The 72,089-nt window shown below is 40.9% G+C and overlaps 3 protein-coding genes across 3 annotated transcripts; 1 reads left to right on the top strand and 2 right to left on the bottom strand.

The window, feature by feature from the left end:
* Positions 1 to 24,320: 24,320 nt before the first annotated feature.
* mrps22 (mitochondrial ribosomal protein S22) lies at positions 24,321 to 30,186 on the top strand. The gene is made up of 8 exons (XM_085245055.1): positions 24,321 to 24,460; positions 24,815 to 24,972; positions 25,077 to 25,241; positions 26,638 to 26,781; positions 28,601 to 28,684; positions 28,911 to 29,056; positions 29,176 to 29,284; positions 29,807 to 30,186. The coding sequence occupies exons 1-8, from the start codon at positions 24,334 to 24,336 to the stop codon at positions 29,897 to 29,899; spliced, it is 1,026 nt and encodes a 341-aa protein (XP_085101181.1). The 5' UTR covers positions 24,321 to 24,333; the 3' UTR covers positions 29,900 to 30,186.
* Positions 30,187 to 30,258: 72 nt separating this feature from the next.
* LOC146559210 (coatomer subunit beta'-like) lies at positions 30,259 to 42,290 on the bottom strand. Its single transcript, XM_085245054.1, has 23 exons — positions 42,272 to 42,290; positions 41,525 to 41,616; positions 40,918 to 41,055; positions 40,664 to 40,750; positions 40,345 to 40,471; positions 39,905 to 40,053; positions 39,454 to 39,600; positions 37,910 to 38,009; positions 37,684 to 37,826; positions 37,309 to 37,508; positions 36,933 to 37,043; positions 35,696 to 35,784; positions 35,487 to 35,593; positions 35,237 to 35,380; positions 34,977 to 35,107; positions 34,584 to 34,791; positions 34,149 to 34,259; positions 33,558 to 33,772; positions 33,353 to 33,445; positions 32,927 to 33,107; positions 32,698 to 32,769; positions 31,226 to 32,197; positions 30,259 to 31,145 (listed from the first exon to the last, which is right to left on the bottom strand). The coding sequence occupies exons 2-23, from the start codon at positions 41,525 to 41,527 to the stop codon at positions 31,062 to 31,064; spliced, it is 3,612 nt and encodes a 1,203-aa protein (XP_085101180.1). The 5' UTR covers positions 41,528 to 41,616; positions 42,272 to 42,290; the 3' UTR covers positions 30,259 to 31,061.
* Positions 42,291 to 42,305: 15 nt separating this feature from the next.
* LOC146559209 (retinol-binding protein 2-like) lies at positions 42,306 to 44,640 on the bottom strand. Its single transcript, XM_085245056.1, has 4 exons — positions 44,504 to 44,640; positions 43,249 to 43,427; positions 43,042 to 43,143; positions 42,306 to 42,783 (listed from the first exon to the last, which is right to left on the bottom strand). Exons 1-4 carry the CDS (start codon positions 44,574 to 44,576, stop codon positions 42,730 to 42,732), a joined length of 408 nt encoding a protein of 135 aa, XP_085101182.1. The 5' UTR covers positions 44,577 to 44,640; the 3' UTR covers positions 42,306 to 42,729.
* Positions 44,641 to 72,089: the final 27,449 nt, after the last annotated feature.

Here is a 72,089-nt window from a genome sequence, read left to right as displayed (position 1 = left end):
TTTTTCTAATTACCAGTTCTAACAGACAGAGGAGAGTAACAAGACTCTTATGAGCCATCCATATTTTTACAGTTGGCATGAGGTCAAGTCACTTCAACAGCTTTTTGATTTCCACTGTTAATCACCATATTATCACACAAAAATTGCATGTAATTGCCAACTTGTAGAATCACACAGTTACACTAATCACTTTGGCTGGGCCATGGTCTCCCACCACTGTTTTCTCCAGTGTGACAGAAACATGAAGAAGCAAACAGCATTCAGCACCTTCAAGTGATGTTAAGTGAGCAGTGACCTTATATTTTGACAACTTTGAGCTGAGAAACTTAAACAATTACCAAATCCAGGGACATGAGGGGTTGTAAATAAATCAGTTCACCCAGGCAACAGAGCCTGAAATGTCCGGTAGCTATGAAACAATGGGCAATCAAAGAAATTGTTTATATGTAAACAGGGTTTAAAGGTGGATGCTGGGGCTGATGGAGAGGTTAAAAAGGAGTTAGCAATGCAGTGCTGCAACAGCAGTGAGATCATCCCTCAAAAATAGCACATCTAAACAGGCTGCTGTATTTTCAGATACAACACGCGCCACTCACACTCATCCTGACGTCACTGTCAATCATAGCTGCAAGAAAACATGAAAGCATTTACAGACCACACAGACATCTAGAAAGTGAATCCTGCCTTCAGTCTTCAGAGATTCATTAGAGGCTCTTTGATGCTGATGTATTTTCATTGGGAATTAGTCCCCCCCCACCCACCCGAAACAAGAGCCAGCTGTACAAGCCTGCAACTGCATCTTATCTCCCAGCGCGGTTCCCGTTAGCAGGCCTTTTGCCCCCTTTGTTAGTAAATAGGGGCAAAACTGCAGTACCATAAAACTCGGCATGTTTTTGGATTTGCATAAAAGATGAGAAATTATTGTCATTGCTTGAATATGTTTGTGCCAAAAAAAACAACCCTTTTTATTAATTAAAAGGTGTGCAGAACAGTACAGATATTTTTTACAACAGCATGTGTGTGTGAAAAAACATAAAGCCGGCAATAGTGACGAGCAGAAAGAGAATGAGGACTGGAGTGTTCACCCGGAGCGAGCCTTCGCATTCTCCAGATAGTTGGAGTGCTCCTATGAAAGCCCCTCACGTGGCAGGGCAGCACGCTGATTCAGCTGCAGGTTATTGTGCCTCAAAGACACTTTCTTACAGTGAAAATATTATGATACATCTGCACATATTTAACTCTCGGCCGTACTCACACACACATGCCTGTAGGGGCGCGCACATCAAAAAAACAGCTCACATGTCTGAGAAGTCAAAGAGAGGAGCCTTGGAGAGCTGTCAAATGTGCTAAAATGTTGGTGGGCGCTCAAAACAATAAAAACAATATCTGCACATCATCAACAGCCCGGGGAGGTCTATTGATCAATGCAGCCGCTAACCTGAAACTGACTAATCCACAGCGATTTCCTTCCTTCCTCGGCTCGCTGAAGTTTTACCTTTGTAGTGCCCAAAGAAATCCAGAAAATGTTTCTCACTACCACTCAGTACCACTTTCAGTGTTGCTGGTGGAAATAAGAAAGGACTCTCAATGAGCGTGCAAGTCTTTGAAGTGCACTCACTAGGAGGTCAGCGTTTCTACTCCAACATGCACGCGCATATCCTTGCATTGTTAAGCATTCTGTCGACTTATATTGTCTCTTTAACCTCTTGACTTGACATGACAGCATGCCAGCACTCTGCCTAACCCCATCCTTTACCTCATTTTAACCTTAATTCAGCTGCATTAGACAAAAATAGCTTTGTCGGGTCATGTGGTCTCACCAGTGTCACCATAATTGGCCACTTACTGGGTTCTGAGGCTATTTGGACCCCACGGAAGGCTCTTCTGTAAACCACAAGCACCACGGTCCTTTGAGAGAGTTGGGACACCTGGAAAAAAAGTGAATTTTTGCAACATCAAAACAGCATCATAATATAATGACACACTTCATTGCATCTACTGGAACTGTAAATAGACCTGGGGATAACCCCGCGTGACCCTCCGGGCTTTCGGACGGAGGCGCCATGAAAAGCAAGGCCCCACCAGTCGCCTCTTTTTCCCTCTCTTCTCTTGTTATTTGTTCAGTATGTAGTACAAATTTCCCTGTGTTGCAGGCATATAGGGATCAACACGGCGAACTGTGCCCAACCTTGACTTACCTTATGGACCTCGTTACCATGCCACAGAGTTCAGGCCTGACAGATCCAATAACCCCTCCACCGTCGTTCAGAAGAGAAATTGCTCCAAGCAATCCGTGCCGGAGAACGCCCCACGCCTCACCCCGCGTTTAAAGTTATGATCCTTATCGTAATTAATTCAATAAAGCGGTAATGTGCTGCAAACCCGGCACCCCCCTCTGCCTCGTGCGGCGTGCAGAGGGATATAAGCTTTCAGGTTCGGCCTCTCTCACTGACTTCAGTGTCGAAGGTAATAGAGAGCAGACAGGAGTTAGACAGCGATAGGTATGTCTGCAGCGGTGCGAGTAAAGAGGCCTAATCAAATTTGTTTTAGACTTTAAAAAGATACTTTCAGCGGTTTGCGTTAATAACCTAATAATAAGAAGAAATGGAAAGCTGATCCAAGGTCAACAGTGGAAGGAGGCCATTTTTAATTTAGAAAACTGGAGTGGGCTCCAAATAATTGGCTACCATCCTGTGGATGCACACACTGGTTTCCAGGATGGCCACAACATCACAGGGCTGGCGGGAGATGAAGAAAATTACTGCAACAACTATGAAAAGTAGTAGAAATGCTAGTAGAAAAAACACAAAACGTGTTTGTGTAAACGGTGTACAGTGTGTGGAGATGAAACCAGGGTTGAAAAGGGAAATATTCATGAAAAAACCCTTCAAAGCTCATTTGATCACATACATTTAGTATAAGCAAAATAAAAGGGGAGTTGAGTGAATCCAAACACTTTTCTGCGGATGTTCTGCCGCAACACAGCTTTACTCAGCTCCTTTTAAGAGTGACCATCTTCTTCGCTTCCCCTGCAGGGACCCATTACCTGGAATAATATAAATATTATCAGTGAAAACAGAGAGCATGTCATCACAACATTTTAGAGTAATTGGGAACGCGACCTGGCTTTAGATGAAAAATAATAACCGGTCATGTCTATTGTTTTTCCAGAGCCTTAATTATTTGAACAGACTTCTGGAGATCGAAACGCTGATTAGATGTCAGTTGCTATGCGCTGCGTGTCTGAGCGCAGGTATGTGTTAGATGCTCTTCAGTACTTCAGTAGAACTGCTCAGTGGTCAGCCCATACACTGCAGGCCCTCGTTTTCCAACCAAATATCCTAGGTGCCATGGAGCCGCGGCTCCTAGGAAATAAAAGTCCCATTTATTCATTCCCTTTTGCATTTGCAGTGACGTCTGAAGAACTGTGCGAGCTAGGCAAATTAGCCAGATAACAGAAAAAAACACCTGTATTATATGAGCTGTTGTTTTCACACATGAGAGGTTATAAACATGGAGTCATTATGCTCCTCTTTAAACAACTGAATGCAAAGGAGAAGAGCAGAGGGGCGAAAAGGTCACTGCAAGACAGAACCTACAGACTGTCCTTTGAGTGAATTAAAGATAACTAAAGATAACCTGTTTCTGTTACAGGCGGCCCCCCTGTTCAGTTTTCATGTTTCATGTTGCGACAGTCCAGCGCTGTTTCGAGCTACGTGGAAGTTTTCATTTGTCCATCTCTGAGCCAAGCTGTACTGCTTCTGAAGTCAGTGGTGCTTTTCTTACAGCACTGGTTCTGTGTACACCTCTGATGTTTGCACTTGGTCCTGCTAAAGCCGCTGCTGCTAATGTGCTGCAAGCCCACTCATGCTACACCTCCTTTGCACAACTGCCTTTTTCTGAACACAGATATTCTCTTTTAATGGCTGTCAAGTGACCCTGCTTCATGATTTGTTTGCATCTTTGTGGAAAAACTACACCAGTGGTGTGTATAGCATTAATTAAATAATTCAAATCAAATACAAGCTAAGTCCGTGAAAAAAACACAGACGCCAGGATTCCACGGAGAACACGCTGCCTTTTCACACAGATGCTAATCTGGTTTTGCTCACGAGGCAAATGAGTTCTTTAAAATGAATATGAAATGTCATGGATGACTATCTGAGTTAACAAGGGAATAGGACACAATATTAAAAACTCTGTGGAACATTTCCAAATGGTTGCACAGGCTAATTGACAACCCACAAGAGTCTCCTGCATGGCAAAGCAGCAAACTGTAGCAATCTTGAGATGTGTATTTGACTGATGATGAGCAGTCCTGGGAAAGGTGAATTGTAAAATCAGTATTTTACAAGATTAGAGCCATTAAAAATATTGTATTATGGAATATTATTGCATGATGGAGTATTAAAACGGTAGTTGGCTTTCTTAGAAAAGTAAAATGTTCGTGTCCTTTTGTGTTACCAAAAATGAATGCCACTCTGCATTTAGCTTTAGCATCGGCATCAGTGTGGTGGACTTGACTTCCAGTAGGGTAGGAATGAAATAGGGTAAGTGATGGGCTTTCAAACAAGAAATTATGGGTTTGAGTCACCCTTAAGGCCTTTACGCACTAAAAACATAAAATTCATGCAAATATTTTGTGTGTTAAAACTGTTTTTCAACCTCACCTATTCTTACTGCAGCCACATTTAACCAATCAGTCGACTGCATTTGGCCTCTCGTAGCTCAAAACGCACACAGGTACAGAATACACAGTGACATGGAAATCATAAAATAATACTCTTTCGCCTCAGACATACAGATAGACTTGCTCTGGGTCAGTCAGCTCTCTGAAACAATTCCTCTGACTATTCAGATGTGGTTCTTATGAGATTTGGGTGCAATCTAAATCTCAGTTTCTTCCTTTTGTTGTTCACAGACATCAGAACCAGATCATCATCGCTTGATGTCGACTTTCTGGTTTTTTTTACGGCACATTTTCTGAGGAGGTATTTTTCACAAAATCACGTATGTGTGCGTATATAGTATATACAGTATATACATTACGCAACAAGTTTGCACTCAAAATATTCAGAATTTCGTCATATTTTTGGATCGTGTGGTGTGTAATGGCTTTTAAGGTGGACTGCTTTTTCCCACTTTTCTTTTCCATTCTAGGAAGACAAGGATTTAAAAAAACAAACAAACAAACTATATTCCAGTCAATAGACATAGTAGAAAATAATTGTTGAATTTAAAAATTGTCCTAAGTCAAACAAGTAAGTAACAATATAGAAATAGGTATACAATAATTAAAATAGCACAAAGCACAAGCTAACATCCGTGACAGTTCAGCTTTTATTTTGGAACTATTTTCAGTCATGAGTACGCGTTGAGAAAAGGCCGCTAGACAATGGCCATTCAAGGTCGAAATGTTTGCTGGGTGGTGATGATCATTATTCAGTAATGCAAAAAAGTCAACAGAGCGAATGCTTTTTAGTCACAAAGAACTACGGCAAAGGAACTAAATAAAAACCTTGAATCCTCTGGTCAAAACAAAGGTGAGGTTCCTAAATTCCTGAAACGGTGTCTAGTTGCCTGGAAGGTTCATGCTGTGAGAAGGGCTTATCTTTTTTATATTGAAACACCAATAGCGTGTTAACTGTGAAGGTGGAGCAGTCCTGTTAGATGCTCATGCTCTACTTAGGATGAATAAAAGTTTAAAAAAAAAAAAGGGGGGGGGGGGGGGGTTACAGCAGTGGAGCTGGACTACCTTAGGAAACAAGGGAAAAAAATCATTATCGAGGTCCAAACTCTAAGCCCTGCTAAGCAGTGGGATCCAATGCCTGTAGGCAATGACAGCTTGGCTGTATCTTCTATTACATTTTCAGAGGAAAAAATGGTTTAGGTGTCCTGGCACAGAGGGGAAAAAATGGGCTCAGACACATTTACCTAAAATTTATTATGAAATGTTCCTTCATTGTGTTTCCAGTAATACTCTTTGAGGATCTGAGAGTAACATTTGTTGAGGAGGTTGCAGACTCAAGATTTGCCCAAACTGAAAATTGCAGTAAGAAATTGATCAAAAGCTCATTGGAGAAATGTCTGCGATGAATAGAGGTGTGTGTGCTAGAGGTTGGGTGGTTAGTGGAGGGGGGTGACAGCACTACGTTCAGCTCAGGATATTTGACCAACGTTTGCACCCGTCCACTTCTCCCCTTCTTCTCCTCGAGTCCCCCCTCAGATTGATTAAATTGGATCAAGATGACACCAATAATTGGCTCAAGCTGGGGCCGGTGCGCAGACCCAACGATCCATATCTAACTCCTTTTGTTGCGATGGTGTCCCTTTTCCCGCGCCGTGCTCCATTTGGAACGGTTTACCTTGGCTCCGCCACAAGTGTTTTAGCCCAATCCCCCGCTGAACACAACAGCTCGCTGACATCATGAGAGCGACGGAAAGGTTACATTTTTTGCAGATGTCTGGTGCGTCACTTCACCCCTTTTGTACACTGTCCCCCTGGGGAGACGCAGAGAGAGAAAGCGGATGAGGTGTTTTGGTGTGAAATGTTACCGTTTGATATCAATATCCACGACCTTAGGGAAGAGAAGTAGATTGACAACTCCAGGAGACGGTTAATTTTAAGGGTTAAGAAACAGATAGGAATCTGAATGGATGCCTTACAGAGCACATAATTTTGGCAAAAGTAAAAAGATTGTAAATTAATTTAACGCGCATGCTTTCGAAATCCATTTCTGGTGCAGTTAATAGAGGCAGATACTAAGCATCCCAGAGCAGAGTGGCTAATCAATCATTCTGCTTCACTCCTCTCACAGGGCTGATTTATTTTTTATAGTGATGGCAAACCATAATGTTTGAAGCTTTAATGAATTGAAAGTAAATTGTTAGAAAATGTAGCAACATGAGGGGAGAAAAGCTTAATCAGAAACAATATACACCGCATGGCTCCTCCACACAGCCTGCCTTTGCCTTTTAAATAGGTCTGACATGTTTGTTATGGTTTGAAATTCCTGACTACTGGAATCTGCTTTCACCCTTCAGGTTGCTGATTTTTCTGGCCGCTGCTTTGACTTGGCTCTGCTTCCTGCAAAGGTTTAAAGAGTACAAACATTTTTTAAAAATCTATAAAAATACTTGATATTTAGGTTTACGGTATCGTAAATTATCCAGTTTGTTGGAAAAAATGAGGTGTTACATGGCACCTAGGACACTGGGAACAGTTAAATCAGGTAAATGGTACAGGTTATCGGTGCACAATCAGATGTCTGTTTACCCCTCTCGCCTCATGCATTCAATTAGGCTCTGCAGCACTTTATCTAATGCTCCAACTCAGCCCTTCCAGTCTGAGGTGATCCTTGTGTGCCGGAGCTGAGGACAAATACTCAGCCTGTCACATCTGATTGAAGCAAAGCCTCATGGATCCTATCGCTTTGTCACCAAGGTTACTAATCAGATTTCCGTCCATTGCAGCCGCATATGCGATTTTCCGATCAAACGCTGTTACATGGCCCCACTAGTTGGCCCGTGCCCATTATCTAACATGTTTTCTGTGTGCTGGGGTCAAGCGCAAGTATAAAGCTCAGGGAGAAACACTATACCTGTCTTCTTGAGGAGTCTATTGGAGGAACCAACCAACAGGTTAAAAAGGAAAGGATTTGATATCAGTCGGGTCAAAGTCAGGACTCACAGCAGCTCACGTCAGGGGACCAAACCACATAATGCCGGAAAATAACCAGATCTTTATCAGTCTTGAAACTGTTATTATCTGTTTCAGACGAGGTTTCATTTAATCAGTCTTTTTATTCATTGGTATGTCATACACACCCAAGTAATTGAGTGAGATTGGCATAAATAACACATCTCTCTCTCTCTCTCTCTCTCTCTCTCTCTCTCTCTCTCTATATATATATATATATATATATATATATATATATATATATATATATATATATATTTGTAAAAGTTCCTAAAATTTCAGAGTTGATAGCCCAGGATTAAAGAAGTCATAGAAGGCTACAGTAATGCTTTGAGTCACTGTTAACCAATCACATGCTCCCCTGTTTATTGACACTGAGCTAACCTTTGAACTCAGCCTGCGCCTGCCAAGGGGCGCTCTATTAGTCATGGTAACTCTGTGTGTAGGAGAAAGGGTATGTGAGGAGTAGTAGTGTGTTTGTGTGTCTCTGTGTGTGTGTGTGTGCGTGTGTGGGCCATGTACTCCAGATGATGAAGTCTAAAGACACGCAAAATAAAACAAAAAAACACCAGAATGGGTCAGCAGGAGGGGGAGACACTAAAATTCAAAGTTGATAACAACATTGATAACTCTCTAATATCTGCAAATAAATATGAAATGTGTAAATATAAAAATGCAATCAGGAACTACTTTAATATAGGTACCATAGGCTAGGTAGGGTCTTTATACAAAAAAGATCAAATATAAGAGGAAGCACTCTGAAGGTTAAAAAAGGATTCAGTGGGAAAGTTTAGCATCGTGGCAATGTGTATTTGTTACATATATTTATGTATAATTACCAAGGAGCAAAGGTGTCATCACATTGTATTTTACTTCTGTAAAAGTTTCAAAGCTTCCATGTGAGGTTTGGAAACATGCTGCAGTATTTTAGTGTTAGAGCATTTTGGCTTATCAGTCACTCAGTCAGATCAAGCAAGCTAGTTGCACACCAAACACAGGTTTGTCTTCTTAATCATGGAATTGTTTTTTAAAGTTACCTCAAGAACACCAGTCATGATTAATTCAGTACAATCAGTTAACAAGTTTGTTTTTCAGGGGGTAGATACTTTTGAAGCCAGAGATTCTTTGAAGTACCATATCTAGCAAACCTCAATAGTTCTGCACTTGAAGATAATTTAGTTTTCACTTTTAAGTTATGGTTGTTCTTATATATATATATTTTTTGCTCTTCCAGTCCCAATGCCAGGCTAACAAGTACCTCAGCCCTGCAGAGCGCTGAGGAGTTGAAGTTACTGAGTAATACCTCACCTCTTAATCGAATAGTTAGCAAAAGACAAACCAAAGAATTGAGCCCAGAAAATAGTCCCTTGTGTGAGCTGGTGATGTGACCAGCCAGAATCAACCAAAGTAAGACAAATGCAAGGAAATCTATCTGAAACATGGGAAATAAAAAAAACTACAGCAATTTACAATGTTATCTGGCCCTAGAGAGATTATGAACTGTCAAACTATCTCTTAACTTTCAGACAGAAAGTAAAGATGGATTCTAACCAAGTGTAAGCTCAGAGACCACAAACTAGCAATTGAAGAAGGGAGACAAAAAATCATGGCAACTGAAAGGAAACAGAAGATGTGATCACTGTTTGACAGGTGAAGCTGAAACAGACACTCAATACAGTGATGAGCTCTTACTTTACTCTTACTCGTAGATTGATTATATATATTTGGTTTGCATTTTACTCACAATTATTGCTTCATGTTTATGAGGGCAAAGTAAAAAAAACAAAGTTCTTTGTTTTTTTGAGTGCATGCTTCCAGCTTTGAGAATTTAGCTGTGAGCTGTGGGAACCACAGATGGCTGAAAACAATGATATTAACAACCCAAAGCCAATTATTTCCCAGAATGTCTCTTCTTTGTATTTATTTATATCAGAAGAGGCATGTTTCTCCACATGCCTGGGAGAGTGAGAGTAAAAAGGAGGCCATTTTTACTTTTTCCCCAAAGCAGCTGGATAGCAGAGGTGAAGAGGTAAAGGTGGAGGTGAGGCACACCTCCACACTCCTGCCAGATGTTGCAGTACAGGACACACACTGTGAGGGAGGGTGGCAGCTAGCCAGAGCAAAGCGCGGACTTTACCAGTGACAGATGTGACGTTGCCTGTGTGGATGTGAAAACACTTCCGTTGTTTTGAAAGCCTGCTCTGCATGGCCTCAAAAGTCTGAGTAGTGGCTTGATGCTGCTGGGCTGCCTGGGTTTTGAGGGTGAGAACATTGCCAGCACCCCCCCACCCCACCCCCCCACCCCCAAAAAAGAAAAGAAAAATAACAGCATGGGGGAGTAGAAAGGGAGGGAATGGAAATGGTGCAGAAGTAACTAAGTTAACTCAGAGATGTTGGAGAGCATGATGGTGACTGACCATGGAAAGAGTGGGAGAAAAGCAGGCAGACACACAAAAGTGTTGGGATAGAGAAAGAGAGAGTGTTGAGTGGTGAGGTTTAGGCTGATTCTATTTCACTTAATGTAACCATGGAGGGCTGGGAGCCCCAGCGCTGCCCACTCTGGGCTCTTTAATGTAAATAGCTGTTGCTGCCTCTACGCTCAGGCACATGTGAGCGCACCATCGCCGTGTTATATGACTCTGTCTAACCAAACAGCACTTGCAGACACAGAAATTCCTGCTCCGGCTCTTTTCCCATCACTGAAGTGAAGCAGTGGCCGGGGGGGAATGGACAGAGACAGAATATGACAGAGAGATCAGGGGCAGAGAGAGAGAGGAAACATTTCTTTGGCATGAAGTGAAATACAATTACCAGACAGACATACTTCTCTAAGAGAGAGAGAAAAAAGCAATTTATGCAAAGAGAAAAGGAAGCAGAGATCTCCTGGAGTGAAAAGTTCATGATCTCCTCAGAAATGTCCTCTGCGTGGAGTTCAGGGCTCTCCTGGGAACCCGAAGTACCATGACCTGATTGGCTGTCAGCCTGAGACTGAGACGCCTGATTGGCTGTGGCACATTCCACATTCTAACACACTCCAACTTGCATTCACACTGCTGTCGCCTTATCAAATTATATGCGGCTGCTAAACACTGCTGAAATGTGCTAAATCTGGTCTAAATGTAAGCTCGGGAGACTTCGGTGAATAAGCTGTAGCTGCTTTGCTGCATAATTAGCAAATAGCCTCAGTTGAAGCTACTTTGGCAGCACCTGCTCTGTGTTAGTATTTTTTTTCGCCTTCCATTCCTGACCTTCTCGTGTCACTGATAGCACGCTTTTATACGGGCCACAGTCAAAAGTTCAACTTTTAGATTTGGGCTCAGTACCACGTGCACCGGTTCAGTTCTTACTACCATCAGTCATCGGCTCTGTCACATGTCAAATCATGACGTTCGCACCCTGGTAGCCCTCGCCCTGTTGCCCCATGGGCTAAAACAATATATCACATCCTTCTATTGTGCCTGCTGTGCCCGCCTCGGCAACTGTCTGCCCTTGCATCGCGTCTCCTGAGCCCCCACCACTAAAGGCATATGTGCGGGTGCCCATCCTGTCCCCAGGCATGGTGCGTGGTGGTCACGCGTTTCTGTGCCGCTGGGCCAGTGGCGAAGGGAAGCGGACGTTCACACATGCACGCATAAGCGGGAATCCATTAAGCTGCACGTAAAACAAACTCAACATGTGCTGCTTCCTTTTCCTATAATGGAGAGCTTTTTATCCAAGTCGACCCAAGGGCTAGCAACTAGAGGGCCCGTGTCTGCACTCGGAGTTGAAAGACGAGGTCAGACACTGAGGTCACTGCATGTAGGTGAGAGGTCAAAGACAATACCATCACAAATTGTAACCCCTGTTCATCTTGTATACAGAGGACCAGTGAGAAACCCGCTGTTTCATTTAACTGTCAGCACAAAAATGCTGTGAGTGGACAGCAAGATAAAAATGCTACACAGATGCCAGTCTATTGAAGATTTAATACATCTGCTAATCATGGATGGAAATAGGGACAGAAGGGTTATTTGTATTTTTCTGTCGTTAAACCATCTGTGTCATAAAATTACTACTAATTTGCTATTTATTTGTAATTACTTGATGCTATCCATTATTTCAGATAGCATCAAGAGCTGTCTTATTTATTTTACTGTCATTTTCATTTTTTCAGTTTCCTCTTTAATCTTTAACTACCGTACATGACGTATGTGCTTAACAACATTTCTGACATCGGGTCAAAATAAGATCCAGTTTGAGTCCCACCATTATATTAGATTACATTCTATTACATTATTTTGTGTCTTATCACATTATATTATATTACCGTGGCCTACATTATAAGCTTGGGATACACAAGTCAGTTATTTAGTTATTTTTATTCTTACTTTTAAAAATGAAAAATATTAGTTATTCTTTTATACACATTAACTAAAACTAGCGGCAAAAAACCTGATACTTTTACAAAGTATGTGGATGTAATGATTGCAGCAACTTAATGCTTACGGAGTGAAAGGATGACATTAACCTTATATATATGTACTTTAAATGCTTTATCAGCCATGTGCCACATAACGTCTGCACAAACAGAACTGATGCATTTACAATAAATAAAGCCAAGTACTATGTAAATTTGAGCAGAAACTAACTGTAGCCAGGTTAGGCGCCGCCAATCCTGTCTTTCCTTGTTTATCAAATTCCAGTAACCGTGATGCTCATGTAAAACGCCAACGGACAGTAAAGTACCAAAGATCGAGATCGAGAGTAAGCACCGGGGACGATGTAGACAGATAGTGGCCGAGCTGAAAAGGTAAATGAACGAAATGAGCTCATGCAATAAGGAAGATGGCAAGAATGAAAGAAGTAGCATGTGAAAGGAAGAGAGTGCAAGTGAGGAAACAGAGTCTTCCATGAGTCAGGGGTAAAGTCAAAGCTGTAGCACACACACACACAAGCACTTTTCTGTGACTGCCTAGCACTGGATACTCGGCATGTCATAACTTCACCTTAACAATAGGACACGAGGGGCTTTGGTTGCAATTCCAGATAACAAAAACCTTTCATATGACATCATGACAAGAGGATGAAGAGGTTTAGTGAAAACGCCTTCCTCCAGGTTAAAAAGAACAGAAACAAATTAAACGCAGTGGAAAACAAAACGATCTCTGCCGCACACTTCCACAAACACATTATGGAAAATTGGGGAAACACTGTTTAATTCCACCCTCTTTATATGCTAACATCCACATCACAACAAAGAAGCCATGTGCTAAACTGAATATTATTCATAACAACCCCCAAACTGGAGACTGTGTCTCAGTGGTGCACTAACCATGCACAAATTTCCAAAACAAATACGGATCTTATCAATTCCACATTTTGGATCTGGATATTTGGAATCTTCCCCCCCCCATTTTTTTTATCATTATGCTTTAAATGAACACCGTAAAAATAAATATGACTCTCAATGAAAGTGCACTAACGAGGCATTTAAAGCATTTTTCGCCCCCATAACGGACGCACCGTGTGGTACTTGTGCTGTCGCTCTGGTAATTTGAGTAAGTAAGGGGGACTTTTCAGAGGAAAGCAGCTCAGAGCTAAGTGAGAGCAGCTGATGTTGCATCATACTTCAAACATTCTTCAAATTAAAGATATGTCAAAGGCTATGGAGCGCTCTCCGGCACACACACTCAGATCTGCTTGAAGATAAGAAATAACCCCAGCACCTCTTCAGAGCAGTGCACGGTGAGTGTGTGTGTGTGTCACACTGATATGACAAGGGAGCTCTAAAAACTTGCTCTCCCACAACCTTTGTATCATGGGAGACAACCGCAGTGCATATCAAAGAAAAAGCGTGGCCCTTCAATATCATCCTTAATCCACCAACTCTATTATCGTAAGGTTGAGTTCTAAAGCTGCAGGGGGGAGATTCTCACCACTGGCGGACGTTGCAGATGTTTCTGGAACTGTCCGAGGCCAGCTGTTGGAATGTTTTCCCACCGCACGAAGAAGCGAGGGCAGCAGCACTATTGGCTGCCCCCACTGAGTCACGTGACCAGGGTCATGTGACCGAGGAGAACCTGACTAGTGGGTTTGGCAGCTGACCATTGCCGTTGTGGTCATCTTAACCGGGCTAGCCCACGAGGGCCCTGGCCACTGATCTGAAGCCAGAGGGAGAGAGGAGGCGACTGTCAGCCACATCAAAAGCCTGCAACCTCCCACTCTCAAGGGTACAAAGTCAGAAGAGCCGGAGATACAGTATGGTGGACAGACTGAGGTCACTCACACAGATGGACGCACACCCCCACGTGCATGCTTCAGTGCATGCACACTGTGCACCGAGGTTCAGCTTACCAGTAGAGGTCCATTGTGTCTATTGCAGTGTCATCGAGCTTTGCAGCACGTTTTCCGTACTTCTATCACTTTATACAAGAAGCAGCCATGACAGGGACATTTACCTGTGGCAGATCGAACAGGTGCTAAAAGGGCAATCATTAGCAGAACAAAGTCAAGTGTGGCTGATTTGCCAGCACAGCTCAGAGTGATTAGTGCTGACAGACACGTCTAAACATCTCTAATGTTGTCTGCTAATTAAAATTAAACCCTTCTACACGCCACTGACAAGCAATATAATATATGGGTGTAGGGTGTCTGGGTGTATTTGTGAAGAGTGCCTGAGTGATAGGAGAAGTGTAATACAAAGTAAGTGTGTAACGTCTCGTGACATTACATTTAAACATCCAGCTTCAGCCGAGGTGAACCTTAAACATGTATTGTTTTGAACTAAAACCTCCGAGCACGCTCTCCACCTAGTTTAAAAACATTCTTTCTTATGTCTGTTTATTCCCAATGACAGTTTTTGCATCTCTGCTTTCATTTCATTGGCTAGATTTAAATCTTAATATTTTTTCTTGAGCTGAATTTTTATTTTGTGTATTTAAACCAGTGACACCAAAAAAATCTCAATTTAAGATGGTATAATGACCAATTTCTACTCAACTAAGATCATCTAATTATTTCGGATGCAACTTTGATTCATCCTTTTTCCCTGAAATTTTAAAAACTCTCATTAAAAAATGACATCCGCTATTATATATGCAACAACAAAGAAGGGGAAGAAGGCAGATCCATTTCACGGTATTTCCTACCCAAATGTTAAAGAACAAGATTTGCTCCAAATGAAAGTGACAACATACCATAATGTAAGATACATGAGAGAATTATGTATGTAGCTATAAAAATAAATCATGTAGGCCATGCAAGCCCATATAGTACAACCATAATTCATGCAATATTTTTCAACCCATGTGGAAAATCTGTGAAAGTCAGGTAGTGTTAGTTCAGTTATTCCAAACAGAGCTCTGGCCTGATGCCCTCTAGTGGTTTATCTTCCATTAAATAATAACTCCTATCTCAGAACACACTGAGATACTGTGCATGCAGACATTAAGGGACAACAGTGTGCACACACACCTCTATCACATGTATGTCATTGCTTAATTATGAAATAACCATAAAAAGCAGAGCCATGAGGTAAAACTGTGTTTCAGCTACAAATTTAAATCCTACTCTTATTTTTTTTTTTTTAAAAAAAGAAAGAAATGAAATGAATGTGCAGCTCCTGAAACAAATGTGACTTCAGCTATGTGCACCACTCTATTTTATTTGGTTGGAAAAAAACACAGATTCAAAATCATATTCTCAGAATCTGTAAATACTGACAAAGTTCCCTCACAAAATTATCAGAATCTTTTATTTTGTCCTCATTTGTTTTCTTTTTGTGGCTAAAAATTCCATCCAGTGAAATGTAATCTATACACTTAAAGTCACATAAAACTGTCTGAGTCAAGAGTCTGTGCGTAGCTCTAACAAATGAAATACAGTGCATATGCTCCAGCTGTCCCCCTCCCTAGACAACAATAACAACAACAGCTGTTAGCATCTCGCGTGTAACTCCATTTCCCCGACAGCATCAGCGCTGCAGACCCTCCCCTCTCGTGCGCGACTTTGCCGTGACAGACATGACAGTTATTAATCACCTTTTCTTCCGCCTGTTCGCAAAGAGCTGCTATTTGGGAGCCAGGGGCCGACGGCTAAAATTAGAGGCCTGCTCAATCAACAGGCTGATTTAGTGCTAGCATGTGTGTGTGGTAAACTGTGTGTGTTTGTTGTCTGAGTGCTAGGGCAGATCAGAAGACTGATCCCAGTGGATTTCCTGTTCCTCTGAGCCACTGATTCTGCTTGCTGTCACTTAGGCAAAGCACCTTCATTTTCCTGCTGCAGTGTTTTGGTTGAAATTTTTCACCCCTGAATATTATGTGATGAACAATAATACCACACAATACCCATTCACCCCCCACCCCCACCCCCAAACACACACACACACACACACACACACACACACACACACACACACACACACCCCAATCACCAGCAGTCAAGCAGAGGTGACCTTTGACATTTTAAAAAGCTGGGTATTAGCTACCTTATCAGTGCCACGCTCCCCCTGTCACCTCATCTCTTACTCTCCCCAGTCTTGAATTATAAAAATAACAATGTGAGGGTGAAAGAGGAGGTGGAGGGAACATGGAGAAGTATGTGTGTGTTGCTTCTCACATTGCATGTAAACCCTGTAAACCAAGCTGACTGTGGGTTTAGTTAGAAACAAATGCATTGGAGGCGGGGGTTATTGTGTGCATATGAATGCTTTTATTTGAAAAAGAACATTTGGGACTGCAAAGTTTTTTCAAGATCTGATCTATTACTATTATTAAAACTTAAGCTATTGCAATCCCTCAGAACTTGAAACACAAATTATTTGGGGCAAATATGAAATTTTTCAACATTTTAGTCATAAAGAATTCCTTACACAGGGGACATCAGGTACTTCCAGTTGGTTGGATCCTTTCCATTTGTGATATAATTGATTGCTGTGTACTTTTTATCACCTGTGTGGCATTAAAGAAGAGACTTTGAAGTTGTCTAACACAGATCAGCTTCAATTTTAATGTTTTTAATCCTCTCCAACTCCGGGCTTGTGTGGTATACCCCAAGGTTCCATCAAGGCCCTAATTTATGTTAATTGCACAATTTTTTGCACATGATTTTTCACTGCTGCAGAAAACAGCTCCCACTGAAACCAAGAAAACCAGTCTTTGATCAGGATATTTCAAGTTGCTTTGATGATATGAAAAGCGTTAGTTTGGTTCAATTCAATTTGATTTCTATGGCACCAATTTACAACAGCAATTAGCTCAAGGTGTTTGTTATTGTAAGGTAAAGACCCTACAATAATGGTGAGAAACCCCCCCAAATCATATAACCTCCTATTTGCAAGCATTTGCCAATGGTGGGAAGAAAGAACTCCCTCTTAACAGAAGGAAAACAGCTGGGGAGGAAGACAGGACGAAAAAGAGACACTCCAGAAGAGAGCCAAAGATCAGTAAATACTAATACTTTAATTCATAGGGTGTAAACACATGGTGAGTGAAAGGAGATAAAAAATGAAATCCCTTTTTTCCAGCTGTGCAATGTCAATGCTGATGCAGTTGCCCAATCTAGAATCCGTTTTGTCAAAGAAAGAAAAAAAGACAACATGCTTGCAGCACCACAGCATCACGAAATTGTTGGACACGATGATGGAACCACTGATGTAAAAGCCAATGAGTCACCAATGATTGGCCACGATTATGTCTGCCACAGTTTTCTTCCACGGGAAATACCCCAACTTCTGCTAGTAATGTTACATAACCTGTTAAAATGTGGGCTGATTGTTAAATGGCACCAAAGCGTAACTTGGTTTGGTTGAAAAAAAAAGTATAAATACACTCTCTACTTGTTTTTGTAAATGGCTGTTAGTAATGTAGGATTCATTAAAACAACACAAGGAAAAGTCTTTTTTTCCTCCATTACCATCCTTTTAAACTCTTTTAAAATCTTCCCTAGAGTTAATGCAACAGCAAAACTACATGCTGTATTACTGCACACTGGTTACCAGTCCCAGTCTTATGTGTTACTTACAACTGGTTAGGAATTTTATCCTGATATTGTTTAATGATATTCCCTTCTCTCAACACTTGACTTGGTAAATACCATGTTAAACCCGCTACTGATCAGAATCACCCTGATCCACTCCAGTTTCTGAAGACAGTACTATTTCCTGCGTTTATATGTTTCCTTATCTGACTATAACATGGATGGATGGATGGATGGATAACATGTCATAGTGTCAAATTCTAAGTAACACAAATATAAGTCTAAAGATTTTATTTTTAAACCTACTAAAATATACATGAATAAATTTTCTGTAAGGCATGCGTGTATCCATATGTGCTTGTGAGTGTGCGGTGGTCTTCTCTGGGAGGCACGAATCAGTGAATATAAACAGATGGATGGAGGTTAGTGAAGGTCATGAGGGGCAGGTGAACTGCGCTGCCATTACTGTTCATACCTTCTACATTCCCCTATTTTGACCCTTCTCACAGCCCCCACTTTCTAAAGCACACACGCCAAACTCCATATGACCCTCTCCTCCAGCTTCTCTTCTCTCAAACAGCGGTAAATGTCGGCAAAGTCAGAAGCCTTTTTTGTTGTTGTCTATTAAAAATTATTCCACTTGTAGGAAACGGTTCCTGCAAATAAGAACTAGTAGAAGTGTCTTTAAACTGGTTTTAATGAGGTACCTCTCCTAGTTCCCAGTCTGTATCTTTGCTCTTACAGAACTGCATCTCTTAACTCCCGTGAGATAGCAATATTATGGTTGTGTGCCCTTGAAGTGTTGCCTTCGGCGATACCAGACACCTCCCAGTCTAGTTTGGAATGCACAAAGTTGCTGGGACAAGATACTGCTTTAGTCTGGAAAGTGACACAGGTGTGTAATTTTGTCTCCTTGTACACCACTACAGTAAGTTTTAAATCAAACAGTCAAGATGCGGTTGGCACTCTTACCCACACAGCAAGAAGTTCCTTGCTCCGTCATGCTGATTAGACTGGTAAACTGGGGTTTCTAAACTGGGTGCAGCTGTGGATGTGAGCATTAATGGTTGTCTGTGTCTGCGTGTTAGCCTGTGAGAGACAGGAGACCTGTCCAAGGGGCACCGCACCACTCACTTCAGCTCCCCCACCCAGTTTGGATTATATAAGTGGTTAAGAAAAGGAGTGAATGGATGGGGCAATCAAGATCGAAGTGCAGATTTTCAGCTTGAATTTATGAAGTTTTAGGGATTACAGTTATTTTTATTTATACCTTATTTTCAGAGGCTCTAATGTAACTGGAAAAACTAACATAATTTATATAAAAGGATTGTTTTAAATACTTGGATGAAAATTCTTTGCAATAAATGATGGGAGAATAGAACCAATTAGTGATTGTTTGATTTTTTTTAAACCCACTGTGGTGGTGTACAGAGGCAAATTGCAAAAATTGTCTTTTACGGTATTAGATTAGACGGTATTAGATTAAAAACACTAAACACATACCTTGCTGCTCAATTTTCTTTTTAAAAAGTCAAATAAATAAACAATAATGTCTATAGAAGTGATTTTTTTTTTCTCGGCCTTTGAATTACAGAGTTTGAGAGGGAGGCTGCTGAAGCCAGTGTCACTGTGATACCCCCACCCAAATCTTTTCCTTCCCTCCCTCTCACTCCTGCTATCACTACGTCTCCTCTGACCTTCCATCTGCCCTCTTTCTCCCATCCACATTCCTCTTCAAAGACGGGATGGAGGAGGCAGAGGAGAATAACACTGGCCTTGAGAGCCCACTGCCAAGCCACAACAGCTCATGCACTCATGCACAGGTGCATATCACACACACATACACACACACACACACACACACACACACACACACACACACACACACACACACACACACAGCAACATTCTTCATATTTTTAACTTACATGAATCCATTTAAAAGCAAATCATTCATACATGGCCTTTATCTTTCAACAGGAAGCCTCTGGAGATAAAATACCTCTTTTATAAGAAAGCTGCTCAGAATAGAAGAAACAGTCAAACTCATGCAGTATACAGCGCACAGCAGTAGGATACAAAACGTCATGGCTAATAGAAGTCACAAGTACACATGTTCGCGTTATAAATATTTTTTCTAATCTTGAATTGTTTCTTTATCTCATAGCGGGAAAAACTGTAATAAAGGTTGTTAATGAAGGTTAATAATGTTAATAATGTAGATGTTGTCCAATTCTTTGATATTTAGCATTCAGCAATTACCTTTGTGCAATAATAAAAATGATGAAATATGCTGTCATTTGACGTATTCACACTGTAGAGTGAAAACATTCATTCAGAATCATTTCTGCACTCTGGCACAGTCACAATATGACAACAATGAAAAGAAGCACGATAAAGAAGCACAAAGTGACAGAGGAGAGTGAACACCTGACACACACAGAAACATATTTAACTGGTGTATGGATTTATATCTGCATGCAATATTTATTTATGCAACTTATGGTTGCACTGCTGTCCTTCTTTGGCCAGGACACTCTTGTAAAAGAGATTTTTGATCTCAAGAGCTCAATTTTTTCATGGTTAAGTAAAGGTTAAAAAGAGGGGGAAATAACAGCTTTTGTATCTATTTTTGCATTTTTACATGAAAAAATCAACATCATAAAAAATGATAGTGCCATATAACTGCACATCATTTTCAACATTGAACTCTTTTTTAAAAGTGTCACACACAGTTGGTAGTGTGTGTGTGTGTGTGTGTGTGTGTGTGTGTGTGTGTGTGTGTGTGTGTGTGTGTGTGTGTGTGTGTGGGCGAGGGGGGGGCAGACTGTATCGGGGCCGAACTGACAATGGCGAGCTGAAAAAGTTGAACTTATTTGTTCCAGCATCTCCTCTCACAGCCCTGCGTTTTTTACACTCCAGTTGTTTGAGCACAGACATCCTCTTCACATTCTCTCTCTCTTTCCACACACACACACACACACACACACACACACACACACACACACACACACACCTTTCCGTTTCACCTCGCTCTGAACTCGTTCTCCGTTGACCGTGCAGAAAGCTAAATAAACATATGCGGCAAGTCATTCCCAGAGTGCCCCTACCACCACCACCATCACCACTCACCCACCCACCCACCGGCTCACCGCACTCCTCAACCCTGCATCCCCTCTCCCCGATTCATCCCATCCACCCCCCCTCCACATCCAGCCTCTCGTCCACACTCAGGTTTCACCTCTCAGCTTCCTGCTGCTCCCAGTCACGCTGACACACACTCTTACACTCAACCTATTCACTGTAGCCAGAGCAGCAGTAGAAAAGTCCTTTTCATTAATAGAGCAGAAGTAACAAACCTTTATTAAGAAGTCTTCCATTATAGATAAAGGCTCATGATGAAATGACACTTTCAGTAAGAAAAAGCAGAGACTGGCAGCAAAATATATTTAAAATATATATTTTTTAAAATCACTTAAATTTGAAGTTTATTCTATCACATTTTTATAGTTATGAATGAATGAACAAACAGTATTTGTTACAGCTGGTGGAGGATGAGCTTGTTTTAATGGCTATATGGCCTTTTTATTTAATATTATCCATCATATTTTCAAAGATGATCATGCATTTAGGAGTTAAATCATTTCAGTGTGATTTTTCTGGAGTTTTTCAAAGATACTTCAGAATCTTACAGTAAAACCCTTAAATCTGTGTGTGTGAGTGTTGCACGTGTACTACGACTCGACAGTAAGAATTTTAATAGATAGATAGATAGATAGATAGATAGATAGATAGATAGATAGATAGATAGATAGATAGATAGATAGATAGATAGATAGATAGATAGATAGATAGATAGATAGATAGATAGATAGATTAATTGAATTGGAAGTAAAAGTACTTGCGGTCATTTAAACCTCCACGGGATAGACACTAATTTTGTCTCTGTCTCTCTCTGGCTCTGTGCTTCGGTGGCAGGATTACTTTCTGTCAGCAGTGTGACAGCTGTGTACATCTGGTTGCGTAGGGGCCTCTTACATCTCAATCCACACGTCGTTTCGCCGGTGTCTGGGCCTCCGGATTCACTGCCACTGCTCACCTCATTACCAACTGAGCCACACCTCCATCTGTCCGTCTAATATCTAAATCCCACTGCAGATTAGTGGGGGAGTCGGGGCCCGGAGGAGGAGGAAGGGGGTCGAGGGGGAGAAGGCAAATAAGATCCTGGCGGAAGAGTTTGTGCATGGCGCATGAAGTTATATTAATGATCCCCATGGCTATGTGGTGGCGGTGGTGATGGTGGTGGTGTTCGGGTGGAGGGTAAAGCGGCTGCATTTTGGGTTTGCGGACTGTGGTAGCATGTGGGGGGCTTGTGGCTACTGTCGTTTGTGCACACGAGTGTTGAAGGACAAACAGAGAAAGAGAGAAACTGAGAGAAGTGCCGTCATATAAAATCTAGAAAAGACTTATTTCTAAAGTTTCTGGTCTGCATATAGTGAAGGTCAGCTGCATGACAGCCTTCTTTTCAATGCCTGTCTTTGTGCATATGTATCGCCTGTGTAGACAAAGTCTAATTTATCCTTTTCCTCTGTGCCACAGAGTCACAGTGATGGTTAAATACTGGACTGGATCTCACGTTCCCTGTTGAATTATCACTATCGAATGCTATTACTCTGGTATTAATGCCTTTAATATAGAGCACCAAATGTGGAATAATAGTGCTCCCTCATACTCTAGTGACATTTTCTAAAAATAAAGTGTTGCTTTATTATTGAATCAGGCTTTTTTTTTTCTTTTTTAAAAGAGATACTTTTAGGTTTTTTTTTTTAAAGTTTTGTTTTGTTTTTTTTTATTTGTTTTTAAAGCTTGGAAACAATTGAGTGTCAGTCTGAGAACTATATTACAGTATAAAAAACCCTGCCAGAATTACCCTTTAATCCTATTTTACCATGAATCACAAAACATATATAAAAATATTAAAAGAAAGCTTGTGGTAGGCCTGCTGAACTAGTTCAAATCAGTACTAGACGTTAATTGCACCTCCCAAGATAATTCAGAGGTGTTATTTCTTTTTTTTTTTAACTTTTTTTTATTTGTTAGTTTTTACTATCTTTTATACATTTAATAATAGTGGAGAAGGATATGTTTGTAATATTAATATTACTCTAGACAAATTAGGCATCATAGATGATGAAATTACCTTAATCATTCTAAAGTAGAGCCACCATGGAATTACAAACTATTTCAAACATAAAAGTGACTCACTTAAAAATAAAATAATAACAATATCTTGGAAACTTATATTGAAAAAGATCTTGGATTGAATTTCCAAGCCAAGCACTTCCGCTAATGATTACTCATTATCACTTCTTTTTAAAAAATATTTTCTTTTCATTTTTCCGGTTGGCCAATAGACACTGCTTATTTTTAAGTCAAGGCTGGAGTGTCTATACAGCGTTGATAACATGTGGTTTGATTTTTTGTGTGTCAGCAACTGACTCACTTGCCCTTAATTGCCCTCTCATACTCGAGAGGGCAAGTGACTAAAATGCTCCACCGTTCAAGGGCATTTTCAACCGCATTAAGCAAAACTTTCATCCTTTTTACTCGCAACACTTTTCCACATTTTCCCACACTGTCTCAGTTAATCTGAAGTAAGAAAAAAGTGTAAAACACCACTGTACAGTTTTTGCTCGTTCTTAATATTGTAAATATTTGAAAGCATGCATTTTCTTGAAGCTATAAAGTCATCGACAACTTTTTTTGTTTAAACATATTACACTATTTTTTTCACCGTTAAAGTCTGTTAAAATAACAGAATTTCTTAAATCTTTTCATATTCTTTAAAAAATGTTTCAAAAAGTGGGAAAGAGAAAAAAAACACAGTCTTGACCGTCTAGCGTTTTATAGCTACACTTAATTCTTTTAGTCCCACACTGCACAAACTTGGTGTTAAATAGGACAAAGTTCAAAACACCCAATGGGTATTTTTTGAGACAGACCTATCTTTACATAGAAAAAAATGTAGCATATGTTTTTCGCTGTAAGAAGAGTGTGTAATTTATCATCCAGACAGATTATCCAGTTATCAGACAATTCAAGAACACGCTGTAATGGCAAGTTAGGAATGTGTGTGGGCTACCCAAAGTTAATCCGCACAAGAGGAACAAAAAACAAGAAAAAAAGGTCTTTGAAAATCTGATACAATGGTACGACATTTTTGAAAATGAATTATTTTCCAGTGCCCACACTAAGGTCACAAGTGAACGCTTTCATAAGGGACTAATCGCATGTGGCAGCACAGTGCCACCTGGTGGATATTTTCACTGAGATTATCTTTTAATGGAATTAACTTTTTTAATATTCTACAATGAAGTTTTGTTGTAGACAAGTTCTAAATATCAATACATTACCAAAAAAATGAAGTACCCAAAAACAACAAATTAAAAAAGCTTCTCTTTTTTTTTTAAACAGCCACAGTTTAACACTCGAAAGAAAAAATAGTTTTAAATTGCTTAATTATTATTAATTTAAACTGCGCAAGCTATGAGAAAGCAACAAACAAATACAGGTGATTTTATTTTATTTTTCGTAGCGTTGTGTAAACATACTACATATCCCATGATCACTTGGGGGCGAGGGTTGAAAGGTCCTGTCGCACAGATGAGGTAATAACAAAGATGGCGGCCCTCGGTACTGCACGGTGCTTGTTGCGGAGCTGCTCTGGGGTGAAAAATGTGCAAAGCAGCAAACAGATACTGATGAGGTCTGGCGCGAGGACTTTTTGTAGTGAAACACAAGATAAAGGTGCGTTTTATTGCTGGTAACATGACTGCAGCTCAGGCTTCTTCTTCGCTGTAACGCTGACCTTGTAGCTCGTTGGGCTCAGCAGTTGGGGTGCCGGTGACAAACGCTCACGGACGCTTTATTGTCGCTCTGCCTTTCGGCACCTATGTGCAGCATGTAAAGGCTTAGCTTCTTTTACAAGCCGCTGTATTTGGAGGTGTTGGCCAGTATAGTCGATGCTTGCTAATCCCAATGAATGATGCTATACAAGCTAACTTCGTCTGGAAAGTAAACAATCTACAGTTAAACATAACTGTCACCAAGCCAGACTTTGTAAATTATTTAACTCATTAACTAGTATGTCTTTCTCTGCAGCTGCTACAGACCATGCAAAGCCCCAATTCACCGATTCAGCTGTACAGGACATCCTCACCAGGATTACAGGCCTGGACCTGCAGAAAGTGTACCGACCAATTAAGCAGGAGCTGAAGCCACCCACGTATAAACTCATGACGGATGAACAGCTGGAACAGGTGCCCTGTTGAAGTGTTACAGAGTCCACCCCTTTTGATCGCATACATTCTTACATATGTTGGTGTTGCTTTTGTTTCATCCAATCCTTTTTTTGTGATTCTAGGCAGTCGAGTTAGCCAAAGAGCGAGCTAAAAAGCTGCTGCAGATGCCCCTTGTGTTACAAGAGAGGAAGCCCATCAGCGATGTGCTCTGTGAGGATAAGATCCTGGATGGCATGGACACAGCTAAATACGCCTTTACAGACATCACCTATAATATTCCACACAGGGTACACACATCTTGCTTTGTGTGTGTGTGTGTGTGTGTGTGTGTGTGTGTGTGTGTGTGTGTGTGCTTAAGTGGGTATTAGTTGGCTTCCACAAGTCGATCAGCCGCAGTCCTGGCAGAGCAGTAGTTACCCTTCCACATATCCAACGTGCGACTCTCGTATAGGATGTTCCGTTTTATTTGCTTTAAGCTACATTTGCATCATATCTGCAAGTGACTTTGCAATCCACTTCCACCCCAGCTCATCTTTTCATGCTGCTTCTCATTTAGTCACCATCACTATTGCTTTTATTGGTACCTGCTCTGTGCCAGACTGCCATATATAAAATACAGGCTTTTTATTATAGGGGTCCTGACTGACGTGAGCTTCCATAATATATACATCTCTATGCCCCTAATTAGAGCAGGGTGATATGACCAAAAATATTTATCACAATATACATTTGAAAATGTGCAATAATGATATAATTGACACTAGACAAAATACTTTACAACTCCACAACTTTATTAGTGCAAATAAAAAAACATCAATGTATTTTCACTTAAACAAGCAGCTGTTTTTTATGTGCATTAAAGTTTAACAGTGCAAATTCCTCGCTGACAGTTTAACCAAAAGGCATTTCCAGTGGAAATTAGCTGACATATCCTCAGCATAATCATGTATAATATCCACAAAACTTAAAAAGAGGTTATACACACACAATACGGTAATATTATGTTGAAGCACAGTACGTATCACTCCGCGAGGCTCCTGCCTACGATAGCCATAATGCTCCGACAATCCATCCAACGGTGTGGGTTCGTAGCTTAGCAAAGTCGTACTAAAACATTTGACCGATGTTCGAGCGCCGTGTACCACATAAAATCGTTTCAAGGTCAGTAAACACAACCAGAATTCAAACATAAGGCACACGGGATTATAAGGGGCACTGTCGACTTTCAGAAAAAGCAAAGGATTGATTTTAAGTGTTCCGTATTTTCCAAAAAACACGGTAATAACGATGGCCCGCTAGCATGCTCTACCAAAAATAGTGCTTTGTTGTGTATCTGACGGACGAAAGCTAAACCAGTTCCACATCACTGAAGTTGCAGCATTTTTACAAACAAATTCTGGTTCATTCGTTTCATTCAACAACCCGCTTTCGCCCTTCTTATTCTCCGTCACTGCCATGCTTTTTCCGCCATATGAAAACAAAGGCATGTGCGTTTCACCCATATTCTATCGCGATATTTCATTTTCTTATCGTTGCCCAACATTATACCGGTATTACCGTGAACGGTATGATATGGCCTAGCCCTACCCCTAATTGCCTAAAACTCACCAATTTGATTTAGCTTTGGATTCAAGAATGTTACTAAAATATACCATATATATATTCTGTATGTCTTTTCAACAGGAGAGATTCATAGTTGTACGGGAACCTAATGGAATCCTTAGGAAGGCCACTTGGGAAGAGAGAGACCGACTTATCCAGGTCTACTTCCCTAAGGAGGGACGCAAGCTCACTGCACCACTTCTGTTCAAAGAGGAGAACCTCAAGGTAGGACCTAAGAATTCTCCTACCTCTCTTTCTTTTTAAATGATATTCCATAAAACTCCTTCGATGCATCTTTTACAGAGCTCAGGATTTATAAGCGGCAGCAGCCTTCTGTAGACAAAGGCTTCATTTTATGCCCATGAGTTGTTCCCTTTTATTTTTTATTGGTCGCAGTGAAAACATCATGTGCTGAAAGTGTTACACTAGAGTGTGGTGCTGGCCAACAGCAGATACTTGGCCTTGAACTGCTGTAGTTAATATGTTTAATAATGGTTGCCTTCCATTTATGTCTGCCTGTTCCAGCGTCGTTTTATTCTGCATGCTGGGCTCATCGTCACAGTTTGCTGAACACTATTAGCCATTATTGTGATTTGTTGGATCTGTGATTTATTTATTTATTTAATTTATTTATTTTCCCCCAGTATGTAGCTCATGTTTGCTCTGATATAAAATGTGTTGATGTAATCTACTTTACTTTTTAAAGTTGTTTTTTTATTTACACACAGTCAGCATAATCCTTGTTTACACTGATGTTCTATTAACAGGGCTAACAAGGGAAAACTCTTGTTTGGACCCCATTTTCCAAACTTCATGTATTTCAGAATATTGCTGCTTGTATAGCATTACCGTGGATACATTGTATCCATACATGGGCACCAAATTTTAGTTTATTATTTAAATTGCAGATACAAATTAACTTTTAAGTACCAGAATGGTAAAATCAGTTCCTTTTGTAGTCCACCAGAGGGTGCTGTGGGGTTTTCCTAGCCAGGTCAGCTATGATGATTGTCAGCATGCAGGAGGAACGTTCATTAAACAAATGGGCATCAGAGAAAGAAATGAGAAAAGCACCATCTGCATTAAGATGAAAAATATGTTTGTTTGTTTTTTACTTTTGTAACAAGCCCGGGATAAAGGTGCAGTATGCAAGTGAAATACTCTGAGAATGTTACAAACGTGAGGAGTTGTCTCATGCACCGCTATCCTGAAATACCTCATGTTAAATCAGATCAGTCAAAAAACAACTAACACTTGACCTACTTATCACGATTCAATTCAGTAAAACTTTTTTGATCCCGAAAGTTGGCCTGGAATGAAATGAGAAACCTACCTCACAGTTAACGGTGAGCTAAGAGAATAGGGTACATGCTGAAGCCACTGGAATGAGATATGTGACACTGTCACAGTGTTTTATCACAGATGCAGCCCTGTCTAGGCTGTACAGAGGAGTGAACTGTAAGGCCGAGGAAAGTTAGTGTAGAACACAAAGGGTTACATTAAGTCGCAGGCAGTGGAGTCATATGTGATTAATATGGCTCATTTTGTCTCAGAGGAGCGGTGACTGCTGTCTCATATTCTAAATGTATGTAATGGTTCACACATTTGCATTCAGTTGTTTGACTAGAATGTGATACAAACAGTTTGACAGGTGGGTGCTGCATTTACGACAGGTTTTAATGACAATGTCGGTCCACCTGTGTGCCTAACAATAAAAGTCATTCAAGTGGAAGAGACTGAAAACCTTGTCAACATTTGTTTTAATTAATAAGATTAAGTTTATCACTGGAGGCCATAATTTGCAGATAAATCGCAGTATATGTTATTGCAGAACTCAGCATATCACAAAATGTTTAAAATCACAAAATATCACGAGTGAAGTGTTGTGATAATATCATGATCTACACATTATTCTGTCCATTTAAAAAACGGCTATTAACCATGACTGACAACTGATCATCACCTCATGTTGTTCATTGTCATTGTGTCTGGAGGGTTTTCCTCAGTACACTGTTACCCACTTAAACCTCTTTCTCTTCATTAGTTGGTGTTTTCCCAGGACCGCCATGAGGATGTGTTGGACTTGTGCCTCGTCCAGTTTGAACCAGACTCTTCAGAATACATCAAGGTAAAATACCAGTGACCTTGTGGTATTTTGACCTCATCGTTGGCTGCACTGAGATCTGTAAACTCTATCTAGAACTTGTTATGCTGTGAAATTTTCTGTCTTTTTATATGTTCTCTGCTTCATTTGATATGAAGTGAAAAAATGTGCATAATGAGTGTTGTGCTGATTAATTACAAATGAGCTAAATCATCAAGGTCTGTATTCATTTAATGTGTTTTGTGTCTAGGTACACACAGCCACATATGAGGACTTGGACAAGCATGGCAAATATGATCTGCTGCGGTCCACCAGACACTTCGGAGGCATGGCCTGGTACCTAGTCAGTGTTCGTAGGGTGGATGGGCTCATAGTGGACATGCTAAAAAGAGAGCTGTGAGTTTTTTTTAAGCATTTGCATTATTTTAGAATTGAGTTACATTGAGTATGTACTCATTGTACCTGCTGGCAAAAGCTCTGATCTGAGCCTTCAGTGTGTGTGTTGGTGTTTCCAGGCTCCAGGATGCTGTAAGCCTCGTGTCTCTGTTCCACATGGTCCACCCCCACAGTGAGTCAGCCCGGGAAGCTGCCAGCCAACAGGCCACAGGCACCGACCTGCTTAAGGTAGTTGAACTGTGACAAACAGTGTGCCGATTTGTATCTCTGTTTGGCACTTGAGTTCATTTGAAGTCTGTTTAACGTATTGCTATTTGATCTAGTTTATATAAATGGTATTCCTGGATGTTCAAGGCGAATCAGGAGTCAGTATAGCTGTTAAGAGGTCAAATCTAGGCTGTTTCCTGCATTAGACGTTTGGGTTTTTACTCTAAAGTGGGAATAGAGGGACCAGGTCCAGGATACATCAGGTCTTATTTGTTCTCACAGGCCTTCAGCCTTGAAGTAAGGGGGAGAGACACTGAGAATGACAACCATTTAATGTGAAAGGTTAGCGGCAGGAGGTGTGGGTGTGTGTCTGTCTTCTACATTCAAGGCCTCTCATTTAGTCACAGTTGATTTCGAAACCCAATCTTAGCTGTGTTTACTACGTCCAGTAATAATACTATTAATACTGTGATTGCACTTTGACTGCACTTTAGTGTAATTGATCTCTTTTCTTTTTCTATTTACTCACGTGTGCCCCTTCAGATCTATGCCCAGAGGGACTCCCAAAGGTCGGGCTACATCGAGCTGGCTCTGCAGGCCTATGAACAGACTGCTGTTGAGGGCTCTGCTTCATGATTGGTCCATACCTCAATAGAGAAATGCTATACAGAACGTCTGGAAATCCTGCCTCTCATGTATAAAATATGACAGTTTGTTGTTTTTGTGTTGGGCCAAGAGTAAAATATGCTTCTCCAAAGGAAACCTTTTCACATCACAACCAACAATTTGAAGAGTTGGCTGCAACGTCTTGTGAGATACTTTAAGATGTTTGTTTGTTATGCGGAGAAATTGTCAGTGTGGTTCTTTGAATCAAGCTTCATGTCTGCTTATATCATGTACATAAAATAAATACAGCCTTTGTACTTGAGTGTCATGTTATTGGAATTATATTAGAGACTGTGGAAGCTCCTTTAATTTACTCGCCAAGAAAACAGTCACAGTAGCATGCAGTTTTTATTTCAAACAAAGGAAGCAGAAAACCATGTTAAACACACTAACAACAGCAACATTTTGTATGTTTTTGATCATTTAATAAGCTTAGAAATAAAATTATGACTTTATCATTTAAGACAATGCATAAAGTGGAATGGCATGCGGAACATTTAACTCGCATTGAACCGGTGCAATGGTAATTTGGAGTCTGATAAAATGCTGTGATGCTTGTGGGAGAGGTATTGCGATTCTTTCCTATGAAGGCTATGTTTCTGTCAGCAAGTAAAGCGTGAAGCACTTAGATTTGAGACACAGCAAACCCCAAAGTATTTATTTAAAGATACAAACCATTTAAAATAAAATCATAAAGGCACGCTAGCAACAATGAAGAAATGCCTATTTGTCTGTCAGTACATTTTTGGCTTTAATACACTGCATATGCAGATAGTGTTAAAATACAGCCTGGTCTCATCAGAGTTGTGGCTGGAAACCAGCAAAACAGCTCTGTCCCACTGAAGCATAGACGGGCTTCCTAAGGGTTTTCACGGTGTCTGGCATCGTGCATCGAGAGCAGATACTTTGGGATTTGTGGGCTGCAAGGTAGGTGGGTTGGGCTTATTCCATTGTGTTCGATTAGTCTGGGATCTGGGCAGTTGGGAGGCTGTTTTTTGTCGTGTTTGGATAAGGGTTTAGGCCAGAACTAAGAACGCAAAATGCCTAATAATATTCACTTCAGTCTTAATTGTTTTGATTTATGAAACTCGCATCACTGAACAGAAAAAAATGGCTTGTGAAAGGCTAGTTTCTATTCACCCAGGAACTCTTCATCTAGGTTGACATCTGTGGTGTCAATATCCTCCAGGTCAAAGTTGTCCAGATCATCCAGAGCCTACAGGTGTAAGGCAAAACGATTCTGGATTTAACATTCATAGCAATATTAGTGTAACAAACTTATAAACCTTTGTTTACCTCATCATTTGCCTCGAGGTCCTCTGGCAGTACCTCAGGTCTTTCAGGACCTTCCTCTTCTGCTGCATGGCCTTCTGCATGAGCTACAGTGAGGGCTAAAACCTCTGGCTCAGCCTTGTGAATAACAGGAGGCTTTACTGGAAGTTCTCCAGTTTGTTTCTCTTGTTCTCGTTCTTGTGCTGGGACAGGCTTCAGTACTGGCGCTGCATCTTCAAGCAAGTCTAGCAGAGGATCCAGGGTCAGCTCCGGTAAAATCTGGACAGCTGCGTCCAGCGCTGGAACATCTGCGGTTTCAAAAGAGATGAGCTCCTCCACTGCTGTGTGTGAAGGTGCTGTTTCTGGAACAAGTTCGCACGTAACAGGAGTCTCTTCTGTTTCTGCTGCTCCACCCATTGAACCTGGAACTTCTGAGGCGATCCCATCTTTTTCCAGATCTTGATGAATGATCATTTCCCCAGGTGCTATAGGCTCGGACGTAACTTCATTATCGACCGTCAGACCAGCGCTAACCAGGACATCCTCAGCTGCTAATGCCTCATTTGGCGCTTCTTGTGTTGTTAGAGTGGTTTCTGTTTCAGAAGCACAAACAGCAGGTGGAGCTTCAGTTTCTGAAGATAATTCCTGAACGTCTTTCTTCATACATGACCTGACATCTTCCACAGGACTGAGCTGTACCATCTCAGCCTCCTCATCAGGCATCCTGGTGATTTCCTCTACAGAGACTAGAGTGTCTGCTTTAGTGCCCACCTCCACTGCTTTAGACTCGCCTGATTCTGACACTGCTTGTTCTTCTGTAGCAGCAGTAGGAAAAGGGTCTGCTCCTCTCAGGACAGATTCTACTTCACTTGCTGAAACGGGATCAGTCGACTCTTGTTTTACTGAAGTGTCCTCCTCCACTACTGCAACTTTTGAATATTTACTTTCTGTTACTGCTGGCACACTGGTGGCCTCACTAATGCTCTCTGCCCCTTGCTTTAAAGAAAACACAGAACGATCAAATTCAGAAAAGGAGTTGCAGTGTTTGCTCAACCGCTGGCTTTAATTATCTGTTTAAGTTATATCTTTTTTAAAATTTGGATACTACATTTAAGTTTTACAGAAGGAGCAACACTGTTCTCTTTCATGCACCATGTGCCAGACGTGGTGCATGAAAGAGAACAGTCAAGTGTGAAAGGAGCTGAATCAGTGGTAAATTTGAATGGGTTTTTTTCGCTTCTCACAGTGAACCATTACAAATCTTTACAAATCTTTTTCATTTTTGTTATCATCCATTAGCTTATATTGTTACCCTAAAAACACATATTAGGTTAGGATATTACACTGTAGTCAAGATACCATGGAAGGAAATTAAAAAAGACTGGTATGCTGCTGTGACATTTAGAGTAGCTTAGGCACTTATTGACACACAGGAGCAGCCTGTTTGACTGCACTGACTGAATGAGCATGTGTAGAGATGAAGACTGTGCTCTCACCTCTGAGTCAGTGATTTCTCCTTTAGGTCTAAAACCTGCTGATTCCTCCAGAAGACTGCGCTCTTCATTTGGCTAAAGAACCAAAGAAATGGGAAAAGTGGGATCTCAGACTCTTAACTTATGTTCAAAGTATGAACAGCTATAGTCCAACGAGCTTTGCAGAAAATGCAAAAAATCTTAGATGCTGATTTAACTTTGAAAATACAGTTCGACTGACTCTCGCACTGACCGTAATGAGAGGGTATTCTGAAGCAGGTCTGACCCCGACATGAGTCTCCTTCAGGTACTGCTCAGCCAGCAGGGCTTGCTGGAAGCCAGGGAACAGGTTGGTGTACTGGCTGGGGTCAGCCAGAGCATCTGCTGCCTTCTGGTTGACCTTGGAAAGACTCTCCTTCCAGAGTTTCACCACCCTGAAGGAAGAGAGGCACACACATCGCCACAGTGATGCATAATATATTATAGAAATTCTAATTAATAAGAAAGAACATTTTTCTAAAAACTCTGATTCAGACTAGTAATTATTTCAACAGCTGGGAGGAAAACAGGCACACCAAGTGATACATGCAGAGGTTCTTCAGGACACAAACAGATAGGCCCACAGGCAAAGAGTGTTAGACTTGGACATATGTTAGGTATTCATTAGAAGCAGCATTACCTTGAGACATGGCTGGGCACATATGTTCTTGCCAGGAATGCAGCTTCTGGCAGTCGATCTGTTTTGATCAAAAGGTCCAGACATTTGTCCACTCTGAGCAAGTACAAAAAAACAAAGATGGTGGTGACAGAAAAAAAGAATAAAGTTTAAACACATAAGTCAGTTTAAAAACCTCCTTTGTGCTCTTTACCCCTGACGCACTAACCTCCCCTGCAGGAAGTAGGTGAGGAAGGCCACGTTGGTCTTCCCATCTCTCTCTGCCCCCTCAGCCAGTTGGCCCACCATGTCAACGTTGCCTGAAGTGGTGGCCAGAAGCAATAATCCCCCATAATCCTGAGCTTGGTGGAGACACTCCTGAGCCAAGCTAAACTGGCACTTTGTAGTTGCAAGCTCTGCCAGCTGCTTCCATTTTTGTTCTGACTGACTCGGCCCCCGCGAGCAGAGGTGCCAAAGAGACAGGAGAGCGGATTATCTCAGGACGAAAGGCATGAACCTCGACAACAAAACACTGTAAAGCGGTTACTAAATAAGGGACACCGGGTCTGTGACTCACACTCTCAGGCTTGTATAGGGGAAATAACTGATTCTGCGCACATTATGCATCAAATTACACAGCTGTTGATTAAAAAACAAAACCAATAATCATTGATTTATTTATGTGAATATACACCACACAACTATTCCACTCTGTAGCTTTAGCTAACTTTAGCATTTAGCTCAGAGTAGCACAGTGTCTAAAGACATCCTTACATAGCCGCTAACATTTAGTAGCTATAGAAATTGTCCAGGCTCTCACCTCCACTTTCAGGGCCAGTTGATAGGCTGTCTTGAGCTCTCCCAGCTGCAGAGCAAGTTCAAACTTATGCTCTGGGTCATTGGACACAGCGAGGGCCTGCTGCCTAAAGCCCTACACAGCACAAAATAACAATGTCATTAGTCTATATTCTGTATATTATCCTTTCTCACTCGTTGTGATGGCCAGCAGTAGAGGCTAGATATATGAAGCAATATGAATAGGGGAAAAGTGACTGCGTGAGAAGCCAAAACCCTTGCATGATAAATATGTTTTATAAGAAACACACAGAAATTCTGCCCAGAGGTATCACACCATCTGGCTGCCTCATGTTCTGTAAATTATGCATTCGTCCAAGTCCTGAATTTTTACTCAGCCAAAGGAGCAAGAGAAGCACAAAGATGGATTTTCAAGGTAAAAGCTGGCATGCAAACATACCTGTTTCTCCAAGAAGCGGGCTACACGGGTCTGCTGCTTCTTGGGAATCGTGGGTAGAACCTTGTCAGCAGTGCTGAAGTCCTTCCTCATGACAGCTGTCTGATATTCTAGCACAGAAAGCAGCAGCGAATAGCTGATAACGTTCAGCTCCTTGTCTCCGAGGTAGAGACGGTCATCCTTCGGGATGTAGCCCAGCAGATACATCGTCCTACACCAAAGAAAGACTGTCTGTAGTTTTGAATTTACTGGATAGCAAGTGGAAATAAAACGTGAAATAAGACACTAAATGGATTCATAGCCATACAACAGATTTTGCAGCATTACAGGAACATTTATGAATATGCCAAGGAAAAAAAAAACAATGGATTTGCAGATACATATTTGTGAGTTTACCTGTCCATGTGAGCAATGGTGATTATCTCTCCTCCTACATAATAGCTGAGTCTGTTAACAGAGCTGGTGTAGATGAAGCAGTCTCCCACCCAAACCCCTGTCTTTACCACCTCTTGGACCTCCCCCAGCACCTGACCAGCAGGAAAAAGAGGACAGACATAAAAGAGATTGAAAAATGATCTAAAAAGGTAACAGAATTCTTCTAAGACGTCAAATTTTTACTTAAATAGTCTAGACAATTAACCATGTGAGTCTCTGACCTCAAAGGCAGCCTCTATCCCATCTTCTGTCACCCCTTCTTTAGACTCCTGGGCTGTGGACACTCGCTCTGGTAGGTAGCGCAGCACGAAAAAAGACTCATCTGTAGCGATACAGACGAGCTCCCCAGAGTCAGACCACAAGACCTAAAGACACAATTAAAAAAAAAAAAAACAACTCTTATTAGAAAGCCACAGTAGTAAATTTAGTATCGATTTAAGCTGATAAAGTGCTCATTGGATTATAGCTGACATGTTTAGGCTGGATCTCAATACGCCGGATCAATTCAGAGCTCTCCCAGTCGTAAAAGGCCAGGCCGCTGTTTGACCTCACTCCTAGTAGGAAGCCACCAAAGATGCCTGTAGGGATGCAGGATAGTAATACATAGGCACAGATACTCACACATATGCTCTCAAAAATATATTCAACAAATTCAAACAAAAACGTGACATGAAACTCACCTTCAGCTCCAAATTCGGGTTTGAATGTCTTCTTCTCTTTGAAGTTCTTAAATATTTTGACCACACTGTTGCTTTCTCTGACTGCATACCTATAACAATATTTATAATAATAATAATGATAATGTACCAGACCACAGGGGACTTACAGTAAGGCTAATCAGTCCTTTGACCATTTTCACGAGTACATATTTTGGGTTTATGTTGACAGTTCGATGAGCAAGTTTAAATCCTGTTTTTAAAAAAATCACTCTCCATATAATCATTAGTTATTATTAATCTCTGGCTCTTCTTCACAGCATGTTTTTGTCCTCTCTCTCTCTCTTTATCCCCAAACAGTCTCAGCAGATGGCTGCCGCTCCCTGATTGTCCGGGTTTCTTCCTGTTAAAAGGGAGTATTTCCTTACGATTGTTGCCAAGTGCTTTACTCGCTGGGGGGTTGTCCGATAACTGGACTTTTTGCTGTATTGCTGTAGGGCCTTACAATAACAAAAGAGCCTTAAGGCTACTGCGATTTAGCAAATAAAACTAAATTGAACTGATTTGAAATTGGACGATGTGTAAAATGTAAAAAAAAAAAAAAAGAGAGCAAGAACACTTTGCAAATCATATGAATGCTATGTTCATTTGCAAAAAGTACAAGGCAACATATCAGGGTTTAAATCAAGGAAGTCTGATTTTATCTTAAGGTTAAATTCATTTGATGTTACTATTACCCCTGAGTTACATCACATTAAGAATATTCTGTGATTTTTTTTTTTTTTTGGGGGGGGGGGGACTGATGATGTAGATTTTTGAAAGCCAAATATATTTCAATTCTTGATGTAAAATATAGATATTTAGCTGCTCAACAGAGCCTCCTTTTTCATATTTCTTATTTCAAAATGAGCCAAATGGTTTTAATGGGCGATAGTTCTATCTTGCAAACAGGCCCATTTACACACCTAGACTCTTTTACTATCAAGCAACACTTCTGTAAATAGATTAAGATTTGCACTGCTGAAACAAGCTAGGTCTTCCCTAAAAATGAACTCAGTCCTCAGACCTTTTTTGGAAATTGGGCTGTACCACTCACCCTATAAAACTGCAACTTTTTACAGTGTTTACTGTTTCCAGTATTTACTCTGAGCTAATCAGCCTCTGCATATTTAGCATACGTGTGATATTGGTTTTCTTATCTAAGTCAGCACAAAGTACATTTTCTAAAATGCTGAGCCTTAATGTAAAGGTAAAGACTTACTGTGAAGAGTCATGTGCCCAGATAAACTCCAGAGCAGAGCCGAAGCTCTTGTTCCTCAAAGCCATGGCAGTATAGATGATATACTCCCCATCCCCACACACCACTACAAATCTGTCAGTGTGCAAATATACAAATTACACACATGATTATCAAATTATACTTTAAGATTTTTACCCCAAAGACTCCGTGAGCACGCAGGCTGCCACTATCTTACCTGCACTGAAACAATCATAGGCATTACACAATCACACTGCAGTTAGACATAAATCCAGTTCAAGTCTAATTTACACTTTAATAACGGTCATATTTTGGTTAGAGGAAAAAGAAAGATTAGTCAAAACCTCATGCTGTTTCCACCCAAAGCCTGGCGCTTTACCTCCCATTAGGGCTGTGTCTGATTGTCTGGGGGTAAATCTCACAGCTTCCCAGGTCTTTCACACTCAGAGGGAGCCTCTCTCCATCCCTTATCTCAGTCTCTGTCAGTGCCTTTAGGTTGGCCTGCTGCACTTCAGAGTGACGAGCCCAGATGACCTTCCCGCTAGAGTCCATGGACATGACGGGCTCCACTCGACCAATCTGAAACAAAGAGGGAGTGGATGAAGAAGGATTAAGAATAATAAAGGGAAACAAGAGAGAAAGGTATATGAAGAAATGGAGGACGGAGATGTTACATCATCAGCTGAATCTTAACCACGCCACTACTTAAAAAGTCTATTCAGAAAATCTGTGAGAAAACTACAAATATAACTACCTTGATGATGATGCTGCCTTCATCAAAGCCTATAGCCACACTGTTGGAGCCGGGCTGGCCACATATGCACCACACCCGCTCCATGCCATAGTTGAGTGTGTTTTCCAGCCGGTAGGTGTTGGAGTGCCACACACGAACAGTGCCTATGGAAAGGACAAAAGGTCAAACTTTAAGCAAGATGCCGTGCCCATTTGGGAGCAGAAACATGTACCAATGTTTGACCCACCATCTTCAGCGCCTGTGAGAATGATTGGCAGCTGCGGATGGAAGCTGACGCAGGTCACATTCTGAGCGTGACCTTCCAGAGTCTGAACACACGTTTTGTTCTAGGGAGATAAAGCACACACTGTTTCTTGTTCTTTTCACATGTGGTAAGTTTTTTATATGAATGCACATGAACGTGTGTGAATTGACTATATCAACGCTGAAGGACAACGACTTTGCATATAATGGCTATATAACACCTTCTTACGTTTACTTCTACTACAGATGCACCTCTTACTGTTGCAAAATTAAATGGGAACAGCAGAAATAGAAATGGTTACATAGATATGGTTTTGCTTTCCATTCATAATAACCATATGAGTTATTTAACTGTCCTGATTTAGCTGTATTTAGAATAAAAGGTGTTTATCTTTAAGCCTTTTTCTTATTTTGCTTTTTAGCATGTACAGTGTACATACATAAATTGTACCAGATATAGAAAAAAATCTAATACAAAGGCCCCTAATGTCCAAAGTAATAATGATAGCACTTAATTGTGTCTAGTTTTTAGCTAATGAGAATCACTATCAACAGTCCCAAAGAAAACAAACACTTCATCAGGGCAAGGAAATTTCAGCTATGGGTACCAATGTTGGCTACAGTTTAAGGCAGACCTGAGAGTCTTTCAGTTACGTCTTCAGACTATATTTGCAATCTGTGCTTCACACTCTGATGCACACACACACCTCAGCCGCCTTAACTGAAAGCAGCTTTGCCCAAATGTTGTAGATGGAAACCAAAGATGAAAGACTCCTTGAGTTGAAGCTGTCATTAACCTTGAATCAGCACTACATGTTTTTCATATTTTTACACACTCTGGTAGATTGTGGATACTTTTATACAGTGCAGCAACATCACCGCTGGCTCAGAGAGCTAACTTCAAATATGAAACTATCAAAAGACTTGATAGTGCTTGATTATCTATTTTGGAGTGGCGATGAGTTTGGCCTTTTGTCCATCATTTTCCATGTTTGCTTTTATAGACGAAAGAGGAGTTACACTGATGCAGGAAAGATAACAGTGTTACCATTTGAGTGACCGTGTTTTTTATAGTGTTGATAATCAGACCATCCAAAAATCTCTGCATTACATTTTTTTGTTGAGTGAAATTCTAATATTTTATTTATATATTAGCCCTAATTAGCAGGTAGCTGTGTCTGTGTCATGCACTATGTACAGTGTTTGGATACTCCTTGCTAACCAAGCTAGTTACTGTTAGCGGATGAGTTAGACATGAAACTTTTCATCCACAAATCAAATCAAATCAAATACAAATGATCAAACTGAAGGCTTGAAAATAACAGTGGGTAATATGTCCATCTTTTATATACAGGTTATGGTGGAAATATTTTCTTAATACTGTAGTGTGTTGTTATTGTATTTATTGTTTTTGTGTACCTCTTTGCATGTTTTGTATAATAGATGTCACATAATTATGGCAATAAACTGTTTTGATCCTAGGGTGCAGAAAGGAAGAAAAAAGCAGTCTAGTGTGTTTGTGATAACCTGATAATCCCAGATCTTGACCAGGCGATCATCAGCCCCTGATATGAGGTACGGCTTGTCTCCGCCACTGTTGTAATCAATACAATTCACTCCCTTCTCATGGCCCTCCAGAGTAAAGTTGGGAGTCTTGGAGCCCAGCTGCCACACCTACAGTACAACAATTGAGTTGTTTATCACTGAGCAACTGAATAATGTCAGCAAATTACTGCTCCTGTCTCACTTAAATTGTATTGTTAGCAGTAGTGTTTCTCAAAATGAAGACCACCAATCCCCCTTTTCTTCCTCCTGTAGAGAAACTACACCTGTGTGTTCCTCCTTTTTGTCTCCTTTAACTTCATTTAAACTGAAAAACACTTTCATTTCTTCATGGCTTACAGCGGTCTTCCTTGCCTGTTCTCACAATTACTTTCCTGTATTCGCTAGGTGTGCTTGTGTGTGCGTATGTGTATACCTTAATAGTCCTGTCCAGAGAGGCACTGGCAAACTGGTTGGTATCTCTGGGGTTGATGACAATCTGCATGACATAGTGAGTGTGTCCCTCAAACACCTGACTGCACAACCACTTTCTGTCCCAGTCCCACAGCTTGATCAACATGTCATCTAAAAACACGGAAACACGAGAAACGTAATTTCAATTCAATTTTATTTACACACCGTAGCACCACATCACAAAAAAAAAGCCAGACACGGAAAGGCCATCCAACTGCTGTGATCGGTTGGGGTGAGGGAAAAGGCAAGGAGAGAAGAGCGTAGAGAGGCAGTAAACAAGAAGCAGGAAAAAACATGATGATGATGATTACAGCTTGCAAAGTTTAAAAAGTTACATGCATGAGGTCATTTTATATGAGAGCATTTGTGTTTATGTGAGTATGTGCGGTGGCAGTTTCCTACCACTGCTGGTGAGGATGTACGGCTGTGTGGGGTGGACAACGATGCATCGGATGTAGTCAGAGTGAGCCTCAAACAAGTGAACTCTCTCCAGCGTGTTGTAGTTAAACACTCGGACCTGCATGTCATCCTGCAGACAGTCAAAGAGATTTGAATTTCTCTGCCAATTAGAAACGGGTCATCTACCAAAGCCAACATTACACACAACAGACTCATTCTTTTTAACCTTAAAACTGTCACATTTGTATTGGTATTTGCACAAAAAACATACAGTAAAAATAAAAGATTTGAATCAGCAGTGCACATGAATTCAAATACTTACGGCTCCAGTGATGACCCAGTGTTTCCTGGCTATGAACTTGGCCACTCTTACAGGCAGATCACACAGCTCGAATGTTTTCACTATCGTCTACACACAGAAAAAAGCCCCATGCTGTCAGACTACATCACCATTAAAGACATCAAAAGCACAGATGAAGGAAGATGAAAAGATTGGTTATTTCATGTAACCACTTAACGAGCGATTAGGGGGGAGATCAAACGGCTTTGTACAAATGTGCAGAGATGGATGGTGACCTGTGTTTCATGGTTCCAGACCACCACGGTGCCGCTGTAGAGGCTGACCACCATCCACGGCTCAGTGGGATGCAGGTCCGCACTCTTCACCCGGTCTGACCGAGCTGTCAGCTTCCGCTTGATGTCCAGTCTCAGAGGCTGTGGAATAAGAGTGAAAAGACAAAGAGATAATAACGCTGCAAAAATATGTTAAAGTAAGCTTTAATCATCCAATTTTGTCAGTAATCAGCGTGTCTCAGCTGCAGTTTGATTTCAGTTTTTGGCTACCTTGAGGGTGGGGTTGTGTCTGTTGATACTTCCCATACCAGATTTTATATGCATGCCTGCTCCATAACAACAAGTCCTTTCAAGTCTTTGCATAACTCTGCTTATTTAGTATTACGAATGCATGTTCAAAATATCCAACAACCAAAGGACAAAAGTGTTTTTTTCAGCCTTTTCATTGTCTCATTTTGAGAGTTTAAGACATACAAAGTTATTCCAAGTTATTATGTTACAATTATTATGTCGCTGACAAACACCCTTAAAAAAACTGCAAACGAAATAACTATAATTTTTTTCTTAAAGAATAGTCACATAAACAGTTTAGTGTTTCAGTTGTACCTACCATGGCTGCACATCGGTGAGTCTCTGCGGTGCTGTCCACTGTAAATACGGGCCTCACTGCTGCCTGCCTGTGGAGCTCAGCGGAGGAAGTTTCTGTAAGAAAGTTCGAGGAGCTTCAAAAACTACCTCCGGTACAGATTTTCCAAAATAAGCCTGAACGCCCAACTTTCAACAGCGTTATAAAGCCGAATATAGAACCACAAGGCTCAGTATAAACACCCGTCTTGTAGATTTTGCTAGCTTTAAAGGCGTTTGTGCAAATAAGTGACTAGTATTTCTTCAATAACAAGATGCTAGCTCTGCATGTTCACACTTAGGAAAGCTAAGCTAGCAGTTGTTCTGCACATATAAATATGGTTAAGAAAATACCATTTTATAACAGGTTTTCTCGTTGTCAGAGCTACACAATAGCTGTGAATAATTTTTTTTAACTATTAGGTATAGTAATTAATGCAACACTAAATATATAAAGGTTGATATTTCAACAAGTTACAGTGGGCTATACGGGATAGACTGTATCCCGTTTTACAGTATGTATGCAGGTTTATATATGTGCTGCTTCCTGTTTTTTGGGGGTGAGCACCATTTCAAACACATTTCTCAGCAACAGCATAAATCTTTTCTTGTGAAGACAGAAATTTCCGGCCTGTATATCTCAGCCGCTGTGTGATTTACACAGCTTCCTCCAACGTGGATTCTTGCGCATTTCCTGTAGAGGCAACACACGGTATCACTTGTACACTTTTACCTCCGCATTTGGTTCTCAATAATTTCCAAGCAAATTATTATTTTGGTCTTTTATTTACGTTTGTCTGACAGAAGAACAGATGAACGTTATTTTCTGACGCATTCCTTTATTCATTCTGGCGTGTATAATTAGTATTTCTCTGTTTATAGTTTAGACATCAGACATTATTACATACATTACTTACATATCAGAGAAACCTTTAATTATAAAAGTTAATTTTAATGTATAAAACATACACTCTTTATGTGTTTAAAAGCCTGTACTTTTTAATCCAGTGCTGGATTTATGAGCAAGGTTGGACTTCACTTTTTGTATGCATTTAATAAACAAAATATATCATATCAAAATCACAGTAAATTAGAAAAGTTGTGTGACATCAGTTTATTGCAGCTCTCCATAATCACATTTTAAAAAAAGACACAGCAGACGGTTTTGTGCAGTTGAACTTCATTCCCATGTTATTTCGCCTTCTTAAATACTTGGTGGCAGATTTTGTCGAGAACGTGGATTTCCTAGAAGAGAGGGTACAGACCTTCAGACTTAAAGTCCAACATGGTGCAACACATGTCTGTCTAGATTACACAACAAGGCTGAGCCCGCATGTGTGTTGTTGTTTTTTTAGATAGTGATTCATTATCTTTGTTATGACATTTAACTGACTTAATGGATAAGATTCCAATAAGTAAGTTTAACTGCTTTTGAAAGATTCAAAACACAAGAACATCTAAATATATGGTGGAAATTTCCCAGCATGTCACATTTTTTCTTACCAGGTGTAGTAGGTCTCCCTCAATCCAGTGTCTCCAGCCACGATTTTCTTTCTCCCCCTTCTGAACACACACCAGCTTATCCCCATCCCAGGTAACTAGTGTCTGTTACACCACAATATAGGACAAAGACATAGCGCTTAATGCATCACTGGTTCAACACAAGGTGCACTTGTTAAAGGTTCTAGGAGTAAACAAATTCAGTCCTACCTTGACCTTTCGGCTGTCCAGTCCCTTTGTGTACTCCTCAAACTCCTCACCCACGGTGAAGTTGACTTCGTAGTTTCGGAAGGTGCTGAGGGTCTTCGTTTCAAACTTGTCTCCATTCTGGACTATCACTTTCGTCTGATGCAGGTGGACGGCGATCTTCCTGGTGGCAAAGTCAATGTCTGCAAGCATGCAGGGATGCAAAAAGTGAACGCAGTGTCAGCTGAGGCATCAACTCTTTGTGGGTCTGTGAAGAATATTCTGTCCTGTCTTTGTGTGTGCGTGCACACACCCAAAGCACACATCCAACAGAAATACACACAACACCACAGGCCACTTATTATGATTCCTCTCCTGCCGGTCCTTTTGACAGTTTTGTTTACTCTTTAAAAATGACCTTGCTCCCAGTCAGAAGAGGCCTAAATGAGTTTTCCATCCTGCTCAGTTTGGGCTCTGCCAAAGAGAACCACCCATCCTGACCGTTTAGATATTCATATCCCATTTGCCCTAAAGTGAAAATTCAATTTCTTCCCATCACTCTTACAGATGAGGTCCCTATATTTACCCATCTAAATGATATTTTTGACCCATTTCCATAAGGATGTCATTTTCCCATCCGCTGGATGGAAATGAGGCGGAGGCATTGAGGATTTCCTGGATTTCGTGTGAGCCGAGTGTACTGAGGGTTGTTTTATGAATTGCAGATAGAGTCGTGAATAATGAAAGTGTTTCTGGGCCTGATCAACGACACGCCAAAAAAAAAAAAAGAAAAAGGAAGGAGAGCCTTTTTTCCCCCTCCTTTTTAAAAAATTGACGAGCTGGCCCGCTGCCTGATCCAGGGTCGGAATCTGTCTTCCATTTCTGCGGATCGTGGAGGATGAAAATGCAGAAAGGAGTGAATCAATATTTATTTGGCGTCGTAACAGATGGCAACCGCTCACAGAGTGGAGGTTAACTCGGCCTGACAGCAGCTCAATGATGAAATGAAGCAGTGCCATAGCACTCTTCTTTTTTTTCCCTTCCTCTTTCCACTGTCTTCATCTGTCTCTCACGCTGCTGCTCTCTCATCTTTTCTGTCACACACATGCTAGATTTCATGCCCAGACCTTCCTGTCTATTTGGCTGCTTTTAATTACAGCACTGTAACTGAGCTACAGTAAGCTACAGTGTGTGTTTTTGGGTTGGTTTTTTAAAGAAAGTTGTCAAGCCAAATTGTCTCGTTCTATGCCGTATCAGATGTTGCATGAGCGTGACTTACCGAGGGCTTTCATGACGTCCTCAAAGTTGTCATTGCTCACCATCTCCCAACGTCCATTGTAATCTGCAGGCATGTTTGACTGGTGTGCGTTTGAAGGCAGGAGTTTACTGTAACGTGTGTTTGTTAAGCAGAGAGAGAGAGGCAGTGCGACGCCCAGCCCTTTATATATACTGTGTTTGTTCCTGTGTGTATGTGTGTGAAAGTGCTTGAGTGTGCATGTGTGTGTGTGTTCACACTTATACCACTATGTGAGGACTATGCTTGTGGGAACCAACATTTCCCACAAGCTTGAGGGTCAAAATGTGGTTTTAGTGTCAGGGTTACAGTTAGGTTATGGTTAGGTTTAGGCTGAGGTTTGGGGTTAGGCATTCATTTTTGATGGTTAGGGTTAGGATGAGCGGCTAAGGAAAGCATTATGTCAATTAGATGTCCTCACTAAGGCATAAAAGGGAAGCATGTGTGTGCGTCTGTGTGCATGTGTGTGTGGACCAAAGGACAGGGTCATTGTTTGTCCTTTCAGTGAGTGTGTGTGTGTGTGTATGTATGCAGAATAAGCTTAGGTTTGCATTTTTTGCATTGTAAACACACTCATGTGGGTTTGTGTGTAATGTTGTGATATAAAATCTCATATTACCTACAGCTGAGAGTAGACTTTGTGCATGCTTCGAGTTCCGAGCATCACACTGATGCACTGTAAAGAGTCTCCTGCACTTGTTCCAATCTCCATTTCCAACTTCCGCAATCACTCATTCTAATGTGCTGGAGTGGAGATGAGCTGTAGTGGAGCATGGAGATGTGTGCTGATTACCTTAGGGATAGGTTTGGGAGTTTTAGCAGTGGAGACATTCTTTTCTCTCTTTTTTTTTTAACTTCAAAGGAAGAAATTCTGTTGACTCAAACACAGACTTTTTTTTCTTTATTGGCAAATCGTTTGATAAGATAAGACACTCAGGCCTCAGTCAGCTGGAGTTACTTTATCAGCAATTGAGTGTGAGTGTGTGCTCACATTTTTACAACACAGTCTTTCTCTGTGTTAATGTCTGAGCTGCTTAGTTCGGGTTAATGAAAAGTTTCTGGTTGGTTTATGTGTGCGGGGGTTTCGGCATTGGATCACAGTTCCTTATTTGTGTTTAAGAATTCTGAAAGCTGCCATCTAATCCAGTCCTCTTCCATGTCTGTTCATTGAATCAGATACCCCAGCAGAGACTGTGTCCGACACAGAGTCAATATGACTCACTCTCTGGATCTCTTTCAGAAGCTGCAGTGATTTTCATAAAATATTGTGCTGTTGTCACATGGTTTCACAACGGCAGCGGTACCGCGCACTCACGCTCGCATTTAATTCATCTACGGCTCAAAGATGATGTTGTATGTGGAGGGCCAAAGGTGATGTTGGAGCAGAAGCTCTGATAAACCTCATAATTTATCAGAGCTGATAATAACCTAACCACAGCAACACTTACATTTAACACAGAGAGAAGAACAGATCGCAATGTCCAACTGCACTCTTTGCTTCATCTCACTGCATTTCAGCTGTCTAGTGTAATCATTGACAGACTCTGCCTGCAGTCTGTTTAGTTTGTGTTCTCCTTACACTATGCATGATTCTATGCATAATACATATGCAGTAGAGAATTAGTAAGACTAAGTAATACTAGTAAGACTAATACACTGATTGCCGAAATAAGAATCAGAGAAGAATCCTTCTACACTGTCTCACCTACTGCTGAAATTTTTACATAATACATATTTAAAAATGGGTCTGACCCCAGGCTCACCAAATCTGCTTTGAGGCAAATCTGGGTGTGTTTTGGGATTTTGTATCAACCATAAAATTAAAGCAAACAAAACTGGTTCTTTTACAGTGCTGCATATCTAACATTCACACTCTAATGAATGCATCAGGAGCAACTCTGGATTCGGTATCTTGCTCAAGGGTACACTCAAAAAAATGAAATTGGGTGGTTGTTACATGCATAAGATCCAAACTTGTAATTTGAACTAAATAATTCCATGTTTTTATGGTGAACGTAATTAAATCATGTAGCATCTGCGTGAAATTCAGCAACTTAATTAAGTAAGAGTGGCTGGATCCAGGCAATTAACCGCTCTTACTAGATTGTATGATGTCATCTCAACAAGAACAAATTGCCAATTGTCCCACTGCCAAAGCGTACTAACATTAGCAGCCTCAACGACTACTGACCAGTTGCTCTAACACCTGTTATAATGAAGTGCTTCGAGAAACTGGTCCGACGTCACATCGTGTGCCATTGCTACAACGCTCCACACCACCATCTCTCACCTGGAAGTGCAGGGCCGTTACACCAGGCTGCTCTTTGTTGACTTTAGCTCTGCTTTCAATACGATACTCCGGACAGACTAATAGTTAAACTGCTGGAAATTGGACTTCCTTCTACCACCTGCCGCTGGATCAGAGACTTCCTCTCAAACCGTGTACAGAGAGTTAGAGTGGGGCCTCATCTTTCCTCGGCCCTCAGCCTTAACACCGGCTCTCCACAAGGCTGTGTACTGAGTCCCCTACTGTACACTCTGTACACACATGACTGTGTTAGTTCCCACCCAGACAAGGCAGTCATCAAGTTTGCAGATGATACCACCGTGGTGGGGATCATCTCTGGGGGAGATGAGACGGCGTACAGAGCTGAAGTTCAGAGGCTGTCAGATTGGTGTGTAGATAACAACCTGGACCTCAATACCAACAAGACAAAAGAACTGGTAGTTGACTTCAGAAGGAGGAAGTCTGAGCTGCAGCCTGTCAGCATCAACGGGGAGTGTGTGGAAAGGGTCTCCAGTTTCAAGTTTCTGGGTGTGCACATAGACACAGACCTTCAATGGAGCTCTAACACCTCTGCAGTTTTAAAGAAGGCCCAACAGCGTCTCCACTTTCTGAGAATCCTCAGAAAAATGGAGCTGAAGAAGGAGCTGCTGACCGTCTTCTACCGCTGCTCCATTGAAAGTGTGCTTGCATCAGTGTGTGGTTCTCCAGCTGCACCACAGCACAGAGAAAGGCACTCCAGAGGGTCATCAATATGGCCCAAAAAATCATTGGACATCCTCTTCCCTCTCTGAAGGACCTGTACAGCACTCACTGTCTCAAGAGGGCACGCAGCATCCTACGGGACGGTACACACCGAGGACACCGGGTGTTTAAGCTGCTGCCGTCTCGCAGGAGGTTCAGGCTGCTGAGGTCCCGAACAAATAGACTCAAGGACAGCTTTTACAACAGGGCAATAGCCCTGATCAATGCAAATAGCTGACCTGACTGGCTACCTACCTGGACTTTTTTTTTCTTTGGGGGGGCTTTAACAACAGTAAAAACAGTAATAATAATAATATTTATATTTATAACAACGTGCAATAATAATTTTATGTGCAATAATACCAGTGTGCAATACAAATACACTTATTCTTCTTTTTTATTACTAAGTTATTATACTGTGTTGTGTTGTTTGTGTTGCGTTGTGATGTGTCGTATCGTGTCGTGTTGTGTTACATGTGCCGACTTAGGACAGTTTTCCAATTTCATTGTACTACTGTACTATGTATGACTGTGCAATGACAATAAAGAGTTATCTCTTATCTCTTATCTCTAATTTTCCAAAATTCTGAGACCTTTAGCAACTCTCAGCTCATTGTATTCATTTTGTTAAAGCCGCCACCTTGAAGGTTCTGGCACAAAGTGATCTCACCCAATGGTTTTATTTTCATCAGCAGCACATAAAGCAAAAAACAGCTCAGGTAAAGCCACTGTATAGGCTTCTACCTGCCCAGCACAAACAACAGTTAGTTGACAACAAGTCAAAAGCTGGTTATTTAAAAGAGAGCAAAAAAAAAAAATCTATGAGGCTGAATAACAGACTTAATTTATGTTTGTTGAATGTATAGAAACTGCAAAAATAAGAGCTTTGTATATTTAACAGTATGTCAGACAGATGCACACTCCCCAAGCCCTCAATAAAATCAAGCACTATACATTTAACATAAGAGAACATAGATTCTATAAACAGTTACACAACAATGACACTTTAAGGTACACCTGCAAGGTAGATGGATGAATAGATGAAATTGTCAATACTGAGGTCTTATATTATTAGTGCAAAAATGTACATGTGCAACACTGATTAAAAAAGAAAGAAAAGTAAAAATGAAGTTACTCAAAGCAGAGTAAAAATAAGACTGACTGAGTAGTGCAAATTGCATAACTAATATGTACACTATAGATCTAAGAACAACAGCTACAGCAAGGTATAATACAGACATATGTGTGTGGAATCGTATGCCTGACAGGTGTGTTCACCTGTCATACACAGAAGAGTTATAAAGTTTTCTAGCATTAAAGCAGTCTTTATGGCAGTGTGGTTGAATCAGTGTGAGAGCAAAGGAGCTCTGCTGAATGTGGAGTGAGTGTGATGTGTCGTCCTCGATGCAGCAGTTTGTTCAGTGCCCTCCTGTCCTGATCTTTAGTCAGTGTGGCTCTTGCGCAAGGTCTCGATCAAATGAACAGGAACGGCAGAAAGGGCCTGGAAGCCTTCTATGGGGCTCAGGAGCTATAGCATGTAGGCTGTCCACTACCCAGATACTTATTATTCAATCCTTCCTCTGCACTTGCACAGGTAAATTGTTCACTCATTCACACATGTTCACAGCCAGAATAATTGAATGTTTCTTGTAGTTTAATGTGCTTTGAGCAGTTTATAAGATTTGAAAAACTCTGTGCACGCTATCTATTCACTAAAAAGTATGAGGGACTTTATGAATGTGCATCTTTTGGCCAACTTGGAACACTTGTGATGATTCAATATGAAATATTGCTGCACTTTTTTCTCTGCTCTGGACAGTAGAACAGGCTCTGCTGTAAAAAAAAAAAAAAAGATGTTATGAACTGAAGCAAAATCTAACAAAAGTTGAAGGGTTGTTTGCTTATACTGCCAAGTTGCTAATCACATCTGATCAAAGTGCACCAGCACAGCACTGATAAAGCAAATTACTAGAGGTTGCTTTCCCTCTTTAACATTTTAACTTGAGCTTGATTGGTGGCTGTTTCTGCATATTTAAGGTTAGAGAGAAAACTATTGCACTTATTTATCCTAATTAAAAACCACATTTCTAACTCACAATACAGAACTGTGCCTGTACATCACAACAGTTTCTACCTGTATCTACCTACACTTTGAAATGTGGACTGCTCTTCATCAAAGTTACAATAAACTAAACTAAACTGAAGTAAACACACGAACAGCTTTACTCTTGATGTCTTGATGACACACTGGGTAGTCATTAACAGTTTATGCTGGAAAAAAGCATTTGATCATCTACAAATGTCTCACAAAGCTACTTGATACCAAAATTTTCATTTTGGAGAAGGATTGTGGGCTGTAACTGTGTCCCTCTCCGTAAAAAAAAATCTTGCATAGTCTGGTTACCGGCAACGTTTGATCTTTTCAAGAGAGATTGGTTCATGTAAACCACGCTTCAAGCACAGCAAATTTCCCTTTAGCCCTGAGGAGAAGCATTATCGAGAAGCACAAATCTGAGAAATGCTACAAATCATTTCTCGACCCAGATGTTTATCAGTTCGCATGAGAGGGAGTCCTGCAAACAACATCAAGACCACAGCATCCAGCCCTGAATTAGATAAGAAGAAAGGTAACAGCAACACCTGCAGAAATCTCTACAACTGACTAAATATTAAACCGTGCGTCCATTATATGAACATCAGCTTCATGCTTTTAACTGAACTAATCAAAAAAAAACAAAACTGTTACTCTCCAGAAAAAATAAAACGGAAAACTGGACGTCTGAAATTTAGCGAAAAGAAGTAGAAATGTTGAACTTCATAGTCACATCTTTATCCTTGGTTTGATTTCTCTTTTTTTGTAGTTCCATCCATCCATTCGCTTCCGCTTATCCTTTTCAGGGTCGCGGGGGGTGCTGGAGCCTATCCCAGCTGTCATAGGGAGAAAGGCGGGGTACACCCTGGACGGGTCGCCAGTCTGTCGCAGGGCTAACACATAGGGACAGACAACCATTCACACTCACATTCACACCTAGTGGCAATTTGGATTATTCAATTAACCTATCCCCACAAGCTGCATGTCTTTGGACGGTGGGAGGAAGCCGGAGTACCCGGAGAGAACCCACGCAAACACGGGGAGAACATGCAAACTCCACACAGAAAGACCCCGGCCTGATGGTGGAATTGAACTCAGGACCTTCTTGCTGTGCGGCAACAGTGCTAACCACTATGTAGTTTTTTAAATAAAAATGGAACTCCACACTGACTCTAAATCCTCACCACTAGTGATGGGATTTCCGACTCTTTTTAGAGAACCGGCTCTTTCGGCTCCGAACCGGCTCTTCAGGTTGTTTTGTTGCTTTAATTAATTTATTATTATGGGGCGATCGTGGCTCAAGAGTTGGGAGCTCGCCTTGTAATCGGAAGGTTGCCGGTTCGAGCCCCAGCTTGGACAGTCTCGCTCGTTGTGTCCTTGGGCAAGACACTTCACCCGTTGCCTACTGGTGGTGGTCAGAGGGCCCGGTGGCGCCAGTGTCCGGCAGCCTCGCCTCTGTCAGTGCTCCCCAGGGTGGCTGTGGCTACAATGTAGCTTGCCATCACCATTGTGTGAATGGGTGGATGACTGGATATGTAAAGCCCTTTGGGGTCCTTAGGGACTAGTAAAGCGCTATATAAATACAGGCCATTTACCATTATTAACAATAATATAAAATTATGCACAAAATAAATTACTAATGTAAAAAAATGCGATGACCTCTAGAGACAAAGCATGTACAAACTCCAAAACACATTTCTAGCGTTAACTGAACTTCCAAAACAGAGCTACCTAGATCACTTAAATTACACAATTGAAAGCATATGTGTATTCTCTGTTGAGGTCAGGAAAGCGTTTCCGCTCCCTGAAGACCAACACAGAGAGACTGAGGAGGAGCTTCTTCCCGCAGGCGATACGGTCTCTCAATCACACCACCACACAGTACTGACCCACACATATAGTTCTTACACACACACTGGACTTTCTGGACATTGTTTTCACTTCATCACTTAAATCACTTTAAGCATATTTGCACTGCACAAGACATAATGTGGATTGCACAACACTGGTCACTACATTCTTCATTTCCGGTTAATACTTGTACAGCTGCTGTTATTGTGTATATATTTATTTATATTTCTTCATACATTCTTATATAGTTCTATATTGTGTATTTTGTTGTACAGTTATTTTATTTTCAACTTTAATTTATATATTTATCTTTATCTTATTCTTTCCCAGTTAAATTTACCCTTCATTCTAATTTGTGTTGTACAGCTATTTCATTTTTAACCTTAATTTATATTTTATTCCTTCCTAGTTAAATTTACCCTTTTTAATTTTTCATATTTATTTCCTATCTTATTCATAGCCTTTTCCTTTTTTGTTTTCTTTAGGTCACGAGCAGTTGTCCAAGCATTTCACTACATATCATACTGTGTATGACTGTGTACGTGACAAATAAAATTTGAATTTATTTATTGTTTGTGCATTTATACACAAGCACTCATATATATTCAACTAATTAAAAAAAAAAGTTTACCTGTTACTACCACACACCAAATCCAGTCATTGGTACTTCCTGGCTTGTGTAGCCACTAGGTAACAAAAGCTCAACACTGCGCCCAGCATCCTGAAGCACTTCTGTTGTCTTTTGTACGTGTTTTGAGTTTTTATGTGCTTCTGAGTTTTTACGTGTTTTGGAGTTCGTACATGTTTTGAAGTTCGTACATGTTTTGAAGTTTGTATGTGTCACAAACAAGGATGCAGTGGACTCAAGAGCAGACTCAATTGCTCGAACTATGTACAATTTATTGAAAGGAAAAGGAGCTTAAACAAGACTGGGTCTAACAGAAATCATTCGCAAGAACTGAGGGAGGCCCGAGGGCGGAGAAACGGACGTAGAACACAGGGAGGACACGGGCGGGAACTTCTGCAAACACAGGAGAAGGGTTTTACTGAATGGGAAACAATTAAAGGGCAGAGGTGAGTGGTACTAGTGGAGAGTCTTGGGCTTACTTGAAAACACCGGCTATTAGGCGGGGAAGGGGTTGCCGTGGGAGCGTTCCAGGGATGGTTGAGAGTGTGGGGAGGCTGGTCCAGGTTCCAAGGTGTCCAGGGAGGTTGAAGTACGGGCTGGAGGGCAGGCTGAGGAGAAGATGAGTGTGTGGTCCTCGGGTTCTGGGCAGATGGGAGAACGGGACGGAAACAGAACCAGCACTGCTGGTGAGTACGACGGGTGACGAATCTGGAGAATACAGGAGACGGAGGACACATTAACCCACGATCCAGGCACACAGAGTCTGAGCACAGAGGAGGCCAAGTTTACCATGGGTGGTAGCAGGACGAACTGGCGAGGAGTAGCAGGCAGTGCTGGCTTAAAAACCCTCTAGATGGAGCCCCGGAAATTGGAAGCAGGTGATGAGCTGGCCAACTCCACCCCAGGGGGCGGACAACAGGAACCTGGACCACACCCGACCAGAAACTCCCACAGCATATGACAGTATGTGCTTTGTTTGTAGGGGCCACCGTAAATATACTTTTATTTATTCCCTCCACATAAAATGTAATAAATAAATCATATAATACAAAAACCAACTATTCACATTTCAACTTTTAACTATTTAAATTTTCAGCTTTTTCCTTTTAAACAAATTTAAAGTGAAACAACACAAAACACTGCAAACCACAACACAATTAAATATAAATTAAAATATGAAAACGAAAAGAAGATGCATATTCTCTGCCATATGGGCCCGCATGAATAAACTTCCTGAATCCTTTATCATCTGCAACTGAAAATAGTTGTGGATGATTACTATACCTTTCTAATGTGACATTGTTGTCCCTGGCTCTCTTTCTCTCTCCCTCCTGCTCTGTTCCTGTGGTACTGCGAGTGCAACCGCCCCTCCCCCCTCTGCCCAGCGCAAAGAGCAAAGCGGAAAAAAAGTGCGAGAGAGAGGGTGAGAGAAAGAAAAATAAAAAACCCACGGCTCACGATAAGGAGCCGGCTCGTGTCGTTCACCTCAAAGACCCGGCTCTAAGAGCCCTTTCGTTCGCGACCGACACATCACTACTCACCACTGCTATGAACGAGTGTGGAGGGAACATCATTTAAGGCTTCATGGTTTTGTAGGGACAGCAAATTTGAATTTGAATTAAGGAGAATGTCAGGGCAGCAGTTCATCACCTGAAACTTATGAAAGGTCAGCAACGCAACCAGGCAATTTATCCACAGCCCAGGAAAAAGAAAGAAGAAAATCCATGTTTGTGAGGCGCTAAATCCTGACTTCACACCAAATGAGATGCTGTGGTTCGTTAGGAATATTGATAGACTGAGATTGGACTGAGAAATGATTACCACTTCCTACTGTTCTTTGTGTAATTATCATAGGCAGCCACAGGAAGCATCTATTGTTAATGCTAAAGGAGTTTGTATGAGTTACTGCAGTAACACTTACTTCTTGTTGTGTGTTCATCTCTTTGTTTGTAAGATGAAGTCACATGAAGGTGAGCTTACATTTGATAAGTGAGGGTTCACCAAGCTTTCCTCGCTGCCGCACACGCAGCAGAAAACGAAAAAGTCTCTTTCTTCTCAAGTTCCCTCTCTACAGTTTCCCCATTTTACCACACAGGGGCGATGTTGCTACACACGAGACAAAGTACCTCGTGAGACCTTGTGAGAATATCTTGGACTCTGTGCAAAAATATTAGCACATTTCATACTGCGATCAAAGTTAAGACGACACGGAGCCATCTGGGAACTGAGAGGCCGACTTAGTGGAAATCTGTTCATGTTTTTTTTCTTTTTTTTTGTTAGGTTAAAGAAAAGTATTAGCTGATTTATAGTAAACACAAAGACAGAGACGGTTAATTACACAGAGAATGACAAGCAGTCCCCTAAGAAAGAATGGCTGCAACTATGTGCACATGTGTGCACGGCGTCTCATAAACGTATGCAAATGCAATTAGGGTAGTTTTAATAATGCATGACAGTGCATCACATTTTCAATTCTGCCTGATTCACACCTAATGGCACAGCCCCCGTAACCTTGTAGGCACACACTGCATTGGCATTTACTTCTGTCAGCTGATTACACACTTCCTTGTGTGTGTGTGTGTGTTTCAAGATATCTTCACAACTTGCCTGCAACGTTGGCATCTAACTGATACACATCTTTGAAATAGTCTCGCGATTCTGTTTCCTGCTAGACTTCACACCTACCCACCTCCCCACCCCAACTTGTGAGTGCCTTATTCCACTTATCTCAGCATAATCTTTTTAACGGTGAGATGTCGTGCATTGTGCTCGCATTCTGCATCAGTCTCCACAAAATGCGATTTCAATATCCTGTGCGATTCAATTCAATTTGCTTCATTAGTGTGGCATTCAAAGCTTTGCATTACGAAGTCTTTACACCCCCGTGCAGCTCCCGCAGTGGGCTTCTCATCCCTCCCTCATCTCTTCCTCCTCCCCGTTGTTTTAAAAAACATCAAAGGTTAGATTAATCACAATCCTCAGAGGAGACGGATGACTGAGAGAAGTCTGCTCTTTGTTATGAAATCTTAGTTGCAGATTTCAGCAGAGAATAGATATATTTGCAGTATTTTTCCTTCATCCCACCCATGGATTCTAATAGTGCAGTGTCTTGCTGTGTGCTTTGATGTCCCAGTGAGAATTGAAAGGGCCCCAATGTTCCCACACAAATGAATGGTTTTTTTTTTTGCTTTTACCCTCCTTATGGAAGCCTGTTTGGGAAAAAAAGAAGCTCAGCAGTGTTACATGCATCAGTACACACTGAAAAATAGCCGTGTTAGAGGAAATTGCGCAAACAGGGGGAAAGCATGCTCACGCGCACAAAAAGATGCATAAAAAGACATTTTCATCCTAAATAACCTTTGCAATTTCAGACAGAGGACACAATCCAGGTAGAGTGTAAGTCTGTTTTTATTGCTTCTGCACTTTTACAAATGATATGCAGGGCTTTAGACTGCAGAAAATAATAGATCTGCTGGTTATACAGTGTTGCTGTCAATACACAGGGTCCTTTCAGGTGTCAAAGACACGCTCTGTGGAGGTATCCTTTGTCAAGGTCACTCAATGTGCACTGCAGGCTGCTTCATAACAAAAAGAAAAAAAAGAAGAAAAAAAACCCCAACAGTCAGATCTACAAAGCAAGCTCTGCTTCCTGTCATTTGTACAGAATGCTGCCATGAATGTATGCACGTGCTGCATGCACTCAGCTGTGCTTGTTTGTCCATTTATGCATGCTAAATGATTCACCCCCAACCAATCAGCATCGCTACATGTGTTCTTTGTTGCTTGCCTGCACCGAGTCTATCATTCTCACAATAAATCAAAATCTTTTTTTTACACCTCTGTGTGGACTCATTCCCCAGAGAGGGGGAACCCACCCCTTTAAAAAAAACTCTGACCTTTGCCAATCCACATCGTGGCTCCCCCCCCCCCCGCCAACCATTCAGATATAGCAAGACCACATACTGTAAATAAACTCTCTGCTGCCATCTTTCACTTAAAAAATCAAAAAAAGTAACTAACTTTTTTTCCCTCAGGAAGTTTGAGCAGGAAAGTAAAGAAGAGGAGAGGGGAATGACAATGTTAAATATTTCATGTTTTCCTCTTGGTAATTCCGTGCGGTTGGAACGAGACCTCGTTTTCCACAGAAACATGAGCAACTTTGGGACTGATTGCAGGAGCCTGGGAAGCTGTGTGTTTCTCTTTTATTTTTTTATTTTATTTTTTTGCCTCTCTGCTCCAAAATAGGCCTGGGTGGTGATGCATAATGCATGGGGCTTCCTATGTGCTTCTGGAAAGGGCTGTGAGTCCTGTGGGATCAGCCTGGGAAAGGGGTGTCCAGATTCACATTCTGCTGCATGGGGCTGGGCACCTCAAAAAAACAAAACAAAAAAAAAGAAAACGGAGCTTGAAGGAAAACATGAAGTTTGTGTGTTTTTTAAAATTTCCTGTTCAGATTACTGTAAGATATCTTACTGGCTTTCATCTAAATCAGGGCCACGAGAGAAAATGTAGGGCTCTTTTTGTCAAATCTATTATTAATTGAAAGTTTCTTCTAGTGTGTATTTAATTTTTATGATTCAAATAATATTATATTCGAGCACCGTGTTGGTTCAGGCGTTCCATGGGAGTCAAGCTGTGGCAGATCAGCTGATTTCACTGCCAGCTCACATCAGCTGATGGTCAGCTGATAGGATTCTACACATCCAGCTGTCAAATCTCATACACATGGGTCCATAAGTATTTGGACAGTTTTCTTTTTTGTTTGATGTGGTGTTGAAAAGAGAAAAATTTAAACCGATTTATGTCGTTACTCAAATACTTATGGACCTAACTGCTATATAGGCTACTTTGGTTCATAGAGTTGGTGGTGCAACTGCAAGCCACTTAGGAACCCACCACTATCTCAGCTTTTTCCATTTCATTCTATTCATGCTACTGTATTTCTGACTTAACCAACACCAAGTGTTGTCATTGATGCCTGATCTGTCATGCCTTCAGGCCTTCCATTCCTGGGACAAATCTGATTTTGACCTAGGTGGCAAGACAGCTGGACTTGTAGAAATGACATGTAAAGACTGCCTCATAAGAGATTTGCTTTATCTGTTCCTGACAACGTCATTGTGGATCCCTTATCCTGTGGTGGTTCAAGTAAATCTGAGGCTCTGCGCTATCGGTGCATTCCTTGGCATATTTATGCAGAGTTGACGCTGGGTTTGGTTTTTTTTTTTGCGCAGCGTGGCGGCTTTTATCCTGCCAATCCAGTGTTTTCCTGTTGTGTTGAAACAGAATCTCTGTGCGTCTCTCACGCGTACAGTTGTTTATTCTAAACATTAGTATGCACAGGCATGTCAGCTGTCACAGTCATGCTTGTATCCATAGCCCCTCCCCGATGGAAAATGAATTTCAGTGCACTGCTTCTTCTTCTTCCCAGTTGTTGACAAAAACCAGTGCGCCGTAGACTCTTATGCTGCTAACCTGTTGTCGTGCAAGTTTGGATTTGTATAATGAGCATTCATTCTCTTACATCCGACGCTGCCTTGTGTTCAAACATTTGTTTGATTAAGTAATTAGCAGAGGAAAAGAAAAGAAAACGCCAGAGTTTGGAAGAAGAAGCCTATATATAATGTGTTCACTTTAGAAGCATCATATATATATCTCGAATGATTAAATCCCCCTGCTTTAAACACTAAAAAGCAACTGATGCCGGGACTTGATGTCTTTGGGCGTGTAATTAAGATCAAAACAAAATTTGTAGCAGGACCGTCCTCTAATTTCAAGATGCTTCCCAAACACTGCTCAAGGTCTTCGTTGTGAGACCTTGGAGTGGTTATATGATAGTCCCATATTATTTCTATCTTTTTAATCCCTGCGCACATCTTCCACGGTGCCCCTGCCTCTGGCTCAGAAAGTGACCAAAATAACTTCCCATCACATGACTCTTCAGGTTTATATGGCTCGTACTGTGATTTATTCATGAAAGTGCGTTTTTCTCCTCTAACAAAATCAAGAAGGAAATAAGTAAAAGGGGGGCACTGTCATTAGTAGAGACACATACTGAGTCTTATAAATAAAACATTTACTATCAGAATGAACATAATTTGTTCTGAACTTTTGTTCTATTTAATTGAAACCGATAAAGTGCCTTGAGGCGACTTTTGTTGTGATTTGGTGCTATATAAATACAATTGAATTGAATTGAATTGATATTGTTGCCAATATATCTGAACACAACGTCAGTGGGGGAAAGTAAGATACTCATACTGTGTTACTATGACTTTTTGACTGTGAGGACAATGGCTGGACGGCAGCGGTTTACCTTTGTTCCACCTGTCAGTACTGCAAGTAATTCACTAGCAAAGAACACAATTATTGCACAAGTCATTTTCTTTTATTTCATAGTTTGTCATTCTGTATCATTATACTGACTGGGGGAAAAAATCAACCTTAGCTCAGCTTCGCTTTGCGACACCTCTTGCATGCGAAGTGTGCATTATTTAACAGTGTATTCACTTCACTTAGATATTTCATGTGTAGATCGAGGAGAGGAGAGGCTGCTGGCGGAAATGAGAGTCTGTTGTGCTGAGACAGTTGGTTGCCAGTCCATCTGGGTATGAAAAGTGCTCCAGTTGTCACAAACAGTCTGCATTTCTGTCCTGTGTTACTGAGAGAAATGGTGAAAAGGACAGGAATGACTGAAGAAAAAGCGATGTGAAAGCATTGTGGGAACAAGGAAAGGAAGGCAAACATAAGTGAAATGTGGAAGGAATGGAGGAAAACATAGGTTAATTTAGTTATCTGGAGTTTATGCCTCACTGTAGGAGCATTGTCGGGGACTCTGATTTGAGGTGGGGGAGTGAAATGAGAAAACTTTGGGCCAGGTTCCCGTCTAATTTCTCTTAGTTATTTGGCCTTTCCGCTTGCGGAGCTTTCAATCTCTGAGGCCTTCGGGGGGTCCAGATTATCTCTTTCGTTTGGAGAAAATGAGCTGAGCTGGAAGCTACATTACCTCCCCTGCCTTATGTGAGCTCATTTTTCCCACACCGCCATTAGCTCGCTAAAGCCATTTGGAGATGCACTGTGGAGTGTTTTCCATGTTCATCAGTAAGTGTCTGGCATTCCTTCAGTCAATTATCACCAGAACTGTCTCTGTGTGATAATTCAGGCCTCGGGCTTGTGTCTCTGTGCCAGGGTGGGTATACAAGGGACATGTTGATGGAGGTTTTGAGCAGAGCTTCCAAATTCAAAGTAGCAATCAGCCATCCCTGCTTCATACTCACATATGAGTGATTTAATACAAGTAAAAGTGGAATGTTAGATATTGTGCAACTAGCTGTATAGAGTGCATTATTGTTTAAAGAAAAAAAAAGAAATAATAGAGAAAGCTTGAAGTGAAATGATGCTTCTGAATGCACATGTATTAGACTGTCATACAGAGAAATCTGCATTCTATGTGGATATGAATATGGATGTGTATAACATTAGCTTATCTGTTGTGGCTAAAAGTGTTTCAAGTCTGAACAGACCATATTTATTGTTCATGCCATAATTTTGCTTTTCCTCCACACACTATTGTGTTTTAACATGTTTTAATGCTTTGTATCTTTTTCTATTTAATCTCAGCAAGCCCCTAAAAACAGTCAGTGATCACTGTCGGCCTCTGTCAGTTTTTTTTTTAACCGCTATTCATTTTAAAGCTCAGTTTTTGTGACATAACTACAGCCCAGCCGATGCAGCAGTATATTAAAGACTACGGTAACTTCATATTGTGGATGGATTATCTCAGTTGTTCTCCTGGCTGAAGTTTGGTCCATTTATAGCATCCCACCATGCGATTGCATTTGTCTCTAACCGTCAGGAACCCTCACGCTAACTTTTATTGAGTGGAAAAAGGTTAGCGTTCATCCTCCACCTCAATGAATGTAGAAGCTCCACCTTCACTATTTATTAAGCTAACATAGCTGTGTTGCTAGCGATCACGTAGCACATCATTATATACCAGCTAGCCAAATTTCAGTAACCCTACAAATGTCCCTGCTGTTTACTTTCCTGTCTTCATTTATGTTGGAAGTGATAGCAGAGCTGTATGTCTTACTTTGTTTCAAAAATCCCTCAGTCTGAACATGGTGTATTATATTTAGATGGAAGCTAGCAAGCTAACTCTCTGCTAACTTCTAACTCTATTAAATATAATAAATTCTGTTTTCATGGATGCCTGGATTTTAAACTTAATTGTTACACCTAGTAGAGCAGCCACACTTTATTAAATTTTATTAAAGATGAAAGAATTTAGACAGTTTTTCAACTCTCAGTGATCCCACAGTGATCGTTTGCCTTTGGGACCTGCAGCGTAGTTTGGGCCCAGACATGACGAATGACATTAGACTTAAAGACAGATAGGTCCATGTAGTTTTATATTTACTGCATATTTTTAATGAAAAGGCAGTAGGAGTTAAAGCAGATGCTCTTAGACACTTATTACCACTTATTACTTTTTTTTTTTAAGACTTTTTATTTTCATTTTTTAAATTGAAGACGAACAACAAACAAATACACATAGCTGGACCGTTATCCGCTATCAATTAGTCATCAATTCTTGGGATTCATTTTTGGATGAGTACACAGTTGGGATCTCTCCAATATTATGATGTCACATTAGGTCAACTGAAAGCTCAGCAAAAGCAAATATAATATTATAATAAAACTGTAACTCAAAATAAAACCTATACCTACTGGTTAACATCCACAGAAAAATGTGTGAAATAATTTCCAATTTAAAACTTGTTTATTGAACGCTCATAATGATGTAATCAATCTACTACAAGTAGTGTTTAAAGATGTTCTGTCTGTACTGATGTATAAGAGCATACATATATGTCATTCCAGAGCAGCCTTAACATTTTGACTCCACAATTTCACTTCATTATTGCAACTGAAGAAAAGTAGCATAGCAGCTTCAGGTTACTGAGAGAAGTAACTGCAAGAGTTAAATTGCATCCATAGTAACAAGCGTCCTTGCCCCCCCTCGCAAACTTGGCTGTTCACATCTCACATTGATACACTTCTTCTTAGTGACTATTCCATAATGATCCAACATTGCAGGCTAAACATATTTTTATACTTTTATAGTTAACTGAGCGTAAGATGGTGGCACGGTGGTTGGCACTGTTGCCTCACAGTAAGAACATACTGGGATTGAGCCCACCGTCTCACAGACAATGATTAAATGGTTTTCCGTCTCTCTGTGTTAGCCCTGCAACACATTGGTGACCTGTCCAGGATCTACCCTGCCTCTCACCCTTTGTCAGCTGGGATAGGCTCCAGCCCTCAGGGCCCTGAATTGGTTAAATTTAAGTGTAAGAATGGATATAGTGAAACTGAAGTCAGTTTTACAACATAATCTATCTGCAGAGCCCTGAGTTCTGTTTACTTCCTACATAGTTCTTTTCACTTCAAAAATCAAGCAAGAATATAATTTCCGCTTGAAGTGACCAAAAGCACTCAGACAGCTGTGTGAAGAGTAAGTCCAGTGAGTATGTTGAGCCACTTCCAGGCACTACAAACTGATAGGATAACCTCGTTTTTACCATAAATACCATCAAAGAGGCCTGACTGCAAATGTTTTCATCTCAGGTGTGTGTGTGTCTTGGTGCAACAGTCATATTTTAGGGAACAGAAAAGTCCACATTAGGTCTTTGCAGGGGTTATATGGGAGCATGTCACGAGTGTGCCAGCCAAGAGGCCCCAGTTTGTGAACTGTTTGAAGACTTTGTGTTTTGTGCTTTTGCTGGTAAAGTTCACAAAGACACAAAGAAGAAAATGGTAATGTTCAAATATGCTACAACACCATGGTAACAATGTAGACTGAAAAATGACATCCACGTATGGCCATGTGGCCAGCAATTGCAGCTTTGACAAACCTGTAGCATTTAAAGCCCTAATAAAGAGAGCAACCTGATACAACACATCTCAACCTGGTAATACAAGGCCCTCCTAATATGCAGTCATTTGCTCAGGATGCACTCTGCATCATGTCTTAAAACACTGGATACACTTGTAACACCAGTTCTCATCCCGTGAGGCCTCCTTGTATGCCTCAGTGGAAGCCACAGTTTTATGATGTAAACATCATAAAACTGTGGCTAAATATTCAAACTATTGCAGATGGGAGGAACAAGCATTCTAACATGTGGTTAAACGGGTTATTGTGGTGAACAGGTTACAAAGGGTACCTCAAACCATGATCATTTCCTGTCCTTAACCAGGTACTTAACTTGTTCAGCTGAACAGCAACTACAAATCAAAGAAAACAAAAAGAAATAAAATTAAAATAAAACTACTACTAATTATAATAATAATAATAATGATTAAAAAAAGGGCACAAGCTCCTGCCTGCTTGTATGAGCTCCCTTATGCCACTGCCTACTTATGCAGACTTCCATTGTTCTTCCTAATTTATTCAGCCAGCTGATACCCTGCAGGTCACAGTCTGAAGCTAAGGGGTTACACAGTGACTGAAATGTGACTCCAAGGAGGCATGACATCAGTACGTCAGTATGCGACAAGCTGAGTTGAAAATGTGTTGTGTGTTCCAGCAATAATGCATTGCTTCTGAGGCAAAAGATGAGCTCTGAGGTCAGTGTGTCTCTCTCTCTCTCTCTCTGTGTGTGTGTGTGTGTGTGTGTGTGTGTGTGTGTGTGTGGTAGCTTTCACTTCGAGCCGCATTCATGCCGAGCTGATGTGATGTTGCCATGGGTCTGAGGGGTTCATTGTGTTCTGGAGGTTTATCGTGGGCTTAAAGGGGCGTATCAAACAAGTGAAAGGGCTTTTTGAATGTCACTTCCAGGTCTGATCTGTAATTGGTTATTTGCAGTTTTGTCCAGAATTGTTAACCTGGGCCTTCACGACTCCTTCTAACCTCACTTTTCTGCCTCGCTCTGGCCCACGCTCCACTGTCTCGGCTAACATTTATTGCAAGTTATGGACCGTATGAATAATTGATCCTGATTCTATTTAAGATCCTGACGAGGACAAATGGGATGGGGCTACACTCGCCAATATTTCTCCCTCCACTGCCCTAATGGGAGCCCTCTTTATCCGTGCCACCGCAGTCATTTTCCCTCCCTCTCATATTCCCTCGTCTTCCCCACCCAGTTTCCTTTTCCCATAGTGCGCCATACCTTGTTCCAAGTTGCCGACACTATTTTAAGAACTGGAATCATTCCAGGCAGTGTAAAGGGTATTAGAGAGGAGTAGCTTCAGCTCTATGACGGACGATGCCAGCATCGGTCGATAGCAGATAGCGGGGTAAGGATGTATCTCTGTGGTTTTATAGTGGACTGGCCCTTTAAGTGTCATAACCAGGGAGATCATTTGGAAACAACAACATGAGACCATAGTACATCTATTAGTGCTATAAGGCGAACACCAAGATCAATGCTTATCACATTGGGTCTTTATGTCTGTGGAAGTAGCCCAATCTATTAAGTGTGCCTGTGTGTACTTCTGTGTATCTTGTGGCCGGAGGGCCGAAGTGCAGTAGCTCTTCCGTAGGAACGTGTCCCTGTGGTCGGGCCAGCGCAAAACGCCGGATCCAGGTTCAGAAGTGATGGCAGATCATTAGTGTGCAGACATGCTGCGGGGAAGTCAGAAGATATGGACCTAATGGACTGTAATGGACCCACAAACACAAACACATATATAGGTAGGCGTGTAATTCACTGCAGCACCGGCCATAATGAGCAATTCACTCCATGTTGTAGCATTCATCTTTCCCCTTCTTCTGTGAATTTGCTGGATGAGACAGAGACCCTTGAAAATCTTTCAGCACTAACCATCCCTACAGAAGTTTATTCCTTCTCTTGCTGAACACTAGCGTCCTTCTCAGCATTGATATTTGTCCAGCAGTGAGATCTAATAGCAGTCTAAAAAGAAGAAGGCCGCTGACAGAGCTTAGAATATCCCCGTAAACCTTCTGAATGTCATTCACTGTCAGCTGGACTCCTACACACCAATATGTTGTAAATAGAACAATAGCTACCCTGATGAGTTGCACAGAGAGCCCTGCTCCTGTTGTCGATGTCTCCCCCTTAGCCTTCTTCCTTTTTTCCAAGCCTTTATCATGTGCGTCATCCACTCTTTTGTTTTTCATGACTCAAACTTCCACTGTAGCACTTAAACAATGCAAATCTCCTGAAGATAGATTTCTGTAGATTATGATTTAAAAAGGTCTATAAAAGTGTAGGCAGGGAGATGAAAGGCCAGACAAATGAATAAAAGGAAGGTAAGATTAATTTAATACAGAAATATACTGGCTTTGGTGCTCGTAAAAGAAGCATAGCCAAACGTAACCCGGGGGGGAGGGGGCAGGTACATCAGCATTAGTAGCTTAGGTTCGTTAGAGCACATCTGCTCTCTTGTGATTCATAAAAACACACCAGCACTGGAAATATTCTGTACACAGGGTCTGTGGCAGCCAGTGGCATCAGACCCATTTCAAAGGCAGCAGGAAGGAAAGGGTTTGCATGAAATATCAGTAAATTACGGATACAAATATAAGCCAAGAAACTACAACTTAAAACTATCTCCATCTTCATAAACACTGAACACGAACTACTTCAAGAAACACAAGTTAAAGTGTTTGGAATTACTGCCACAGTTTCCTAAACTGAATAGAATTTAAACAATCTCCAACAAAGAGGATGGAAAACCCTAACTAGGGAATAAACACTTTTTTTAAGCTGAGTTAGTTAGGAGTAACTTACCGTAGGAGGATCAACAGACTTTCGTGCGCCGTGGATGTTTGAAAAAAAGATGGGGGTGTTTTTATCGCAGCTGTGTGGTTTTTTTTTTCCGCTCTTACTTCAAAGAATAGTTCATTTTCACCCAACTTTTGTAAGTAAGAGTCTACTCAGAAACCATCCAACAACTGATGTGGCAACACTTCTGTTAGAGTGATTATCACATACAGTGTGACGCACTCTTATGAAGCACGCTGGAGTGTCTTCTCCGTGCTCACTGCTAATAGCTTTCTGACAACTCCTCTGAAAGAATGTGGTGAAGTTGATTGTTTTTGAGGTGGGGTGGTGGAATAACGTATAGAGAGAGATACCTGCCGAATTCTTGCAGGTGCGATCGCGCCCTCGGGTCATTTGTGTTAGTCCCAGTTATCTCGTGTCACGTGGTACATTACTGCCACCAACTGGTATGGAGTGTGTGCCGTGGCAACTTTTGGCCGACCTTTATAGCGGGTTTCCTTCCTTTTTATGTCTCTTTCCACACTCAAACTAGGATCTTTTGTTTAATAGTCAAACATGTTGACCTAGTAAGTCCTATCAAAAATGCATATGGCCTGATAGCTTTCACTGGTATATCAATAAGATCCAGTTTAACTTCCACTTTAAGTTTGAAAATCAGTTGCCTTCTCTCAGTGTGATATTTCTCAGAGTTGAATAAAATCTTCATCTTCATCTTCTCCACAATAGTTACACTTCTCTGTATGGTGTTTTCTCGTTATAAAAGATGTGTCAGCAAAGATGCTTATGTGGGTCCACAGTGGGCAGGTGTAGGTGAACTGCGGGGCTGTGTGGTAAAAGCAAACCCACACTGATCCTACGCAGGGTCCAAGTGGGTATGCCTACACAGTGCCGATAGCAGTTTTGACATTTCGGGTTCCTGTATGAGTTTTCTATGGGAAAGTCCACTATGGTTTGTGTATAGAAAAGCGTAATGGTATTTCCTGTAGAGCCTGCGTGAGCGAATCCACAATGAGGCTTTACAGTGGGTAAACCCACTGTGGTGTGTGGGGGCGACTCTTCAAAGAGCTATTCTTTTGTATTATTAAGTTGTTTGAACTATTTGGCAGAATCAACAGTGATTAAACTCTGCCAATCTGTTATTTTTTTTTCTTAAAAAAATTGTCACAATAATTAAAATTATTCCTAAAATATTAAAAATGTCACAAACGCTGTTACATCTGGAACATAAATTACAACTGTGGTTAAATGTTTTGTTGGGCTACAGCAAAACAATTTATGATGCAGCTGTGCCACACATCATATTTAATTGGCATGCCTTTAAAATGTGGGATGTCTTATTTAGTTAAATGGCTGTTGCTTCAATTCCTCTCTGCTGGTGTCGCTTTCTCACCTCCTCCACCCACATCTGTGGAGGGAGGAAATCGGGGCATGCACAAACTGAGAAATGAGGAGTGGGAGGGGGTTCTAGTGAAGTCTTAAAAAATAATCAAATTGGCAGAAGTTATGCCTGGCCTGATCCAGGCCCCAGGCAGTATAAGCACCTCTTAACACAGTTAAATTCCACCTCACACCTGCTTCCAGCACTAACCTGAATCAGCAGCAAAGGATTTACAAGAGTATGCTTCATCACACCACTTCGTTACAATGAAGTGCAGTTTATTTAACCTGAGGTTTGGGTCAAATTTGTCCTGTTTTGACACCTGACAGCAGTAAAAATACCCTAAATGTCATTCTTTTAGCTTCAAGTTTGATGACCTGTGAAAAGTATATGATTGAGTACAGTGCAGTGAAGTAGTATTTGCTTCCTGATCTCTTTGTTTCATTTCATATTTGTCACACTTGCATGTTTCAGACCAATTCAAGTGTAATGAATATGCAAACTAATAAATCAGGAAGGGGGCAAATACTTCTTAATGGTACTTTAGGTGTGCCAAGTCTTTGAAACTGCTCCAGGTTGGATTTGACTGGTATCTATTCACATGGATTTTAGAATTACAGTAAAGAGAACTCTCTGTGTTGACTCCACATTTGCCCAGGTCCATGCAGAAACAGCCACCTGTTGTTCTTTAAAGGCTGGTGGACTCTTGATAAGAGCCATCATATATGGTACAAATAAGGAGCAGAGGTCATACTGAGAACACAGGCGCCTTATTACAAATTTCATGTCTGTGCTTTGACAGATGGCGTCTTGACACAGACATGAGATGTGTAATGAGGCACCACAGTGGTGAAGTGTTAACCACGCCACCATCGTAGCGCCTTATTAAATAGATCTTATGTCATGTCAAGAAACCCTCTCTCAAAGTGCAGACATGAAATTTGTAATAAGGTGCCAAAGTGGTGGAAGGGTTAGCACACTCACTCTTGCAGCAAGAAGGTTTCTCTTCCTTTGCCCACAGTCCAAAGACATGCACGCTAGGCTAGCTGCGAGTCTAAGTTCGCAGGGGATCTGAGGTTTGAAGTGTAAAGAATAACGTACTAGGCTAGCTAGACTTATGCTAGCAATTGCAACATGCCTGCAAGTCAACAAAATCTAAAATGTGTGAAAGTCCTCAAAGCACAAGGTTTCCTGCCGCTGGTTTGAATGCACATCGTAAAACTTTAGATTCCAGCCTGCAGCTCAGAGCTAATTCCCCTGTAATAGAATAGAATAGAATAGAATTCAACTTTATTGTCATTGCACATGCACAGGTACAGGGCAACGAAATGCAGTATTTCAATGGTATTTCACTGTATTTCGTTTAAAAAAACACTGTAATTATGTTTACCTGCAAATACTTAAAGTCAGAGACACTAGAACTCAGGGGTAATAAGTCAGGTTTTTACAGGAAACAAAGATGTAAGTACACTGTAAATAAATTTAAGTAGTCTTTCTGTGATTTAAGGTCAAGTCAAGTCAAGTGGTTTTATTGTCATTCCAACCATGTGCACTGACACAGTACACAGTGAAATGAGACAACACTGGTCCAGGTAATGCAAGGTAATGCGTTAGTAATTCTAAGGGTTGCATAACTTCACATAATCGGTAGGAATGAAGGAATAATTATTCTTTAAGTCATTTAAAATACAGTAACACTATTTCCCCATCTTACATTCAATGTAACTTAAATTTCCCTAACTTCCAGGTGTTTTACCCCTCCTCTCGTGTTAGGGTCGGCACCGACCCATTTTAAATTTCAAATGCATAAAAAAATCACATACATTTGTTTATTGTATCAAGGCTTTTTGACTTTGTCAGGAACCTCTATTTCTACAAAATAAAACAAAAAAAAATATTTTCACTAAATTATAAAATGCCCTAGTTGAAATTATGACCTTTGTGTTGTTAGGGTCGGTTTCGACCCAGGTATAATATTATGAGTATAAAGCAATAATTAAAGCCAAAACTGAAATCATAAGTGCACTGTCAGCTAAAACGCTTACAGCAAGCGCCTCCTAATCATATGAGCTTTAGGGGATTCTTATTTTGCATTTTTTTGCAGTATACCCGCACAAAAACAAAACAAAATAAACACGGGCATGTGAGGTGAATTCACTATTTGAGTGGCCATTTGACTTCCAGAGTGCACATTTACAATTTGCAGCATACAAAAAATGAGAAGAAGATTCACAGTGAGCTAAGTTCAGGATCATATTTTTGGTGAAAATGAAGGAGAGGACACAGAGCAGCATAGCGATTCAGATGGGCAGGTTTCTACGGAAGAAGGCAATGTGGACTATCATCCAGAAGACACAGACACATCTGATCAGAGGTGGAGGTCGCTGGTGCTGAAGCTACCCCTGCTGAAAGATTCAAGTCCAAAAATGGTAAGATCTTTTGGAGCTCAGTACCTCATGATGTACATGGCAGGGCAGCTGCTGCAAATGTCATCAAAATGACCCCTGGAATCACAAGGTTTGCTCTGACCAAAGTCAGTGACATCAAGAGATGTTTTGAGATATTTATGCCATTGTCACTAGAAAGAATCATCATTACTATGATAAACCTTGAAGGAAAAAAAAGTCCATGGCGACATAATGAGGAATACCTGGATGCTTTCATTGTTCTTGCTGGAGTGTACAGATGCTGCAATGAGGCCACTGATCATCTATGGGATGCATCGACAGGCAGAAACATTTTCTGGGCAACGATGTCACTTCACACATTTGATATCATTTTGATTCAAGAGTCCTCAGATTTGACAACAGAGAGACCAGACCGAGGTCTGACAAGCTTGCTCCCATCAGGGATGTCTGGGAGAGATGGGTGCAGCTTCTACCACTGATGTTCATCCCAGGGCCAGTGACAGTGGATGAACGTCTTGACCACTTTTTGAGGAAAATGCCCCTTCCGGCAATATATACCCAGTAAGCAAGGGAAAAACGGCAGAAAAATCTGGGAAGCCTGTGATGCAAAAACCAACTATGCCTGGAATGTACAGATTTTCACAGTCAAAGCTGCGAGTGGCACCCCTGAGAAGAAACAATGAAAATGTGTGGTCCTCCATATGACCACTGGACTGCAGGATCACAATATCAGCTGTGATATTTTATTTTATTTTTTACCAGATATGACCTCGGACAAGAACTTCACAAAGGAAACTGAGGTGAAGCTGTATCATTGGGAAGTGATAAAAAGCCCACAATTACCCACGGCTATAACCAAAACAAAGGAGGAGTGGACTTTTTCTTTTTTTCAGTTTATATTAAAGGTCTACTGCTAAAAAAACAAACTTTTTTTGTCTTTTCTTGATGTAAATGTCTATGGGTCGGAATTGACCCGTAACACCATAGATGTCATTTTAGTTATTAATCTTAAAATGAAAAAAATCAATAAAACAGATTTATTTAAGAGATGTGTCCTATACCCCTCAGTAATACTCAGGTAACACAGAAAACTTTTATTTATTAATATGATTCTCTTGAGGTTAATTTTACAGTTTTTTTTAATTGAAATCGAGGGGTATAGTGACAAAAAAAGACCCAGAGGCCCACGCCAAAGGTATTAAAACCAACATTTTCAGGGATAAGGAAGCCTAACAAGGTAACCAAGAGATGAGAAACAAATTGGATGATAACTTATTGTTTTTAGTATATTTTATAGCTGATTTAATTCACGGGTCAAAACCGACCCACTAACATAAGAGATGATAACAGAAAGCTAACACGAGAGGAAGGTTAAAGCACTCCTTTGCTGTAAAATCCTTTTGAAAGTTATCTTTGAGCAGTGATTGTGAAAAACAGAAACATAAGTGAGGATTGTCTCTATCATTATAACATCACATAGGCAGCAGCATCACAAATAATAAATAAAGATGAAAAAAAAATAGAAAAAGGTAAGATTAATCCACTCCATATCCATGTCCTGAAAAGTACCGTTTATTTACTATGTAAAATTGGGAAATTTTTAGCAAAAAAAGTAAACTTCTTATTGTATAGTTTCTTTGTTTCCTGTAAAAACCTGACTTGTTGCCCTCAACTTCCAGTGAGCTCACCTATAGTTACACTGTAACCCACTGGCGTCAAGCCATCCTCCAGTTTGTTTTCTGTTCCCTGTGTATTCAAAGTAATACGGGAAGAGATGTGGAAACCTGATTTCAAAATAAAAGCCAACTCCGAGTGAATTAACAGATATGTTAAGAACATAATAACCTGGGCACGAAGGGTTAGCTGATGGCATGACCATAGCGGGACTGGACATCGGGCATACCGGGCGATGGTGATTTTGTTGTTGTTTTTTTGTAACGGTATAAACAATGAAAGGTGGTGGATGCAGAATATATCGCTGTTACGTCCCCCCCGAAGGGGTCTAGGCATGCGAGTGAGGGGACAAGTAACAAATGAGTCCAGAACAGAATGAAAGGAAAACAGACAGGTGTTCTTAGTAAATAACATAGTCTTTATTGTAGATAATCATAACATAAGGAGCCGGCAACGCCGTAATACCAATAACATGCCGAAAAAAGGGAAAAAAGGTTGCAACAACAAAGAACACAACAACCAAACAAAAACTCCACACCACGAGGAGGTACTTCCAGGGGCCCACAAGCTCACCCTGTCACTAACAGCAGCTGGCTTTACTGCTGCCAAGGCCCACAAGCCCACACTACTCACGTAAAGCAGCTATGCTGTTTCCACAACTCCACACTTCAGGCAGGCTACCTACACACCAAGCAGAGACACCCCACACCCTGCTCACAGCTCATCCCCAGCTTATATGACCTCAGAGAGGTGATTGCTGACTGGGCCCAGGTGGTAAGTGAGTCCAATGAGCAGCAGCTGTGTCCTGGGGAGAGAGAGAGCAAGAGAGAGACAGAGGGGTGGAGCAAAAGAGGAGGAGGCGGAGAAAAACACCACGCCCACACAACGGCAGTATCAGGAGGCCCAGCTAGGGCCGTAACAATCGCGCTATATATCGTTACCGCACATGCTTCAAATTATACCGTGATATGGATTTTTGGCCATATCGCCCAGCCCTACTACCAACATCTGCGAACAAATATAATGCTATAAAGTTGTTCTATATAGTGTGTAACTGTTAATATAGAGCGTTATTACATTTATTGCTAACGCAATCATATGGCACATTGACTTCTGAGGAAATTTTAGATGGCATCATCAGCAAGGTTGCCGACCACTGAAGCAGGCTAATAATAATACGGCACAGGCCAAAATTTATAGTATATTAAGTTAAAGTGTAAAAGTGTAAATATTGCTAATTATGGATAGTTGCTATAAGGATTTTATTTATGATATAGCAGCGAGGAAAGCCTTTGACAGTTATAATGGTTATACATGACCAAATAACAAATCCCAACACTTCCAGAATGCTCTCGTTTTCACTTTGCATAAAATATATTTAAATCATTGTAGCTGTGATGTGTCCATGTCTTAAGTGAAAAACAGGATAAAATAATATGTAAAAACTAGTGCTGTCAATAGATTAAAAAAATGAACTAATTAATCTCACAATGTTCTGTAATTAATCGCGATTAATCGCAATTACTTGATCAATAGCCTGGTTGCAATTACATTTTTTTAACTTTATATTTAAGCTTGTAACTAACATTTATTGAATATAATGAAGTAAATGCAGAATATGCTTAAATTCAAAGAGAAGTTGAATAGTTTTCTTCTTCTTATATACTAATAGGTAAGTATAGACTAATATATAATATATATTAGTTCTGTCAAACAATTAAATTTTTTTTTAATCAGATTCATCACAGGGTTACAAT

The sequence above is a fragment of the Mchenga conophoros genome, linkage group LG14 (assembly GCF_057382185.1).
Source record: "Mchenga conophoros isolate Kocher_MC1m ecotype Shallow Benthic linkage group LG14, M_conophoros_male_GT1.1, whole genome shotgun sequence".
Classification (NCBI taxonomy): domain Eukaryota; kingdom Metazoa; phylum Chordata; class Actinopteri; order Cichliformes; family Cichlidae; genus Mchenga; species Mchenga conophoros.
This window is presented reverse-complemented; position numbering and strand designations above follow the sequence as displayed.

Excerpts from the sequence above, each read along its gene's own strand:
- mrps22 (XM_085245055.1), top strand. The coding sequence starts at position 24,334 with ATGGCGGCCCTCGGTACTGCACGGTGCTTGTTGCGGAGCTGCTCTGGG. Across the intron at positions 25,242-26,637 it reads CCTATAATATTCCACACAGG|GAGAGATTCATAGTTGTACG; the intron begins GTACACACATCT and ends TCTTTTCAACAG. Across the intron at positions 29,057-29,175 it reads GACATGCTAAAAAGAGAGCT|GCTCCAGGATGCTGTAAGCC; the intron begins GTGAGTTTTTTT and ends TGGTGTTTCCAG.
- LOC146559209 (XM_085245056.1), bottom strand. The coding sequence starts at position 44,576 with ATGCCTGCAGATTACAATGGACGTTGGGAGATGGTGAGCAATGACAAC. Across the intron at positions 43,144-43,248 it reads TGGACAGCCGAAAGGTCAAG|ACACTAGTTACCTGGGATGG; the intron begins GTAGGACTGAAT and ends GTGGTGTAACAG. Across the intron at positions 42,784-43,041 it reads AGGGAGACCTACTACACCTG|GAAATCCACGTTCTCGACAA; the intron begins GTAAGAAAAAAT and ends CCTCTCTTCTAG.
- LOC146559210 (XM_085245054.1), bottom strand. Across the intron at positions 39,601-39,904 it reads CTCTGGACAGGACTATTAAG|GTGTGGCAGCTGGGCTCCAA; the intron begins GTATACACATAC and ends GTTGTACTGTAG. Across the intron at positions 37,827-37,909 it reads TCTCACAGGCGCTGAAGATG|GCACTGTTCGTGTGTGGCAC; the intron begins GTGGGTCAAACA and ends TCCTTTCCATAG.